This window comes from Pantherophis guttatus, chromosome 4, assembly GCF_059756535.1.
Source record: "Pantherophis guttatus breed Tessera chromosome 4, ASM5975653v1, whole genome shotgun sequence".
NCBI lineage: Eukaryota > Metazoa > Chordata > Lepidosauria > Squamata > Colubridae > Pantherophis > Pantherophis guttatus.
The window spans coordinates 3,568,219-3,629,166 of NC_142066.1; the positions used below are offsets into that span (position 1 = coordinate 3,568,219).

General features: G+C 42.5%; 2 protein-coding genes and 1 long non-coding RNA gene across 3 annotated transcripts; 1 reads left to right on the plus strand and 2 right to left on the minus strand.

Annotated features, from left to right (window-relative positions):
* Window positions 1-29,271: 29,271 nt before the first annotated feature.
* On the minus strand, window positions 29,272-31,892 carry LOC117658662 (uncharacterized). The gene is made up of 3 exons (XR_015733649.1): window positions 31,773-31,892; window positions 31,463-31,572; window positions 29,272-29,681 (listed from the first exon to the last, which is right to left on the minus strand). It is a non-coding gene; the product is annotated as an uncharacterized LOC117658662 (long non-coding RNA).
* A 7,107-nt stretch (window positions 31,893-38,999) lies between these two features.
* On the minus strand, window positions 39,000-45,855 carry LOC117658570 (uncharacterized). The gene is made up of 5 exons (XM_060684917.2): window positions 45,559-45,855; window positions 41,675-41,995; window positions 40,633-40,737; window positions 40,331-40,425; window positions 39,000-39,218 (listed from the first exon to the last, which is right to left on the minus strand). Exons 1-5 carry the CDS (start codon window positions 45,719-45,721, stop codon window positions 39,000-39,002), a joined length of 903 nt encoding a protein of 300 aa, XP_060540900.2. The 5' UTR covers window positions 45,722-45,855.
* A 9,984-nt stretch (window positions 45,856-55,839) lies between these two features.
* Window positions 55,840-60,713, plus strand: LOC117657909 (uncharacterized). Its single transcript, XM_087891852.1, has 5 exons — window positions 55,840-56,257; window positions 57,348-57,659; window positions 58,337-58,657; window positions 59,787-59,903; window positions 60,613-60,713. The coding sequence occupies exons 1-5, from the start codon at window positions 55,909-55,911 to the stop codon at window positions 60,711-60,713; spliced, it is 1,200 nt and encodes a 399-aa protein (XP_087747978.1). The 5' UTR covers window positions 55,840-55,908.
* Window positions 60,714-60,948: the final 235 nt, after the last annotated feature.

Below are 60,948 nucleotides of genomic sequence, written 5' to 3' on the forward strand. Positions count from 1 at the left end.
CCACCACAAGAATGTCTAAGGATTTCTTTTCATCTAGGGTGAAACCAGGGGTTTCTATAAGTGAGCATTTGATATCTTTAAACAAAATAAGAGCTGAACTGCATTTGAGGGGGGAGGTGATTTCAGACCAAACAATGAAAAGTGTTATTATCAATTCACTTGATTCATCATGGGATAGTTTTATGTCACATTTAGACACTATCAATCTAGGATATTTATCCATAGAAAGTCTATCCAACAAATTGATAGCAGAAGACAATTCAAGAAAAAATCGTTATAGCAATCACACAGAGCACAAACCTTTTAGGAAAGTAGCTTTCCAAGACAAATATAATGAAACACTTAAATGTCACAATTGTGGATCCAGGGAACACAATAGAAGAGATTGTCCCAAAATTTCAAAGGAAAGACATAGGTCAGAATATAGGAACAAATACAATTATAGACAGTCTTCCATAGATAAACATAGATATAGAAGCCCACCAAATTACAGAGAAAATAGAGGGGGCAGAGAAAATTCAAAGGATAGAAAATCTGGTTCACTGAATGGACTAAATAAGCAAGACAACGCTAAAATACAACAAAATGAGAACAACAATTGGCTTATTGATTCTGGAGCAACTAATCACACCACTAATAACAAAAATATATTATCTTCATTTACAGAAGATAAATTTGTAATAAAGGTAGCTAACCAAGAAAAGGTTCAAGTATTAGGCAGAGGGAATGTAACCTTGCCTGGTCTAGGAAAAATAGAGGGGGTATTATTAATACCTGAAATACCTCATAACATACTAAGTGCCATAAAACTAAGTAGAGACTCTGACATTAATATAGTTTTCTCAAAGGGAAAAGCGACTTTAGAGAAGAATAAAATAAATGTAGGCACTGTGATGATTAAAGGAGGCCTACCTTATCTGATAACAAAGGAAGAATGGTTGCATAACATTGATTCAAATATAGAAGATTGTATTGAAGCAGATGATGAAAATATTAGCAACAGTGACAATGATGAATGTAAAATATCTCATGATCATGCAGATGCACACAAAGAAAAAAAACCAAAAATAGGTAAGCCAATTCATGATGAGTGTGCTCACATCTTACATAGGAAGTTAGGACATGCCAGTTTTCCTGTAGTGCAAAAAATGATTGAACACGCAGAAGGTGTCAAAATAAAAAATTGTGAAAACTATTTGGAATGCTCAGTATGTAAATCTACAAAACTAAAAACTAGTCCCAGGCCAAGAAAATCTACTAGAACAACTAACAAAATTTTTGACTTAGTACACATGGACCTAGTTGGCCCATTAACTCCATCAATCACTTATAGAAAACGTTACTTCCTGACAATAGTAGACGATTATAGCCGCTATGGGTTTGTTTACACATTAAAACACAAAGATGAAACCTTTCAAAAATTTAAGGAATTTTACAAACGCATAGAAACACAACACAATATCAGAATAAAACAAATTATGACAGATAGGGGATGTGAATTCATGTCCAAAGAATTCTCCCAATGGTTAAAGGATAGAGGAATGCTACATTACACGTCCAGTCCATTTTCTGCGTTCCAGAACGGGATTGCAGAGAGGAAAAATTCCACTTTACAAACCATGATTAGGTGCACATTGGAGGATGCTGGCTTAAGCAAACAATTTTGGTCAGAAGCCTTACATTATTCAAATTACACACAAAATAGAACCTGGTCCAGTATTGTAAATAAGACACCATATGAAGTAATGTATAATAGGAAACCAAAATTAGCACACATGCACATATTTGGAGTCACTGCAGACGTACACATACCTAAACAGTTGAGAAGGGAGGGAGAAAACGTATCCAGAAGACTCAGATTTATGGGATATGAAACTGGCACCAAAGGGTACAGATTCATTGATAATAATAACAAATTTATAGTTTCCAGAACAGCTGTGTTCCATGAACAGGCCAACTGGTCTAAATTACATCTTAATGAAATATTTCCAAATAAATGCAAAGATACAAAATCTCATGAGGAAGGGACCATAGAAAAACAAAATATCAACAAATATAAAAGCAAAACCAAAACTTGGACAAATAGCCAACACAAAATAAAGACAGACACACTAACAAAAAAGGAAGCAAGATATTTGCATGATAACAATAGCAAACCTGAAAGAGCCATTAGGAACAACAGAAATCAAACACCAAATAAATACAGAGATTACATAATGCATATGGATGGTGAACCGATAACACCTAATACATATGAGGAAGTGTTAAAACTTCCTCATGAAGAAAAAGAAAAATGGGAACTTGCTATGAAGAAAGAGATGGAAAGTTTACAAGGATTAAATGTATTTACACCTGCAATTGCACCTAAAGATAAAACAATTATTGGTACCAGGTGGATATATAAAATTAAGAACTTAGAAGGAAGCAATACTCTATACAAAGCTAGATTAGTTGCACAAGGTTATGCACAGAAATATCCGGAGGACTATACTGAAACGTATTCCCCCACAGTAAGAACTGAGAGTGTCAAAACAGCTCTAGTGGTAGCATCAGCACTCAACCTTGATGTATTTCAATATGACATACAGACTGCGTATCTACACGCGAAACTAGATAAGGAAATATATGTAAGAGCACCTCACAGTCAGTACACCAACAAAAATGAAATTTGGCTGTTAAACAAAAGTTTATACGGATTAAAACAATCAGGTAAAAGATGGTATGATTGTTTAGTAAAAGTACTTAAGACCATGGATTTCAATGCTACCACTGCTGATAACTGTTTCTTTGTCAAAAAGGGTGATGATTACACTGAATTTGTGTTGATTTATGTAGATGACATTTTGTATATAGGAAAACACAAAGAGAGAAGAGAAACTTTTGTAAATAAGTTAAATGAACATTTCTCGTTGAAATCTCTAGGTAAAGTGAACAAATATCTTGGTGTCCAAATTAATAAGACTAGAAAGGGATTCAAACTTACCCAGAGAGATAAGATTATAGAACTTTTAAATAAGTGCAATTTAAACAATGCCAAACCTTGTGATACTCCTATGCAAACTGATTTTCTTAGAAATACTGATGAATCTTCTCCTGAATTCAAAGATAACACATTTTATAGATCAATCATAGGTTCACTTCTTTACATATCTAATTGGACTAGACCAGATATCGCCTTACCACTCAATTTATTATCCAGACACGTCAGCAAACCAACAATGTATCACTGGGAAGCTGTTAAAAGGATTTTAAGATATCTGAAATGTACACTAGATTTTTGCTTAGTATTAGAACCTAGTGATAATAAAGAACCAAAGCTTGCATGTTACGCAGATGCGGACTGGGCTGGCGACACATCATGCAGAAAAAGTACATCTGGTTATATTTTTTTCTTGAATGACTGTCCAGTTTACTGGTACACTGGTAAACAAGAACTAGTAGCCACTTCAACGACAGAAGCGGAATATGTTTGTTTATCCAAAGCTGCAAATAACCTTGTATGGTTTAATGATTTAATTTCAGATGTTTGGAAAAAACCTGCTTTGCCTTTTGTTATGCATGAAGACAATAAAGCAGCCATTGAAATATCTAGATCCGACACCATTGGACAAAGGTCCAGGCATATAGATATAAAATTTAAACATGTGAGACAATTATCTCAGGATGGATTTATTAAAGCAGTGCACTGTGATACTTCAGAACAATTAGCTGACATATTGACAAAGCCTTTACCTTCTAAACAGCACAAATATTTAACTTCTAAATTGTATGTCTTGTATTGTCCTGAATCTGAATGTAATTGGTGTTGCATAACGAATCGGCATTTAGAGGGGGATTTGTCAGATGTAAATGCCTTATTCTATAATGTGTAAATAGTATATGAATGGGATATCAGGGGTTAACTTATCCTTCTATTCTTAATGTATTCATATTTCACCACTCCCTCATATAGCTCCACCCACTGTATATATAAGGAGCCACCTTCACCCTTTTCCTTGCTTCTATCTGTGAATATTCAGTGAATATAGAATGCCTATTGTAAATAAAAGGAAGTATATTTAAACCTTTAACTCTTACTATTATTATTGAGTCTGATCCTAAAAATATTGCAACAGTCTGCCAGGGCAAAATAGTGAAGCATAAGTATAAGATGGCAGCTGACACAGACAAAGCAGTCGAGATTACTTTTCCCCAATGTATTAAAGTATCAGTTCTGAAGAAGACAAAATCATGGTTTGTCTTTATCTTCTATTAGGGGTTTTTGGCTGAAACAAGGATGCAACTGAAAGACTTCAACAGTTGAGATCCGCACAAACCAATCAATCAAGATCCATTGCACCACATAGGGGAATAATTAGATTGCCCCTATAGATTAAAATACCAATTATGAAGAAGATTAAATTAAAGTATGTTATGAAGAGAAGACATTATAATTGAAATCTTCCCAGCAGGCTCAAGTCTGTATTGAGAGAGAACTGAGATTTTGTTAAAATATTTAAATTTCGTAGCTGGAGCAGTGAAGGTTTGTGCAGTGAGCCAGAACACACCGTTATGGCTGATTGATTGCAGAGGATGGTGGCTGCGTGAGGCAATCTGCCCTGTGATTGGTTCCTGGGGTGTGGAGGGGAGGTTCCCTTTTTCCCCGCCTTTTTCTTCTGTGAGCTCTGTGTGCTCAGTGATTTTCTATTTTTTATTTATTTATTATATTATATTATATTTCTATACCACTCTTCTCCCAAAGGACTCAGGGCGGTGGACAGCCACAAGATAAAATACATAAATATGAAAAATTTAAAATAAATTAAAAACAAATTAAATAATTTGGCTGAATTTAAAATACCCCATAATTTAAAACAAATTAAAATGTACATTTAAAAAGGGGAGAAGATTTAGGCCAGGCCAGCTTCATGAAATAAAAAAGCCTTAAGCGCGCGACGGAGGTCGCGCAGATCGGGGATCCTCCTTATCTACGGGGGGAGCTCGTTCCAGATCGTAGGTGCCCCCACAGAGAAGGCTCTCCCCCTAGGAGCCGCCAGTCGACATTGTTTGGCTGACGGCACCCGGAGGAGTCCCTCTCTATGAGAGCGTACCGGCCAGTGGGAGGCTATTGGTGGCAGCAGGCGGTCCCGTAGATAACCAGGTCCTAAGCCATTTACCTCACGATGCTCCTGTTGAGCCTGACTGTTTTTTGTTTTTTTCTTGCTGTATATATTCAAGGAGTACTCAGCTTTCGACCACAATAGAGCCCAAAATTTCCATTGCTAAGTGAGACATTTGTTAAGGGAATTTTGCCCCGTTTTACGACCTTTCTTGCCACATTTGTTAAGTGAAGGGCTTCAGTTGTTCATTTAGTGGCAGGGTTATTAAGTGAATCTGGCTTCCCTGTCGACTTTGCTCATCAGGTCGCAAAAGGGGATCACATGACCCCGGGACACTGCGACCGTCATAATTATGAGTCAGTTGCCCAGCGCCCGAATTTTGATCGTATGACCATGGGAGTGCCGCAACGATCATAATTGTGGTAAACGGTCATAAGTCACTCTTTTCAGTGGCATTGTAATTTCAAACGGTCACTAAACAACCGGATGTAAGACAAGTACTACCTGTAGTTATAAAATGTATTTATTGATATAAAAATACAAGTTTTTGTTAGCGTCTCTGACTCCATTTGGACACCGGCTGCGCAATTCCCTGACAGGCTCCTAGAATAAGATAATGCCCAGGATTTTCCCCTATTTGATGGGTTTTCTCTTCTGCCATAAATAGAAGCTCAGCTGCACTTCATCATCTCTTTAAGAGTGATGTCCATGTCTAGGCCTAATAAGGACCAAGAGAGAGACATTTTGCTGCAATCAGGGGTGATTTTTCTGTCTCCTTTTGGGTGGAAACACAATGTCACTGTACAATATCCCCTCTTCTTCCCGTTGTGTAAGACGGCTCGTCCTTGTTGGTCCAGGAAGAGATGGGGTGAAGGAGCCCTGGATGCAGCTGTAGGTGACCTCCGAGTCCTGGGAAAAATTAGGGAAATGAGAAGACATTGTTCAATCTGCCTTCAGCTGAGGAACCCATTGAGAACATGGGATTTCACCATCATTTTGCATCTCTTTTAGAAATAATTTAGCTTAGCAGGTTTCCTATGGCCTAGAAAGATGGCCAGCCCATCAAGGAAAAGAAGGATTGATTTTTAGCATCTGATCTGACCCTGTCTAGTTTCCTATCTCAAATTCCTGAAGGTTTTGAGATGCTCCTGAGAAACCCACAGGGACAATCCCCTAAAACTTTGCCCCCAACACTTGATTAGAGGAATCTTTCATGGCTTCTCAAATACTTGGCTTTTGAAATATCCCTTTCTGTTTTTGTGAACTTCAAGGCCATTTGATTTCTTGGCCAACCCATGATTTATGAAACTGACGGCCATAAAGAGAATTATTCTGCTTCCCCACTATTAAAGAAAGATCTGGTACTTCCAAAATTCCTAAATTCTTTGGTTGAAACCACCAAGTATGTCAAGAAAATTAGAGCAGATATTCAGAGAGTTCAGGACAAATGGTTTTATGGAAGATAAGCCCTGTTTAAATGCAAGAGTTAAAGTTCAGAAGCTCTAACTACTATCCGCATCGTTCCTGTTTCTTCCCAACAGTTGGGTGACTCCAGAGGACACCATCAATAGTGGGGATAAAACTTGGTTTGACTCTCCAATGTAAACAGACATTTAAACATGAACCTCCCTGCAGACACTGATTAAAGTCACCCATGAATCCCACCAGCTACCTTGACAGGTGAGGAAGGAGAAGCCGTTCCTGCTTGAGGCTCCATCACTGCAAGAGCATTTCTTTCCTCTTTCTTTTCCATGAGCTGAAATTGTTCCTGGGATGCTGATGCTTCCAAGGGAGAAATAACAATAAAAAAAAGAAAGATAAAACGGCTTCTTTCCACCATTCTCACATATTCTTTGCCCTTCTCTCCCAGGTCTGGCTCTCCTTTCCTGCCTCCCCAGAGAATCTCTCAGTCAACATCTCCAACCACATCAGGAGCCATCTAGGACTCCAGGTGAGGGAACCCTTGAACCCAAACAGCTTCACTTACTGCTCTTCTTCTTCCAGCAATAAAAGGCAAGTGGAACCAATAGGATCATAAGAGGAATCGCCGCCCAGGAATATCTCCATATAGGATCTGAATCTTGGGTACCAACTGGTTTGAGCAACAAACAAGAAAGATGATTTAGTGGTTCTTGATAGAACGTTTTTACTCTCCCTGTTCTACCTATTCTAATAGGTTTAAATTCTATTAAATCTACAAATGAAACAGACCCAATGTCAGAGTTCCAAGGAACACCTGACACCCCCTTTTTTTAATCCACCTCAGTTCTGGCTTTTTCATGGACGTCTCTGTGGAGCTACTTAACAATCCCACAAAAGCCATTTTTCTTTCTCCAGGACTTTCTTTGTCCTTCCTAGTTTAGCCTTTCATGGTTTAACCAAATCCAAATCTCCTCCTACCTCTCTCAACTGTGATGCTTGTCCCCTGACTCAAAGGAGACCTGACCCATCGGTCGCTTCTCTTCTCTTCATAACTGCAAGCAAATTCCCCACTGTGGTTGAACGAGGCATGAGGGATTCTCAGAGAGGCATTTTGAAGAGGATTTGTGGGTTCACTGGAGGGTTCCAGAAGGCCTTCTTCACTGGAGGTGATCTCCACCCCATCCTTGTAGAAATGGAACTTCTTCTCTGGGTTGTCTCCTTCCGTTGAGCAGAGGAAGAGCAAGGGGTTCCCTTCCTTCACCCTCCGGGAAAACGGATCCACTTTGAGCACTGGGGAAGGGAGGCCATCTGCACAAAATGTTCACAAGGGAGATATGAATGTCTACTTTGAAGGAGAGGTGTTTCCTCAAATCATCCAGAGCACCTCCTTGAATCGAAGGTACCATTTCTAGGAGGCATGGCAGTGATATTTCAAATAATGGAGGTTAAAATGCAAAATAAGGAAGGAGAATTAATTTTACTGTAATTTAGGATGAAAATAACACAGTATATACTGTGTTATATACACAATATATACACAGCATATACTTCATACTTTTGTATATTTGTATAAATATACAAAAGTATGAAGGCTATTGCTTAACGCATTGTAAGCCGCCCTGAGTCTCCGGAGAAGGGCGGCATATAAATCAAATTTAAAAAAAACACACACAAAGTCTACCCCTTTTCATAAAAAACTGGACCAAGAAACCATGACCTCTATCTTCTATCTTCCCATCAACTGAATCTTCCAACTGAAGAAAAGCAAATTTCTGTAATATGCAGTACAGTACACAAAATATATAAATATATAAATAGGTGGATATGAAGCATACAAGAGTAGAAAAGGATTCATTGTTTCTGTAATTGTTCTCACAATGTTGTCATAACCATAAGTTCCCATTGGGGAGATATTTTTCCTAGGAAAGAACTTCCTGCTAACCTTTTTCTTACAGGAGATGTTATTTATTTAGCGATGGGTTTGCCTGTTTTGTGTTTTGTTTACTGGATTCATTTTTGAAAGGTCTATTGTGCATTTTCATAGCTTGAGCATTGTGATAGCCTTTCCTATGAATATTTTGGGGTAATAAATATTCATCTTACCAACCACTGAGAAGACCAGCTGATTACTTTCTGGAGAATAAGGCCGTCTCCCAAATGTTTCCGTAATCTTGCATTTACATATTATCTTTATTTGGTCAGAGCTCAGATTTTCAGTCCTGAGGTTGAAGGTATTTTCAAGAAGAACGTCATCTCCAATTGATGAGTAGGATTGATCCCTACAGGAGAACAAGAACTTCATTCTATGAGATCCCTCGGGACTTCCTGACTTGATTCCCTTGGGGAGGGAGCAATTCAAGGGAATCTCTTCTCCTTTAATAACAAAGTTTCTTGGGAGAGAGGAGGACAGCCTAGGGGCTGGTAGAGGTGGATCTATCTGTGAACCTGAGGAAAGAAAGAGAAACCATTGAGTCCGTCCTTCTGATCTCCCCCTGGAACCAAATCTCTACACCAAAAAATGCACCCTGATTCCCAGAAAGGCTCCCGTCCATAATCTTTTGTGAGGATCCTTGACCCATTGCTTCCTCTTGCCAGGACAGAAGTGGGACAAAAAGGGACCAACGCTGCAAATGAAAAGTTCTTCTCCCCTTGATGGCTTGCATGAAGGTCCATCCAAGTGTGGGAAGCCCCCCTCCCCTTCTAGAGAATGAAATACCCTGTTTCCCCCAAAATAAGCCCCAGTTAGATGGGTGCATTTAGTACCGTATTTTCCCCAAAATAAGACCTAACCAGAAAATAAGCCGTAATGTGTCTTTTGGAGCAAAAAGTAATATAAGACCCGTCTTCTTTTCGGGGAAACATGGTATATTGGGAGATATTAAAAGAGGTAGAATATTATATTTCCCCAAAGGAGAAATGGAGAAAACATGGTCTTGAAGGCAGAAAGCAGCCCCAGTCCTCCTGCATAGTAAAACAGCCTCCAGCACATGCCTGAAGTCTTTAGAGATGGAGATTCTGTGCCCATTAAGAAATCCAGGCCAATCTATTCATAAACAAAACATCTTCAACTCCAGAGTGATGGGATGAAGAAGGACAGGACATGACCTTAGGACATAATAGGATTAACCCACCACCATTAGAATAGCAAAAGACACAGAGCTCACTCCATTGCACAACTCCCTAGGGGCATTTCAGACATCGCACAACCCCCAGCAACATCTCAGAAATCTACAAAAATCCTTGCACTCATCAAGCTGTTTTATCAGCTGTTCCAGAACCACATGCTGGGTCTGCTCATCAATAAAGAGAATCCTTCTTTCCAATCAGCTTCCATTTTATTTTCAGCACCTTTCTCCCGGATTGGAACTGAACCTGATGGATTTTTCTTCCTACTGCTCTCCTTGCTTTGCAGACCCTTCTTCATTTTACATTGGGAGAAGAAGAAGTTGAGGTGGACATTCTTTAGAAGGGTTCATCTTAGACTCATCAACAAGGACATGAACAGAAGGATTTTGAGGGCTATCTGGTAAAAACAGCTATTCATTCTTCCGTTTGGCAAATTTAGAGAAAACATTTACCAAAGCAAACATTAAATGATCATGCGTTGGCTCTTCAAAGAGACTCAGTGATGTTTCTCCATGAAGGGAGGCACCTCAACAAGGTGGATCATGGCCATCTGAAGATGCCTCCTGCACAAGCAACAAGGACTGGATTCACCCATTGCACTTACCCAATGGTGAAATCCAAATTTTGTTACTACCGGTTCTGTGGGCATGGCTTGATGGGTGTGGTGTGGCTTGGTGGGCATGGCAGGAGAAGGATACTGCAAAATCTCCATTCCCACCCCACTCTGGGGCTAGCCAGAGGTGGTATTTGCCAGTTCTCTGAACTACTCAAAATTTCCACTACCGGTTCTCCAGAACCTGTCAGAACCTGCTGGATTTCACCCCTGCACTAACCCAAGCGGAAAAGAACATCAGAGCAACTAAATGAAGGGAGGCACCTCAACAGGGAGGATTGTGGCCATCTGCAGATGCCTCCTGAAGAAGAAACAAGGACTGAATTCGCCCATTGCACTAACCCAAGCGGAAAAGAACATCAGAGCAACTGCACCCACAAAGATGGACTTTTCTCCTTCTGAATCACTCTTCGAGCTTTCGGTTTCATTTGACCTTCTCCCTCCTTCGGAGGCCACAACAATCACAGTCTACGTTTTTGTGAAGACAAGCACAGTCTGCCTGAAGGTCTCTTACCTGCTCCCAGGAGGATCCAGGAAAGGACTGAAAGAGAGAAGGAGGGAAGGTGGAGTTAAGAGAAGGAGAGATGATCCCAGGTTGGGCAAAACTTTCATCCCCACCATCTTTTTCTTCTTCTTCCCTGATTGGATGCAGCAGATGAGATGCTGCCCTGAAGGAGGAGAAGGAAAGGGTCTTTTCCCACCCATGTTCTACTGGTAGCTATTGGTGGGTTGTTATGGCTGGAATTAAGAGCAGATATGGAGACCTTCAGGGGCCGAAGAGGGTTTTCTCTCAAAGTTCAGCTGTTTTGATATCCTTAGTTCTCAGTCATTTGAGAGGAGCAGGAAGGAGAAAATGGAGCCTCCTTATACTCAACGCCCTTCACTGAAACCCACAGAATTTCCCCTTTCTTTGTTCATCCATTGCCCCAACTTCCTATCTATCTAATTGACCATGAAACTGCACTTTTGGGTCGCCTTCTGGGAGTTTCTGACGGGAGGAATTGAGACTGCTCTACATCCCCCCACAAACCCCCTTTAGTTGAGTCATGAGATCTAGAAGCAAACAAAATGGGGAGGAGAGGCAGGAAAGTGCCCCATTGCTCAAAGGATTCCTCACCGAGGAGGAAGAAAACTCAGATTTCCTGAGAAAGATCTAGAATAAGAAAAGAACATGGGAGTAAAGCAACCATCCCTTTGGGGAGGAGAAGAGTCAGGTTGAGAGGGGAAGTAGAAGAGGAAGGAGGTCTCAAACCTGTCATCCGAATGATGGTCTCCATCTTCTCTTCAGGATTCGTGGGAAGTCGATCTTGGGTTCCGTCACTCTCGTCTTCCTTCCCCAGAGAGACGAAGAGCTGCAGCTTCTCTTGAGTCAGTCCTCCAACTCAACAGCCAAGGGAGGAACTGCGTCATCCCCTCCGAGGACATCACACCCACGCCCCCCAGCCCAAGACAGAGCTTGGCTCCCTGGCCTGCTTCACCACACCAAAGCCTTTCTCTCTGCAGCAGAGAACTGCCCGCATCCTCCTGGCCTCTCTTGTGCCCCAAGAGAATTTGAAAGAAAACAATAACCATCTAGTGAAGTGTGAAGTAAAAAAATACAACAAAATACCCAATTAAATTTACTCTGCAGCAAGGCCTAAACGCCACCGGACATTTTCGGCTCCACTTCTAATCCTGAGATTTCTATAGTGGAGCTATAGACACGTAGAATAAAACAAATAATAAACTATGAATTATGAAAAGTTTAGAGCAGTATGTTCTGCTAAAACAGTTCTGGAAATTGCTGTTTGAATCCAAGCATCAGAATGATTACCCTTACTGTGAATTGCCTGAAGAGGACTCAAACCATGATCTCATTTCAATAAAGAATGAATAAATGGATGGATGGATGGATGGATGGATGGATGGATGGATGGATGAATTCTTCCAGAATTTGAGATTAGGGCAAAGAATACCCTGGACTTGTACATTAGCAGCCAATAGCTTCCGGCAAAATATCAGGTACAAAATTTTATTTGGCTTGATATTCAAGGTAAAATGAATGTGGCGTTCCCCCAAAACCATTTTTTGATTAAATTTATGATTTTGCTCTTGAACTGCACCCCCAAAATTACAATGATATGAAGAAGGGATTCATTCCACTATTAAAAGCATATTATTTCAGCACCCTGTTTTGTTCTAGTCCAATCCGAGATGCTTCGCTGATTCTTGTTGAATTGTGGTTTTACTTCAGGGGTGAAATGCTCCCGGTTCGGACCGGATCGCCCGATCCGGTAGCGATGGAGGTGGGTGGTTCGGAGAACCGGTAGTAAAAATCCCTGCCCCCGCCTCCCCATTCCCCAGCTGAGCCGCGCAATCATCAGAGGCTTTTTTTATTATTTTTAAAAGCATTTTTTCTACAACCTCTTTGGCTGAAAAACTGCTTTTAAAAGTAAAAAGAAAAAGCCTCTGATGATCATGCAGCTCAGCTGGGATCATCAGAGGCTTTTAAAAGCATTTTTTCTACAGCCTCTTCAGCCGAAGAGGTTATAGAAAAAATGTTTTTAAAAGGGAAAAAAAAGTCTCTGACGATCAGGCAAGTCAGCTGGGATCGTCAGAGGCTTTAAAAAAAAAAAAGCTTCTGCCAATCAGGCAAGTCAACTGGGATCATCAGAAGCTTTTAAAAAAAAAGAAAAAGCCTCTGCCGATCAGGCAAGTCAGCTGGGATCGTCAGAGGCTTTAAAAGCATTTTTTTTACAACCTCTTCAGCCGAAGAGGTTGTAGAAAAAATGGTTTTAAAAGTTAAAAAAAAAAAAGTTGGCCACGCCCACTCAGTCATATTACCCCCACACACACCAAGCCACGCCCACAGAACCGGTAGTAACAAATTTTACATTTCACCACTGTTTTACTTGTATTGCTGAATTGCATTGACATGGGTGTCCCTTCTTGTGCCTGGCCCGGAAGCTTTTGTGATGCTTGTGCCTCAGAAATATTGCTGTAGAAAGATCACAAAGTGCGTCTAATTTTTTAGCTTTTTATTTTGCCTTTTCTCTGACATTAAACTTGACTGAAGATCCCAGAATCGGGATCTCCACGCACCATCCGTCCATCGAACTACTGAAACAGAACAAAAATAACAGTGGACCTAAGAAAAAGGAAAGTTCAAAACTCTGTGGAAATGTGACAGTGAGGAGAGGTCATCCATTAGGAGACCCAGCAAGTATTCAAAGAAAAAAATCCTAAAAGAAGGACACCTTTTTCCATTTTCTGCCCATATTCAAACAAATATGGAAAGAAACAGTCCAACTAGGAAAGACTCCTGGATCTTCTCTTCACCCTGAGAGAGTCAAATGTGAAACCTCAAAAGGATGAAGGATCTCCTATAAGCTGAAAGATTCTGTAGATGTTTCAATGTGGAATAAAAGTCTCTGGTTATGTTGTGACCGCGACTCCCGAGCCTGTCCTAACAGAGGAAGAGGACTCAGAAGGTGATGGGGAGGAACTGACAAGGCCTCCCTCTCCAGGACCCTCCTCTCTGGCAATGCCTCAGGTTCCATCCGAAGGCCTGAGATGTGCCAGGAGGAAGGCATATCGGAGCACCAATTGATAGGGAGCGAGGATGATGAATCCTGGCTTGATCCCAGGCAGCGTCGGAGGGAGAAGCGTGCGCAGCAACGGAAGAGGCGTGGGAGGGCCAGAAATTGAGCTGAGTCACGGAGCCGCGCCCCACCAGGAATAAAAGTGGGTGGGATTGCTCTTCAGGCTTTGTGATGGACAAAGTTAAACCCTGAAAGTCACATCGTGATCTCTGAAATTCGGCTTGGATATATTTTGGACTGAACATTGACTAAACTCTTGTCTCGTGGATAATTTGTTGCTCCTGGAACGCACTGAAGATAAGTCCTCTTCTGCTTTATGGGAGTGAAAACGGTCTTGGCAGGCATTCGGCAGTTTGCTGCCAAAACCTTGGTCTGCCAAGAATTCTAATCTGTTTACCTAATAAAATATTGGCAGGCGTGCTTGGTATTACAATTGCCTGTCTGAGGAAGGGGGACAGAACAGGTTAGGCCTCATTGCAGTTGTCCAATGTATCAGATCTGTCTCTCTCTCCTTCTGTCCAAATCAAGGATTCTTTCTTTGGCCTCTCTTAAAGGTTTTCCATATGGAATATAGTCAAGGTTTCATATGGAAGACCTCACCAATCTAGATCTAGACAAAGCAATCAACCCAGATCCTTTGGACCAAACTCCCACCCTAGGATTAGAACAGAACGTCATCGTACAATATCCCCTCTTCTTCCCATTGTGTAAAATGGTTCTTCCTTGTTGGTCCAGCAGGAGATGGAGTGAAGGAGTCCCGGCTGCATCTGGAAGTGACCTCAGAGTCCTGGGGAAAGGGAGGGAATGGAGAAGACATTGTTCAAACATTCAATCTGCCTTCAATTCAGGAACTTCTTGAGAACAAGGGATTTCTCCATCGTTTTGCAACATTTTTAGAAATCAGTAAGTTTGACTGGTCTGCTGCGGCCTAGAAAGATCACCAGCCCATCAAGAAAAAGAAAGATTGACCTTCGGCATCAGATCTGACCAAGCCAAATTCTCAGATTCTTGAGGGTGATGAGATGCTCCTAAGAAGAAACTCACAGGGACTGTCCCTAAAACTGGGCCTCCAACAATTAGAGGAATTTTTATTGGCTACGAAGTTTTCTTAAATACCCATATTTTTTGGATTATAAAATGCTCCAGAGTATAAGACACACGAAGATTTTGAAGAGGAAAATAAGAAAAAAATTTTTTTTGCCCTCCCCGGCCTCCAGGAGCATTCTCCAGGCCTCCCAAACCATCTGTGTGTCCTGTTTTTGAGGAAAAACGGGCCCATTTTTCGCAAAAACAGAGTGCTCCTGGGGGCTGGGGAGGGCAAAAATGTGACGTGTGGGTTTTTTTTTTTTCAAAACAGGGGCATTTTTGCCCTCCCCAACCCCCAGGAGCACTCTACAGGCCTCCCAAACCCTCTGAGTATCCCATTTTCATGAAAAACGGGCCTTGTTTTGGCAAAAACGAGATGTGCTGGGCAGGGTTTCGGGAGGCCAAAAATGGCTGTATATAAGATGCACCAACATTTCTACCCTCTTTTGGGTGTGGGAGGGGGAGTGTGTCTTATAGTCCGAAAAGTACAGTCTATCTTTCATGTTGTATGTTTGTGTGGACTTCAACGATAATAACGTATCTCGGGCAACACATGGTTTGTTAAATTGAAGACAAAAAAAGAGAATTATCCTTCCCCATTTTTGAAAGAAATATCTAGGCCTAGGGTCCTACACTGCCTAAATTCTTTGGCTGAAACCAAATAAGCAAAGAAACAAAGAGTAGAAGTTCACAGAGATCGAGACACGTGGATCTTCGGAAACTAAATTCTGCTTGAATTGAAGAGTTAGAGTTCATCTGTCTACTAACATTTCATTTCAAAATTTTTTACTACCGGTTCTGTGGGTGTCGCTTGGTGGGCGTCGCTTGATGTAATGTAGATAAAAGAAATAATGTGAATAAAAGAAAGGAATCATACAGAGTCAGATCCATGAACTTTGAGAGAACGTCTCTATTCACATTATTATAAGAGAGGAAAGTGCTTGTTGGAAATTACATTAACAAACAGTTAAACCCCATTAAGTGGTAATATATCTTCTGAGCCCTAGATGTCACGAAAGGACCGCCATATGGAAAACATCTGAGTGACCTCACTGTGAATGACACAAAGACCTATATGTTACAAAGAGTTATTTAATCCAATAAGTTTACCCAAGGACAGTAGTAAATCTCCCATTAGCAACTCTGAGCACTTAAGGAAAAGTTGTGTGGCTAAGATAATTTTATAAACTAAGAAGTAATTAGATGAACATATTATCCAATGTATGTAACCATATAGGGAAAATCGGATGTATGATCTCATGTTAACCATATATGGAAAATGTATGATCTCACTGAATCGTTTGTCTTAGAAATGTATAAAACCGTTGTATCTGAGTTCTCTCCTTGTTCAAAGCTTCAAGTACAAAACTGGCTCTGAACCTTGTGCAATAAAACTGTCTCTGGCTAACCCAGGAATGTTGCTTGGTCCTCATCATTCCACAACAGATGGGCGTGGCAGGGGAAGGATACTGTAAAATCTCCATTCTCTCCCCACTCCAGGGGAAGGATACTGTAAAATCTCCATTTCCTCCCCACTCCAGGGGAAAGTTACTGCAAAATCCCCATTTCCTCCCAATCAGCTGGGACTCGGGAAGCAGAGAATAGACGGGGGATGGGGCCAGTCAGAGGTGGTATTTACCGGTTCTCCGAACTACTCAAAATTTCCGCTACCGGTTCACCAGAACTGGTCAGAACCTGCTGAAACCCACCTCTGCATTACACCAATACGTTTCAGGCACTCTAAAGCCCAGCTGCATCACACTTGTCTCTACATAACCCCAGTTGGATGACTCCAGAGGACACCAAAAGTCATTAGAGGGGATTTCATGAACCTGGTTCATGAAACAGAACTTCCATGCAGACATTGATCAAAGACACCCACCAGCGACCTTGACAGATGAAAATGTACTGTAGTTGCTGGAGGTTCCATCCTTCCAAGAACATCTCCTTCCTCTTTCTTTTCCACGTGTTGAAATTGCTCGTGGGGTGGAGATGCTTCCAGGACAGCAATAAAAATAAAAAGAAGGATGAAGTTAGCTTCCTACCACCATTCTCACATATTGTCTGCCCATCCCTCTCAAATCCAGTTCTGTCTCACTTTTGCTGAGGGTCTCTCAGTCAACATCTCCAACCACAAGGAGCCATCTCTGACTCCAGGTAAGGGAATCCTTGAACTCAAGCTCTTCACTTACTGCTCTTCCTCTTCCAGCAATAAAAGGAAAATGGAAGCACCAGCAGGATTATAAGAGGAATCGCCATCCACCCATAGGTCCACATAAGATCTGAATCTTGGGTCCAAACTGGTTCAACTACAAAAGAAGGATTTTTGTTTTTTGCTTTTTTGTTTTTTTGTTTATTTTTTTATTAGATTTATATACCGCCCTACTCCCGAAGGACTCAGGGCAGTGAACAGGCACAGAATAAAATACATAGATACAAAAGTTAAAAGACATAATTAAAACCAGATTAAATAATTTAGCTCGAGACAATTAAAAAATCCCAATAATTTAAAACAGATTAAAATTTCGATTTAAAAGAATTTTAAAACAGGGGAGAAAATTAGGCCAGGCCGGCTTGCTGGAATAGGAGAATCTTAAGAGCACGGCGGAAAGTGCGTAGATCCGGAATCCTCTGTATCTCTGGGGGGAGCTCATTCCAGATAGTGGGTGCCCCCACAGAGAAGGCCCTCCCCCTGGGGGCTGCCAGTCGACATAATTTAGCTGACGGCACCCGGAGGAGCCCCTCTCTATGAGAGCATACCGGCCGGTGGGAGGCTGCTTGTGGTAGTAGGCGGTCCCGTAAATAACCAGGTCCTAAGCCATGGAGCGCTTTAAAGGTGGTAACCAAAACCTTGAAGCGCACCCGGAAGACCACCAGGAGCCAGTGCAGCTCGCGCAGGAGAGGTGTCACACGGGAGGGCCATGTTGCTCCCATAACCACCCGCGCGGCCGCACTCTGCGCCAGTTGGACCCTCCGGGTGCTCTTCAAGGGGAGCCCCATGTAGAGAGCGTTGCAGTAGTCCAGGCAGGATTGTTAGTATGGGATTTGTTAGTATTTCTTGGTGGAATATTTTTACCATGGCTTTTCTTCAAGGTTTAGATTCTACTAAATCTATAAATGTATCAGACTCCCTTTTTATCAGGTTCAGTTAAGGATTTTACCTGGATCTCTCTGTGGAGTTCACTTAAGAATCCCAGAAAAGAAGAATGATATTTGCACAAAAGTGGAAAATAGAAAAAAATCCCTACAAAAGGAGAGGTGATTAAGAAAATATTGGAATGTGCAGAAATGAATAGGTTGACATTGGCAATTAAAGGAGCCTTGGTGGCACAGCGGACTAAAGTGCTGTTAAGTAGCACTCAACTGCCAGCTACCTGCAATTAGTGTGAGTTCAAATCTCACCAGGCTCAAGGTTGACTCAGCCTTCCATCCTTCCGAGGTAGGTAAAATGAGGATCCGGATTGTGGGGGCAATAAGCTGACTTTGTATAAAAAAGAACACCGCTTGGGGGGTGGGGGGCAAAAGCCCTACTAAGCAGGTATATACAAAAGTATGAAGGCTATTGCTTAATGCATTGTAAGCCGCCCTGAGTCTCCGGAGAAGGGCGGCATATAAATAGAACCAATAAATAAACAAACAAACAAACAAACAAACAAACAAACAAACAAACAAACAAATAAATAAATAAATAAATAAATAAATAAATAAATAAATAAATGGAAAACAGAATCCGGAGTATTACAACATTTGAGGAAAAATTTTATCAATGGATAGAAAGTGAGTATAGATAATAAACAGGATAAAGACCAGGACTTTGAGATGAATATGTTGTAGTATATTAAAATTAAATGAAAGAAGGAAAGATAATTATATATTTTAAGAAAGAATGGTAAACTTTGAAGATGATAGCACAAATGTTATACCCAGATGATACATGGATTGATTACAAAATGTACAGGAATACTAGAGGAATAATAGTAAAGTAAAAAATGAAATTGGAAACGAAGATGTATGTAAATAGAAATCGGGGCTGCTCGAATATTCGTCTCAGATTGAATTAAAAAAGGAAACAACAAAGGAATGGAAAAGAGGGGAGGAGTAGAGAGGGGAAAGTAGGGGTGTTGGGAGGTGAGAAGAAGAGAAAAGAAGAATGTGAAAAGGAGAGGAAGAAGGAAGGGGAAAGAAGAGCAGGAGAGAGGGGAAGAAGGGGAGGAAGAAGAGAGGAGAGGGGGGAAAAGGAAAGGAAAGAGGAAAGGAAAGGAGAGGAGGAAGGAGGAAAGAAGAAAGAAAAGGAGGAAAAAGAAGGGAAGGGAAAAAAAGGAAAGGTTGTAGTAAAACGAAAGAAGGAAATGGTAAAAGAGCAGACCCGAACAAATAATTAATTAATTACCTCATGGGAGTTAAAGAAGAAGATGAACGAAGAATGGATAAGGATGGATAGAAGACTGTACATTTAAACATGTTGATGAAAAATAAAAATAAAAAACTTTTTTCAGAAAAAAAAAAGGGAATCCCAGAAAAGCCATTTTTCTTTCTCCAGAACTTTCTTCGTCCTTTCTAATCTAGCCTCTCATGGTGATTCCCGAACCCAAGAATGAGCCACATCCAACCTTCTTCCACTTGACTCACCTGTGACGTTCGCCCCCTGGCTCAAAGAAGACAGGATCCAGCCCCCGTTTATTTTTTCCTCATAACTGCAAGCAAATTCCCCATTGTGGTTGTACGCGGCATGCAGGATTCTCAGAGAACCATTTTGAAGAGGATCTGAAGGTTCTCTGGAGGGTTCCAGAAGGCCTCCTTCGCTGGAGGTGATCTCCACCCCATCCTTGTAGAAATGGAACTTCTTCTCTGCGTTGCGTCCTTCCGCTGAGCAGAGGAAGACCAAGGCGTCACCTTCCTTCACCCTCTGGGACAACGGATCCACTCTCAGCAATGGAGAAGGGGGGACCTCTGCAAGACAGGTTCCCAAGGGACAATATTATTGTCTCCTTTTAAGCAGAGAAGTTCCTTCAAATCATCCACAGTACCTCCTTCAATCTACGGTACCATTTCTATGACACAAAATAGTGATATTTTAGAAACATCGCTCAATATTAGAAATATTTTGGAGTTTAAAATGGAAAACAAGAGCGAGAATGAATCTTGCTTTAGTTTGAAGCGAAAATAGCACAAAACACCCGCCCTGTTTCCATCCAAGAGACACTGGACCGAGCAATCATGACTTCTATCTACCCATCAACCAATATTTTTTTAAAGTGATCAAAACTAAGGAGAAGTAAATCTCTGTAATACGCAGTGCGAACGTTGAAATACGCAAATATATAGGCTGTCAGCGCCTCAGCGCTGGCATAGAGAGGAGAGAGATAAGCTCTGAACTTTTGCCTGCTAAATCCCTTTGAAGCCGGGTTGTCGTGGAAATGAGGGGGGGGAGACATTCCTGGGAAATGACGAGACAAGAAATCTGGAGAATGACTTGGAAGATAGCCAATGAGAAGCAGAGATTTGGGGATCGGAAAGGGAGGGATTGGGGGGCAAAAGGTCAGTCTTGTCCGCATCGAGTCATGATCCGGTTGCTGTGCTCAATTAAAGAAAAGATTTTCTTAAAGATTGGCAGTTTGGAAATTCATTTATTTTGAGATAGCATCGAAGTCTGACATAGGCATGAAATAAATAAGAATAGAGAAGATATCGCTGTTTCTGTAACTGCCCTCACAATGTTGTCACCACCTCAACATCCCAATTGAGGAGACATTTTTCCCATCGAAAGAACATCCCGCTAACCATTTTCATAGAGGAAACTTTATTTGTATAATTATGGATTTGCTTCTTCGGCGTTTTGTTCGCTGGATTAATTTTTGAACAGATTGCTAAATCCGATTGATCCTCGCAGGAGAAAAAGGAGGTTTCTGCCTGAGATCCCTCAGGGAGGGAGCATTTCAAAGGAATCCCTTCTCCTTTAATAATGACAATGCGTGGAAGAGACCAGAACAGCCTGGAAGATATTAGACTTGAATCTTTCTACGAACCTGGAAAAAGACATTTAATGATTTCACCCAGGTTTCAACATTCCGAATATGTATGTTGCAGTGGTGGGTTTCCAAAATTTTTACTACCGGTTCTGTGGGCGTGGCTTGGTGGGCGTGGCAGGGGAAGGATACTGTAAAATCTCCATTCCCTCCCCACTCCAGGGGAAGGTTACTGCAAAATCCCCATTTCCTCCCGATCAGCTGGGACTTGGGAGGCCGAGAATAGACGGGGGTGGGGCCAGTCAGAGATGGTATTTACCGGTTCTCCAAACTACTCAAAATTTCTCCTACCAGTTCTCCAGAACTGGTCAAACCCACCTCTGGTATGTTGGTTACCCAGACCCCCAAGGAAGGCATTGGAAACTGGTTACTATCCTGCCAATCATCTTCCATAGGTTTCATGGGTTCAGGTTGAGCTGGATATTGTTCAATAGGAAGTTTTTCCTCATAGACTGAGGAAACATTGACTGAAACATTCCCTGCCCTTTAGCCTGAGTGGTGGCCACAATGTGGAAGGTTGGTATCGTGACAATCAAGATGGGGAGTACAGAAATCCTCCTCAAATATTCCTGGAACCAGGACATGTTCTCTTCTTTGGTAGCCACTTGACGGTTGGGTGGTCAATGTTCTCAGAAGTGCATGGTTTTCTTGCATTTCAGGATGAAATCAGAAGTGGCATGTCAAGTTGCTATGTCTCAAGAACCAGCACTGATGGTGGGACCTAGCCTGGTAATGCAAGAAAACCATCAAGCTTGGAGAACATCAACCAAACCAACAATTCAACTCTCTCACTGAGTTACAAGTTTTCTCTGCAATCGTGACTTTAAGGTAAAGGTAAATTTACCCATCCAGTCATATCCTACTCTAGGGGACTGTACTCAACTTTGTTTCTTAGTCAAGGGAGCCCACGTTGTCCGAAGACCTTTCCGCAGTCATCTGGCCAGCATGGCAACATGCTGCAAAGCAGAGTGTGCAGCAAAATGTGGAACACTGTTATCTTTCCCACCAAAATGGTACCTATTGATCTACTCGCTTTTGCATGCTTTCGAACTGCTGGGTTGGCAGGAACTGGAGCAAGGAACGGGAACTCACCCCATTGCGTGGAGCTCAGGTCTCAAACTCGGGCTGTCAGTTGTAAAGCTGACAAGCCCAGGGTCCTTAACCACTGAGCCATTGTGTCTCTGCAATCATGATATTAATATAATATACCCAAATTCACCAGTGCTTCTTTCACGTCATTTCCAGTTTTACCTCCCAATTAATCTCATCTCTCTGGAACAGTTTAGTCACGTTCCTCAGGGGTTCAGATTCAGAAATGGCGGCTTTCCCACAGTGCATCACTACTTTGGCTTTTATTTTGCTTTTTTCTCTGACATTAAGATTCACTGGAGATCCCAAAACTCCATTCAACATGGAGTCATCAAAAAAACTGAAGGAGAAAAAAAAAAAAGGACTGTGGACTTCATAAAAGGAAATGTGATGGTGAGGAGGGGCCATCACTTAGGAGACCCAGAGAGAAACACCCCACAAGCAAAGAGCTTTGATCTTCCCTCCATACTGAGAGAGTCAGATGTGAAACCTCCAAAGGAGGAAGGCTGTCCTTTGAGCTCCCAGCTTCAAGAGATGCTTCAGTGTAGAATATGGTCCCTAGTCTTGTCCACACTGCAGTCAACCAATCAATCAAGATCCATTGGACCGCATAGGGCCGTGATGGCGAACCTATGGCACGCGTGCCACAGGTGGCACGTGGAGCATATCGGTGGACACGCAAGCTAAGCTCTGGCGCGCATGTGTGCACTGGCCAACTGATTTTCAGGCCTTCCAGTCCCACCGGAAGTTGGCCAATGGGCCATTTCTGGCCTCCAGAGGGCCTCCAGGGGTGTGGGGAAGGCTGTTTTTGCCCTCCCCAGGCTCCTAGAAAGCCTCTGGACCCTGGAGAGGGCACAAAATGGGCCCACTGGGCCATCACGTGCCAAAAACTGGGGGAACGCGGGTCGCACATCATGCTCAGGGGGGTGGGGAACATAGAATTATGGGTGTGGACACATGTCCCCCCCCCCCGCACTCCCCTGCTTTTGGCACGCGATGGCAAAAAGGTTAGCCATCACTGGCATAGGGGGATAATTAGATTTCCCTTATAGATTAAAATACCAGTTCTGAAGAAGACAAACCAAAAAGTATGTTATGAAGAGAAGAAGTTGTAATGGAAATCTTCCCAGCAGGATCAACTCTTACAGGGGCCTCTTCTTCAAGTTTTAGATTCCACTGCTATATAAATCTATAAATGCAACAGACCCCTTTTTCATCAGGTTCAGTTAAGGACTTTTTTCCTGGGTGTCTCTGTGGCATTTACTTAAGAATCCCAGAAAAGCAATCTGCCTTTCTCCAAGATTTTCTTTGTCCTTCCTAGTCTAGACTCTCATGGTGGTTTCAAGCCCAAGAATGAACCACATCCAACCTTCCTCCAGTTGGCTCACCTGTGATGTTCACCCCCTGGCTCAAAGAAGACAGGATCCAGCGCCCATTTATTTTTTCCTCATAACTACAAGCAAATTCCCCACTGTGGTAGAACGTGGCAGGCAGGATTCTCAGAGAGCCATTTTGAAGAGGATCTGAAGGTTCACTGGAGGGTTCCAGAAGGCCTCCTTCGCTGGAGGTAATCTGCACCCCATCCTTGTAGAAATGGAACTTCTCTGCGTTGCGTCCTTCCGCTGAGCAGAAGAAGACCAGGGCGTCACCTTCCTTCACCCTCTGGGACAACGGATCCACTCTCAGCAGTGGGGAAGGGGGGACCTCTGCAAGACAGGTTTCCAAGGGACAGTATTATTGTCTCCTTTGAAGCAGAGAAGTTCCCTCAAACCATCCACAGTACCTCCTTCAATCTACGGTACCATTTCTATGAAACAAAATAGTGATATTAGAAATATTTTGGAGTTTAAAATAGAAAAGAAGAGCGAGAATGAATCTTGCATTACCTCTATCTACCCATCAACCCACGCTTTAGAAGAAACATTATTTGTATAACTATGGATTTGCTTTTTGGAGTTTTGTTCGCTGGATTAATTTCTGAACAGTTTATTGTACATTTTCACAGGTTGAGAATTAGCGCTGCTTGGATGTGAATGTTTCTAGGTAATAAATGTTCATCTTACCAATGACAGAGAAAGCCAGCTGGTTACTTTCAGGAAAAAGGCGCCATCCTTTATGTGAATCCAGGAACCAACATATACATTTTATCTTGATTTGATCTGAGTTTAGCTGTGCAGTCCTGAGATTGAAGGTATTTATACGCAGAGGTTCATATGTGATTGTTGAATCGGATTGATCCTTGCAGTAGAAAATGAAAGATTTGGCCAAATATCCTCCTGGTGGGGAGCATTTCAAGGGGATCTCTTCTCCTTTAACAACAACGGTGTGTGGAAGAGATGAAGATAACCCAGGCCCTGGCAGCCTTGAATCTGTCCATGAACATGAGGAAAGAAAAAGAAGCAATTGAGTTCTTCTGATCTTCTGGAACCTCTACATGAGAACATCCTCCCCCCCCCCATCTATCTATATAAAAAAGGCTCTATGTACGTATGTATGTTCCAGCATAACTTTGGAACGCCTCAGGCAAATTCACCCAAACTTGGTACACAGATGACTTACTATCTGGAAACAAATATTGTGGGGGTAAGATACCCCTGGTATGTGTGTCTGTGTGTCTGTGTTTCAGCATAACTGTGGAATGCCTGGGCCGTTAAGGAGAGTGAGTGCGGCGTCCTAGAGCGGCAATTGTTTGTGATGTCAGTTCCTTCACAGCTTCCTCTGGAAAGGCAGCCGTGACGTTCGCCTTCCACTGGAGCAATGGGGAAGCACCTGATGGATTTGGGGCAAAGTGCCAGGATTGTAGACAGGGCAGGAAAGAGGAGTGCATGGAAGGGGGAAGGGAGAGGGCAGGGATGATGGGCATGAGAGTAGGGGGAAGAAAGGCCCCTCTCAATGGCTCCCTGTCAGACAAAGGCTTCGACATCTATAAATACCCAGGCAACGCTGGGTTATCAGCTAGTTCCCAATAAAGGTCCCATCCATTAACTGTTCTGGAAACCCTTGACCCACTGCTACTCCTTGCAAGGAGCAAAAACGGAGGAAAAAGGGACCAATACAGCAAATGAAAGGGTTCTCTACCTTTGACTTGGCCCTAATGGCATCAACGATAAGGAGACCTGTTTGATCTTCACCGTGGACCTATATACACACTTGGCCTCGGCCCAGGATTTGGTTCTCGCCCTTGGTCTCTATTCCCTTAAGGACTCCTCCCTTCACTTAATCACCCAAGGGTATTAAACATGGAAGAAACCATCGTGTGAGGATGAGGTGAGAAAGCCGAGCAACCGTGTCATTCTGCCCTCTTTGGACATCTACTAGCCAGGTGAGGACTTTTCTGTGACTCAGTTCCCCTTCTCACTCTAAGACAGAAGTCTTGCTGATGGACCCACTGAGAACGGCCTCCCATCTTTGACCCACTGAAAGTCTGAAAACCACTAGACTGGCTGGAATCAGAGGGGCCAGAGAAAAATGTAGGTAGAATATTTCTCCTATGTTCCAATTATCAGGAACTAATAAAAGAGTGGTCCAAGCAATCATTACCAACGTTTTTAGCCTTCAAATCTTCAAATAAAAGAAGAACAAATCTCTGTAATATTGAGCACAAAAGGTGAAATATATAATTGTGTGAAGTACAGGTAGTCCTTGACTTATGACCAATTGCTTAGCTTCAGAGCTACTTTGGGGTTATTTACGACCCAGATTCAAAATGCCAACAGTGAATCCCTCCCCCATGGTCATATAACCAAATTTCAGGGACTAGACAACACTGTTGTTTCCAGTGTCCCACAGTCACATGGCCACATTTTACAACGGTTGTGCCAAAACCCAGCACTGACTTCCTGTTTTTAGCAAAACTGAGTCCACAGAGAACCGTTGCTTCACTTAACAACTGCTGCAAGTAGGTCTTAAAAGTGGCTCAGTCCTGTGACCGACCTCTTTTAAAACAGTCACAACTTACAACTGACACAACCTCCCAATTAAACTCATCTCTCTGCAGTGGTTTATTAAAGATCCTCAGGGTTCAGATTGGAAAATCCCATGCTTCACACTTTGAGCTTCCTAGAAAGAGCTGCAAATCTCTACTGTTTCTCCTCAAGAAACAGCCTGCTAGTCTTCTGGGAGAGCACATCCATCTTTCCAACAAATGTTCACCCTCTTCTGAACCCTCTAAGAAATTAGATCTCAAATTGACCAGTCCCTTCTTAGTAGCTTCTTTGATAGGCCTTGTTGTCTTGGGCTTCCAGCTGCTGGCTTGGATGAAGGTCCTGTTGTGGCTCCGTTGCCTGAGCCTGGGCTATCAACAGATGCAGACTCTGAGAGGGAGGGAGAGGAGTTGGCAAGGCCTCCCTCTCCAGGACCCTCCTCTCTGGCAATGCCTCCGGAGGACACCGAAGGCCAAATGATAGGCTCAGAGCCAAGCACGTCCCCGCAGCCACAGGTAGACAGCGACGAAGGAGATAAGTGCTGGCTGGACCCTCGCCAGAGGCGCAGGGAGAAGCATGCGCAACAGAGGGGAAGGCGTGCCAGAGATTATCTGAGTCACTGGACCACACTCCACAGGATATAAATGTGGGTGTGGTGGCCGGTTCAGTTTGTGACGAGCAAAAACTGGAAATACTCCATGATCTCTGCGTTACTGGACTTTGCCTGCTTTATCGGACTGCATTTGGATTAATCCTTGTATTGTTGAAACTCTGCCTGTTTTATCGGAATGCTTGCAGTCTAATCTTTGTTTTGTGTGAGTAAAGTCTGAATTGGCAGCTAGCCACTGGGTTGCTGCCAGCTTTATCTTCAAAGAGTTTTGTCGTGTGACTTATTAACTCTGGGCCATCTGTGGGGGTGCGTGTGGGGTACGGGGACAGAACAGGTCCATCCCTGATCTTTCAGGACTAACTTCCTGTATGCCCTCCAAGGTTGCCAGACCATGCTCCACGTTATGTTAGGGAGAAGAAAAACTTGAGGTGGATATTTTTCACAAGGAAACTTCTTAGATTCACCAGGATCATGGCCATCTGCAGATGCCTCCTGAAGAAGCAACGAGGACTGGATTCACCCTTTGCCCCAACCCAAGTGGAACAGAACGGCCAATCAGCTCCATGCTACAGAGATGGGTTTTTCTCCTTCAGCATCTCTCTATGGGCTTTCGGTTTCATTTGACCTTCTCCCTCCTTCAGAGACGGCAACAATCCCAGTCTACTTATTTTGGAAATAGAAGCAAAGTCTGCACGAGGATTTCTTACCTGCTCCCAGGAGGATCCTTGAAAAGACTGAAAGAGAGAAGCAGAGAAGGTGGAGTTAAGAGAAGGAGAGATGATCCCAGGCTCTGCAAGACCCTACCATCTCAACTGAATCTTCTTCCCTCAATGGATGCATCAGATGAGAAGCTGCCCTGAAGGAGGAGGAGGAAGGTGTCTTCTCCCATCCATGTTCTGGCCATTGGGTGGGAGAAGACCCACCCAACCATCCTTATCATGGTCGGAATTATCATTAAGAACAGTAATGGGGTCCAGGAGGGTTCTCTCTCTGACGTTCAGCTGTTCTGATGTCCTCAATTCTCAATCATTTGAGAGGGAGAAAAAGAAGAAAGAAGAAGGAGGTTCCAAACCTATCAACCAAGGGATGATCTCCATCTTCAGGATGAAGACAACTGGAGATACAATGGATTGGGGGGGGGAGGCAGGAAAGTACCCCTGTTATTCCACTTAACAGAACCAGGGAAGAAGAATTTCCTGAGAAGGATCTAGGGAGAAAAAAAGCACAATTCCCAACCAAGAAAGAAGAAAGCCCAGGTTTTCTGAGAAGGATCTAGAAGAAAAGGAGTTGGGAGTAAAGCAATCCGCTCTTCATTGAGGAAAAGAGCCAGATGTAGATGGGAGGAAGTAGATGGAGGTCCCAAACCTATCATCCAAGGGATGATCTCCATCTCCACTTCAGGACTCCTGGGAAGCTGGTCTCGGCCTCCGTCACTCTCTTCTTCCTTCCCCAGAGAGACAAACAGCTGCAATTTCTCTTGAGTCAGTTCCCCCAATGCAATGACCAAGGGAGGAACTGCGTCATCCCCCAACGCCGCTCAACTCCCCGGCCTTCTTCACCACACCAAAGCCTTTCTCTCTGCAGCGGAGACCTGCTTGCATCCTCCTGGCCTCTCTTGCACCCAAATAGAATTAAAAATGAAAATAGCCATCCGCCGCGATGGGAAATAGCAAAAAACCCCAACTCTTCCTGGTCTTTTGCAAGGCCTAAACACTTTTATCTGTCTGTCTGACTTGATCAACTCCTCTTCTTATCCTAAAGAGACACGTGGAATAAAACAAATGATAAAGCGTTAATTATGGGGTGGGGGAATAGATTTGCAAAAGAGCAGTACACTCTGCTAAATCAGTTCTGAAAATTGCTAGTTGGGTCTAAAATATCAGAATGATTATCTTCATTGTGATTTTTTATTTTTTAACACGAAAAATTCATCGTCATATGTTTGAAGGGCACCCAAACCCTCGTCTCTTTGCAAATAAAGAATTAAAAAGTGTTAATAGGATGTATGTTATATATCTCCAAGAATTTTGGAATTGAGGGTCAACTCTATACTGAGATAGAACTGAGATTCTGTTAAGAGAATTAAATTTGAAGTTGTGGGGTTGTGCAGTGAAACAGAACACACCGTTATAGCTGATTGGTTGAGGAGTGCTGGCACCTGCATGAGGCAATCTGCGCTGTGATTGGTTGCTGTGGCTGTGGAGGGGGAGGTTCCCTTTTTTCCCGCCTTTTTCTTCTGTGTGCTCTGATTTACCTCACGATGCTCCTGTTGAGCCCAACTATCTTTTTTGTTCTATATATTCAGGGAGTCCTCAACTTTCAACCACAATTGAGCCCAAAATTTCTGTTGCTAAGTGAGACATCTGTAAAGGGAATTTTGCCCCATTTTACCACCTTTCTTGCCATATTTGTTAAGCGAATGGCTTCGGTTGTTAATTTAGTGACAGGGTTGTTAAGTGAATCTGGCTTCCCCATTGACTTTGCTTGTCAAAAGATCGCAAAAGGGGATGACATGACTCCAGGACACTGTGACCGTCATAAGTATGAGTCAGTTCCCAAGCATCTAAATTTTGATTGCGTGACCATGGGAGTGCCGCAACGGTCATAAGTGTGGGAAACGGTCATAAGTCCCTTTTCTCAATGCCATTGTTACTTCAAACGGTCACTAAACAAACTGATGTAAGACAACTACTATCTGTAGTTGTAAAATATATTTATTTATATAAAAATACAAGTTTTTGTCAGCGTCTCTGACTCCATTTGGACCCCAGCTGCGAAGTTTCCTGACAGAGTCATAGAATAATGTTACGTCCAGGATTTTTCCGTACTTGATGTGTTTTCTCTTCTGCCATATGTTGAAGCTTAGCTGCACCTCATCGTCTCTTCAAGGGTGACGTCCTTGTCTAGGCCTAAATAGAGACAGGACCAAGAGAAACACATTTTGCTGCAATCAGGGATGACTTTGCTTTCTCCTTTTGGGTTGGAACACAATGTCACTGTACAATATCCCCTCTTCTTCCCGTTGTGTAAGACGGTTCTTCCTTGTTGATCCAGGAGGAGACGAAGTGAAGGAGTCCCGGATGCATCTGTAAATGACCTCAGAGTCCTGGGGAAAGTGAGGGAATAGAATGAATAAGCTGAAAGGGACTTTGGAGGCCTTCTAGTCCAGCCCCCTGCTCAAACAGGAGAATCTGTACTATTTCAGAGAAGTGACTGTCTAGAGTCCTCTTACGAGAAGCCATTGCTCATTCTGCCTGTAGGCAAGGAACCCACTGAGAACATGGGATTCCTCCATCAATTTGCAGCATTTTTAGAATAAATAAGCTTGACACGTCTGCTACGGCCTAGAAAGATTGCCAGCCCATCAAAAGAGAAGGATTGACCTTCAGCATCAGACCTGACCCAGATTATTTTCCTGTCTCCAATTCCCGAAGGTTTTGAGATGCTCCTGAGAAACCCACAGGGACAATTCAGGGGTGAAATGCTCCCGGTTCGGACCGGCTCGGGCGAGTAGGCAGCGATGGCGGCGGGCAGTTCGGAGAACCGGTAGCAAAAATCTCTGCCCCCCGCCCCCCCAGCCTCCAGCTTGCTTACCTTCGCACGCCTGCCTTGCTTCACTTGCTATAATCCCTGCAGTCGATTGCATCAGCAAGCAACTGAATCTCCCTGCCTGCAATCAAGCTCATCGGTGAGGAGCTCTTTCTGCCTGCCTGCCTGTAAGTTTTTTTCCCCTTGTAAGTTTTTTTCCCCTGGGAGCTTTAAAAAAAATAGTTAATTGGGGTTTTCTTTAGTTGTTCTTTTTTTAGACTTAGCCATTTAAAGTTTAGGAAGTTTTAAATTTAACTGCTTTTATATAAAAATAAAAATAAAATAAAATAAAATAATATAATATTTGTGCAACTTTCTGAGATTTTGTGTGTTTCTGTAGTGTTTCACTCTAACTATACAAACAGACAAAATCTCACAAAGCTGTATATGAATTTTGTGTGTGTAAAGTGTGAAAGTTGGTTTTTTTGGGCTTTTTGTGGCTGTGTGAGGCTCCTGCTTGTTGCAGGAACCTTTTTTTTTTTAATCTATTTTAAATTTTTGTATCTCTGTGTTTTATCTTCTGGCTGTTCACCGCCCTGAGTCCTTCGGGAGAAGGGCGGTATAGAAATTTAAAATTTTTTTTAAAAAATAAATAATAATTTTGGGCCTAGTACAGTTGCTTTTACATTGTGGGTGAGCCAGTTGTGTGGTGTTGTATTTTGTAGGTTAAAAAAGGGCAAAGAAGTGACATTGACTTGGCCACGCCCACCCAGGCACCGTACCACCAAGCCCCGCCCACTAATTAAGCCACGCCCTCAGAACCGGTAGCGAAAATTTTTAGATTTCACCCCTGGGACAATCCCCTAAAACGTCACCCCCAACACTTGATTAGAGGAATCTTTCATGGCTTCTCAGATACTTGGCTTTTGAAATATTCCTTTCTGTTTGTGTGGGCTTCAAGGCCATTCGATTTCTTGGCCAACACATGATTTATGAAACTGATGGCCATAAAGAGAATTATTCTGCTTCCCCACTTTTAAAGAAAGATCTGGTACTTCCAAAATTCCAAAATCCTTTGGTTGAAACTAAGCAAGTCAAGAAAATTAGAGAAGATATTCAGAGAATTCAAGACAAATGGTTTTATGGAAGGTAAGTCCTGTTTAAATGCAAGAGTTAAAGTTCAGAAGCTCTAACTACTATCCACATCATTCCTGTTTCTTCCCAACAGTTGGGTGACTCCAGAGGACGCCATCAATAGTGGGGATAAAACTTGGTTTCACTCTCCAATGTAAACAGACATTTAAACATAAACCTCCCTGCAGACACTGATTAAAGTCACCCATGAATCCCACCAGCTACCTTGACAGGTGAGGAAGGAGAAGCCGTTCCTGCTTGAGGCTCCATCACTGCGAGATCATTTCTTTCCTCTTTCTTTTCCATGAGCTGAAATTGTTCCTGGGATGCTGATGCTTCGAAGGGAGATGATTAAAAAAAGAAAGATAAAACGGCTTATTTCCACCATTCTCACATATTCTTTGCCCTTCTCTCCCAGGCCTGGCTCTCCTTTCCTGCCTCCCCAGAGAATCTCTTGGTCAACATCTCCAACCACATCAGGAGCCACCTAGGACTCCAGGTGAGGGAACCCTTGAACCCAAACATCTCCACTTACTGCTCTTCTTCTTCCAGCAATAAAAGGTAAATGAAACCAGCAGGATTATAAGGACTATAAAAGGAATCGCCATCCAGGAATATCTCCAAATAGGATCTGAATCTTGGTTTGAGTAACCAACTGGTTTGAGCAACAAACAAGACAGAAGATTTAGTATTTCTTGACAGAACATTTTTACTCTGCCTGTTCTTGAAGGTTTAGATTCTATTAAATCGACAAATGAAACAGCCCCCCCCCCTTTTTTTTTTTCCTTCTGTATCAAGCTCAGTTCTGGCTTTTTCATGGACGTCTCTGTGGAGCGAGTTAACAATCCCACAAAAGCCGTTTGCCTTTCTCCAGGACTTTCTTTGCCCTCCGTAGCTTACATGGGGGGGGATCCGGTTCGCTTCTGCATTGCAAACAAGGAAAGGATCAAGGAAAACAGCTGATGAGGGCCAATTCAATCTGGCGCCCCGATCAGCTGGGCTTCAGAAGCAGAAATAAAGGTCAGTATAACCGGGGGGGCAGGCGGGGGGGGCCACTTTCACAGCAACAGAGAACCGGTTCGCTCTCGGCCGGAAGTGGGTACTACCGGTTCAACCAAACCGGTCCTGCCAAATCAGTCTGAATTGGTAAAATCCCACTTTTGCTAGTTTAGCCTTTCATGGTGGTCACAAGATTTAACCACATCCAAATCTCCTCCTACCTCTCTCAACTGTGACGTTGGTCCCCTGACTCAAAGGAGACGTGATCCATAGGTTGCTTCTCTTCTCTTCATAACTGCAAGCAAATTCCCCACTCTGGTTGAACGAGGCATGAGGGATTCTCAGAGAGGCCCTTTGAAGAGGATTTGTGGGTTCACTGGAGGGTTCCAGAAGAACTTCTTCACTGGAGGTGATCTCCACCCCATCCTTGTAGAAATGGAACTTCTTCTCTGGGTTGCCTCCTTCCGTTGAGCAGAGGAAGACCAAGGGGTCACCTTCCTTCACCCTCCGGGACAACGGATCCACCTTCAGCACTGGGGAAGGGAGGCCCTCTGCAAGACAGGTTCACAAAGACCATAAGTTATTGTCTCCTTTGAAGCAGGGGAGTTTCCTCAAATCATCCAGAGCTTCTCCTTGAATCTAAGGTACCATTTCTATGAGGGAAAGCAGTGATATTTCAGATAATGGAGGTTAACAATGGAAAATAAGGAAGGAGAACGAATCTGACTTTAGCTTAGGGTGAAAATAACACAAAGCTACCCCTTTTCACACAAGAGTGACTGGACCAAGGAATCATGACTTCTATCTTCCCATCAACTGAATCTGCCAATTGAAGAAAAGCAAATTTCTGTAATATGCAGTACAGTACACAAAATGTATAAGTAGGTAGGTATGGAGCATACAAGAGTAGAAAAGGATTCGTTGTTTCTGTAATTGTTCTCACAATGTTGTCCTAACCATAATATACCATTGGGGAGATATTTTTCCCATGGAAAGAACTTCCTGCTAACCATTTTCTTACAGGAGGTGTTATTTATTTAGCGATGAGTTTACTGGATTTATTTTTGAAAGATCTATTGTGCCTTTTCATAGCTTGAGCATTGTGATAGCCTTTGCTATGAATATTTTGGGGTAATAAATATTCATCTTACCAACCACTGAGAAGACCAGCTGGTTACTTTCGGGAGAATAAGACCATCTCCCAGATGTTTCCATAATCTTGCATATACATACTATCTTTATTGGGTCAGAGCTCAGATTTTCAGTCCTGACGTTGAAGGTATTGTTAGGGAGAATTTGATCTCCAATTGGAGAGGAGGATTGATCCCTACAGTAGAAAAAGAACCTTCCTCTATGAAATCCCTCAGGATTCCCTGACTTAATTCCCTTGGGGAGGGAGCAATTCAAGGGAATCTCTTGTCCTTTGATAATAACGTTATTTGGAAGAGACGAGGACAACCTGGGGGCTGGTAGAGATGAATCTGTCTGTGAACCTGAGGAAAGAAAGAGAAGCCATTGAGTCCTTCCTTCTGATCTTCTCCTGGAACTAAATCTCTACACCAGAAAATCCACCCCGGTTCCTAGAAAGGCTCCCATCCATAATCTGCTCTGAGGATCCTTGATCTGCTCTGAGGATCCATTGCTTCCTCTTACAAGGATAGAAGTTGGACAAAAAGGGACCAACACTGCAAATGAAAGATTCTCCTATCCTTGATACCATAGCTTGCATGAAGGTCCATCCAAGAATTCAATCCTTCCTGATCTTTTAGGACCATCTTCCTTCCTGCTCTCCTTGCTTTACAGACCCTTCTTCATTTTATATTGGGAGAAGAAGAAGTTGAGGTGGACATTTTTTTTAGAAGGGTCCATCTTAGACTCACCAGGGACATGGACAGAAGGATTTTCAGAGTTATCTGGTAAAAACAGCTGTAAATTCTTCAGTTTGGCAAAGTTTAGCAAATCAAAGATTAAATGATCTTGCGTTGGCTCTTCAGGGAGACTCAGTGATGTGTCTCCATGAAGGGAGGCACCTCAACAGGGTAGATCATGGCCATCTGAAGATGCCTCTTGCAGAAGCAACAAGGACTGGATTCGCCCATTGCACTAACCCAGTGGTGAAATCCAAATTTTGTTACTACTGGTTCTGTGGGCATGGCTTGGTGGGTGTGGTGTAGCTTGGTGGGCGTGGCTTGGTGGGCATGGCAGGAGAAGGACACTGCAAAATCTCCATTCCCACCCCACTCTGGGGCCAGCCAGAGGTGGTATTTGCCACCTCTCTGAACTACTCAAAATTTCCACTACCGGTTCTCCAGAACCTGTCAGAACCTGCTGGATTTCACCCCTGCACTAACCCAAGCGGAAAAGAACATCAGAGCAACTAAATGAAGGGAGGCACCTCAACAGGGAGGATTGCGGCCATCTGCAGATGCCTCCTGAAGAAGAAACAAGGACTGAATTCGCCCATTGCACTAACCCAAGTGGAAAAGAAGAGCAGAGCAACTGCACCCACAGAGATGGACTTTTCTCCTTCTGAATCACTCTTCGGGCTTTCGCTTTCATTTGACCTTCTCCCTCCTTCAGAGGCCACAACAATCAGAAGACAAGCCCACTCTGCAGGAAGGTCTCTTACCTGCTCCCAGGAAGATCCAGGAAAGGACTGAAAGAGAGAAGGAAGGTGGAGTTAAGAGAAAGAGAGATGATCCCAGGCTGGGCAAGACTTTCATCCTCAACTGAATCTTCTTCCCTGAATGGATGCAGCAGAATGAGATGCTGCCCTGAAGGAGGAGGAGGAAGTGGACTTCTCCCACCCATGTTCTGGCTATTGAGGGAGGTGGATCATAAGAGTCCCCAAAACTTATTATGCTGTAATTAAAAGCAAATATGGAGACCTTCAGGGGTCCAGACACATTTTTTTCTCCAAAGTTCAGCTGTTCTTTTTTTTTTTTTAATTTTAAAATTAAACTTTATTATTAAAAAAAAAACATTTAAAAACATACAAGTTTCTCTCAATCGAGAAACAAATTTACATATACAGTACATAAACTTCACCTATTTACTAATTTCCATTATTCTATATACATATATTATGTGTATTATATGTACATATATACAAACATACAATAAGATATTCCTTATTCTATCCCTCTGACAGTGCTGTTTTTTGTTATATTAATTTCTTCTAAATTTCATCTCTACCCATTTCCTTTCCTCTGGTTTATCCATTGGTACCATCTATTCCATGTTACATAATATTTAGAGTCCTCCTTATCCTGTAACTCTAAAGTTAGTTTGTCCATTTCTGCGCATGTATATATTTTTTGTATTAGTTCCTGGTCCGTTGGCAGTCGGTCACTTTTCCAAAATTGTGCTATCGCTAATCTTGCCGCCGTGATTATATGAAGCATCAGCTGTTCTAATGTCCTCAGTTCTCAAGTCATTTGAGAGGAGCAGGAGGGAGAAAAGGGAGCATCCTTATACTCAACGCCCTTCACTGAAACTCACAGAATGACCCCTTTCTTTGCTCATCCATTCCCCCAACTTCCTATCTTTTGTATTGACGGTGAAACTGCAGTTTCTGATTTTCTTCTGGGTGCCTCTGAAGGAGGGAAGAGAGAGACTGCTCTGCATCCTCCCAAACCCCCTTTAGTTGAGATGGGCTCTGAATCATGAGACTTGGGGGCAGACGAAATGGGGAGGAGACGCAGGAAAGCGCCCCATTGCTCAAATGATTCCTCACCGAGGAAGAAGAAAACTCAGATTTCCTGAGAAAGATCTAGAATAAGAAAAGAACGTGGGAGTAAAGCAATCATCCCTTCGGGGAGGAGAAGAGTCAGATTGAGATGAGAAGTAGACGAGGAAGGAGGTCTCAAACCTGTCATCCGAATGATGGTCTCCATCTTCTCTTCAGGATTCCTGGGAAGCCGATCTTGGGTTCCGTCACTCTTGTCTTCCTTCCCCAGAGATGCAACTTCTCTTGAGTCAGTCCTCCAACTCAACAGCCAAGGGAGGAACTGCGTCATCTACTTCTTCACCACACCAAAGCCTTTCTCTCTGCAGCAGAGAACTGTCTGCATCCTCCTGGCCTCTCTTGTGCCCCAAGAGAATTGAAAATAACAATAACCATCTAGCGAAGTGTGAGGTTAAAAAGCAAAATACCCAAATAAGTTTACTCTGCAGCAAGACCTAAACGCCATCTGACATGATCGGCTCCACTTCTGATCCTAAGACGCAGATTTCTATAGTGGAGCTATAGGCACGTAGAATAAAAACAAATGATAAAACTATGAATGATGAAAAGTTTAGAGCAGTATGATCTGCTAAAACAGTTCTGGACATTGCTGTTTGAATCCAAGCATCAGAATGATTACCCTTACTGTGACGTGCCTGAAGGGCACTCAAACCATGATCTATTTTGAAAAAGAGTTAAAATTTGTCCTGAGATAAATATTATAAATCTTCCAGAATTTGAAATTAGGGCAAAGAATATCCTGGACTTGTAAATTCACAGCCAACCTCCCTGTAAAATATCTGGCACAAGGTTTATTTTGGCTTGATATTCAAGATAAAATAAATGTGGAATTCTTCAAAACATTCTTTGATTAACTCTGATTTTTCTCTTGAATTGAACCCCCAAATGTACAACTATATGATGAAGCGATTCAACCCACTATTAAAATCATATTATTTCTGCAACCTGTTTTGTTATAGTCCAATCAGAGATACTTTGATTATTCTTGTTGAATTGTTTTATTTGTATTACTTTATTTTATGTTACTGAATTGCATTTGACATTGTGCACGGCCCAGAAGCTTTTGTGATTCTGATGCCTGAGAAATATTGCAGTAGAAAAATCACAAAGTGCGTCTATTTTTTAGCTTTTATTTTGCCTTTTCTCTGACATTACTCTTTACTCCCAGAATTGGGATCTCCACGCACCATCCATCCATCAAAATACTGAAACAGAACAAAAATAATAGTGGACCTAAAAAAAAAAGAAATCTCAAATCTCTGTGGAAATGTGACAGTGGGGAGAGGTCATCCGTTAGGAGACTCAGCTAGTATTCAAAGGAAAATGCCCTAAAGGATGGGCACCATCTTCCATATTCTGCCGATAATCAAACAAACATGGACAGAAACAGCCCACCAAGAAAAGAGTCCTGGATCTTTTCTTCACCTTGATAGAGTCAGATGTGAAACCTCAAAAGGATGAAGGATCTCCTATGAGCTGGGAGGTTCAAGAGATGTTTCAGTGTAGAATAGGGCCTCTAAACTAGGCCTCATTTCAATTTGATGCATCAGGTCTCACTCTCACTCTCTCTCCCTCTCTCCCTCTCTCCCTCCCTCCCTCTCTCTCTCCCCACATCAAGTTCTCGTTCTTTGGCTTCTATTAAAGGTTTTGTGGATGGAACATAGTCGAGATTAGATCAGGAACGCCTCAACAAATAAGATCAAGACAAACCAATTAAACAGGCTCCATAGGACCAGACCTCCATCCTAAAAATTTACTTTTCCCCAACATATTTTTTTTTCCAAATAAAGTTTTTATTTTTTATTTTTTAAGACAGACAAACATTTATTTATTTTATTTTTTATTTATTTTATTTTACTTTTATACCGCCTTTCTCCTGCGGGACTCAGGGCGGTGTACAGCCGAGATAAAACATAGCATATAAAATTTAAAAACAGTTTAAAAAACAATTAAATAATTTCGGCCCAAATAATTTAAAACAACCCAATTAAAACCGAATTCAATTAAAACTGAGAGGATGGGATCAAGCCAGCCCGGCTAGATAGAATAAGTGTGTTTTCAGGGCCCGACGAAAAGTCCGGAGGTCTGATATCGTGCGTATCTCAGGGGGTAGGTCATTCCAGAGGGCAGGTGCTGCCACAGAGAAGGCTCTCCCCCTGGGGGTCGCCAGCCGGCACTGTCTGGCCGACAGCACCCTGAGGAGGCCCTCTCTATGCGAGCAAACCGGTCGGTGGGAGGCTATTGGCGGCAGAAGGCGGTCTCGCATAATACATCAATCGTCCCTTCCCTGTGACGGTGTTATCTTCTAGGCTTCTTTTCCATCTTCCATAAGTTTCTTCTCTCTTCATATCCATCCAAACCATTCTAACAGTTCATTTCTAAATTCAATATTATAATCATCATTTGTACATAATTATAGTATCAATCATTTGTATCTCTTTTCCAACCAACTATAAAAATAGTTCCATGTTTTAAAATAGTCTGATTCCTCCTTATCTTTAATCATCAAAGTTAATCTATTCATTTCTGCACAGTCTAAAAAAATTTTTATTACTTCTTCTTCCAAAGGTATTTTCTCGGATTTCCAATTTTGAGCATACACAATTCTTGCAGCTATTATTACATGTATAATCAAATATGCATTTTCCTTACTAATTTTTTTCTGGAAAGATACCCAGTAGGAACAACTCTGGTTTAAATTCAATACGTTGTTGTGTATCATTTCTTCCAGCCTTCCCCAATGTATTAAAGTGGCAATTCTGAAGAAGGCAAAACCAAAACGTACATTACAAGGAGAACAATTTGTTCAATAGCAGAAATCTTCCCAGAAAGGTCAAGTCTGGACATCACTAAGACTCATAGAACAGGATGGTGCTGAAGATCTCCCCACTTTTTGATGGGTTTTCTCTTCAGCCATAAGTTGAAGCTCAGCTGCACCTCATCGTCTCTTCAAGGGTGATGTCCATGTCTAGGCCTAATAAGAGACTGGACTAAGAGAAACACGTTTTGCTGCTATCAGAGATGACTTTGCTGCCTCCTTTTGGGTTGGAACACAACGTCACTGTACAATATCCCCTCTTTTTCCCGTTGTGTAAGACGGTTCTTCCTTGTTGGTCCAAGAGGAGATGGAGCGAAGGAGTCTCGGATGAAGCTGTAGGCGACCTCAGAGTTTTGGGGAAATTTAGTGAAAGAACGGGCACTGTTCACACATTCAATCTCCTGCATCTGAGGAACCTATTGAGAACAAGGGGTTTCTCCATCAGTTTACATCATTTTTAGAAATAAATAAGGTTGACTGATCTGCTACAGCCAAGAAAGATTCTCAAACCATCAGGTGAAGATACTGAGGGCTGATGTTCAGAAAGATCAAGACAAGCGGTCCTAAAGAAGGTAAATCCTGGTTGAATTTCAGGGTTCAGTTGTACTAAGATTACAACAATGTGGTTCAGGCACTCTAAAGCCCATCTGCACCACCCTTGTCTCTACACAAAGGCCGTTGGGGGGCTCCAGAGGAGACCGTCAGTGGGGATCTCATGAACCTGGCTTCACTCATCAGTGTAAACAAGACCCTTCCCTGCAGACCCTGATTAAAATCACCTATGAATCCCACTCCTATGTCAGGGGTGAAATGCTATTGGTTCGCATCAGTTCTGACGAACTGGTAGCGGCAGCAGGTGGTTCGGAGAACTGGTAGCGGCGGCAGTGTGAGGCTCCCCCCAACTGCCCGGACGTCGTTACTTCCTGGTTTTAACCAGGAAATAACCTGGCTTTCACCCTCTGTGCATGCGCAGGCTTTGCGTATGTGCAGAGCGTCCAAAATCGCACATGACGCATACATGCACACTTCCGAACCGGTAGGGAAGATAAACAGATTTTACCCCTGCCCTATGGTTTTCCCAGTTGCAATTTATGGCTATGAAAGTTGGACCATAAGGAAGGCTGAGCACCAAAGAATTGAGGCCTTTGAACTCTGTGCTGGAGAAGACTCCTACAAGTCCCTTGGACTGCTAGGCGATCAAACCTGTTGGTCCTAAAGGAGATCAACCCTGACTGCTCTTTAGAAGGTCAGATCCTGAAGAGAAAAGTCAAAAACTTTGGCCACCTAATGAGAAGGAAGGATTCCCTGGAGAAGAGCCTAATGCTGGGAACGATGGAGGGCAAAAGAAGAAGGGGACGGCAGATAACGAGGTGGCTGGATGGAGTCACGGAAGCAGTCGGCATGAGCTTAAATGGACTCCAGAGGATGGTAGAGGACAGGAAGGCCTAGAGGAATGTGGTCCATTGGGTCGCGATGGGTTGGACACAACTTCGCAAGTAATAACAACAACATGAATCCCACCACCTACCTTGACAGGCGAGGGTATAGCTGCTCTTGCTGCTTGAGGCTCCATCACTCCATCATTTCTTTCCTCTTTCTGAGATTGTCCCTGGGATGGAGATTCTTCCAAGAGAATAACAAAAATAAAAATAAGGATGAAACTACTACTTTCTACCATCCTCACATATTATCTTCCCAGACCTCTCATATTCAGGCCTGGTTCTCCTTCTTGCCTCCCCAGAGAATCTCTCAGTCAATATTTCCAACCACATCAGGAGCCACCTACGACTCCAGGTAAGGGAACCCTTGAACCCAAACCACTTCACTTACTGCTCTTCTTCTTCCAGCAATAAAAGGCAAATGGAACTAGCAGGATTATAAGAGGAATCGCCGCCCAGGAATATCTCCATATAGTGTCTGAATCTTGGGTCCAAACTGGTTTGACCAATAAAGGAGAAGGATGATTTAGTATTGTTGTGGTCCGCCGGCAGCCGGCAGAGCTGGCAGCAGCGTCGGACAATGAGGAGGCTGGGGAGGAACATCGGTCAGTCCTGGAGTCTAGGGAAGGCTCGGACGAGAGCTCTGCGTCGGAGGCAGAGAGGGGGCCAGGGCCATCTGGTAGTTATGTGCTACTTCCGGAGCCTCCAGAGTCTGACATCAGAGAGGCAGAGGAACAGGGGGAGCCTGTTCCCACTGTGCGCATGCGCAGAGCTGCCAGAAGGCAAGAACAGTTAAGACAAAAGGGGCGACTCAGGAGTAAGGCTTGGAGATGATTGGCCCCTTCCATAAAACATAAAGGTGGAGCAAAGGGACGTGACCCTTTGCAGGAAGCAACTTTGTTCGTTCTGGTCGGTTTAAACTCTGAAGCTCCGTTTTGACTCTGTGCTCCGTGTGGCCTTGCAAAGCTAATTGGCAATTAGGTCTTTGGCAGCGTTTCAAGGGAGATAAAGGTGGGTGCTTATCAGCCTTATCCCGAAAGACTGTGGCAGACTTCTTTTGGACCGTTCACAAACTGCTTGGGACTCATTACGGGCTGTGAATGAACAGAATTCACAGCCGTTGAAATAAAAAGAGGGTTTTTGGGACTAAGTGTGTGCTTTTTACTGTCTCAGGAAGCCTAGGTCAGTACGTCTTAGACGTGTCCTGTTCTTCAAGATTTGGATCATATTAAATCTATAATTGAAATAACCATCTCTTACAGTGGATTTTTCATGGACCTCTCCAGGGAATTTTCTCAGCAACCCCACCGAAGCCATTTGCCTTTCTCCAGGTCTTTCTTTGTCCTTCCTAGCGTAGCCTGTGGGTGATGGGACTTCCCGATGGCCTCACATCCCAAAATTCATCCCATCCATCCTTCCCCCAACGGGCTCACCTGTGACCTTCACTCCCTGACTCCAAGAAGTCATGATCCAGCGTCCATTTATATTTTCTTCATAACTGCAAGCAAATTCCCCAGTGTGGTTGAATGTGGCATGTAGGATCCTCAGAGAGGCATGTTGAAGAGGATTTGTGGGTTCACTGGAAGGTTCCAGAAGACCTTCTTCGCTGGAGGTGATCTCCACCCCATCCTTGTAGAAATGGAACTTCTTCTCTGGGTTACCTCCTTCCGTTGAGCAGAGGAAGAGCAAGGGGTCACCTTCCTTCACCCTCTGGGACAACGGATCCACTCTCAGCACTGGGGAAGGGAGGACATCTGCACAAAATGTTCACAAGGGAAATATTAATTTCTCCTTTGAAGCAGAGAAGTTTCCTCAAATCATCCACACAGTGCTTCCTTGAACCTAAAGTACCATTTGTACGAAGCAAAGCAGAGATACTTTGTAAAACGAAATTTTAAAATGGAAAACAAGAAGGGAAAATAAATTTTACTTTAACTTAAGAGAAGAAATTACAATAAACCTTTTCTTGCTTAAAAAAAAAACCCTCGTCTCAGATCAAGAAACAAAAATTCCCCACTTCTCCCTCTTGCTATATTTCAGCGACTAAAAAAGCCACAGGACTCAGCTTTGTTTATGACAGTTTCATTTTTGGTTAAAAAAAAAGTTTGTTGTGAATTTTCTTTGTTTGAACTCTCCAGCATCTAGTGACAAGAGTGCCAAATTAGAGCCTAGAATGGAGATTTTGTTGAGGTCCTGGCTGTGGCAAACAAAACAGAAAATTATACCTGCAATCTAGATATATGTTTATAATATTTTAGACTTTCTATTTCACATTTTGTATTTTTATCTCTTGTTTTATTTATCAAGGTAAAGCTAAAGGTTCCCCTCGCACATATGTGCTAGTCGTTCCCGACTCTAGGGGGCGGTGCTCATCTCCGTTTCAAAGCCGAAGAGCCAGAGCTGTCCGAAGACGTCTCCGTGGTCATGTGGCCGGCATGACTAAATGCCAAAGGCGCATGGAATGCTTTTACCTTCCCACCAAAGGTGGTCCGTTATTTATCAAAACGTGAGGTAAATAACATGAGGTATCAAAACATGAGGTAAATAACGTGAGGTAGCAAAATGTGAGGTAAATAAGCCATACAATAAATAAATAAACATTGTTTTAACAGGAAGACAGCTGTCCTTGTCACTGATTTCTATGCGACAAGGATGTCTCATCCCAACGACAACCAGAAAAGGCCACCAGGTGACTTCTTGGAGAACTAGCAAGGATAAAACTGTAAGGGATGAATCTTTCGGTCACCTCATGGAACGAAAGCAAAATCATAGAGTTCTTCCTTCCATAATTACACCTTCTGGACTGAAAACTGTAAGGTGGAATATTTCCAGAATTTTCTCGGATTAAACCAGTCCACGGTGGTCTGGCGTCACTTAGTACCCTTCCTTGTGAGTGGAGAATTTGGAAGACAGCAGGACTGGACATGCAGAGCCATGCAGCTGAAAGTTTGCACCTACCCATAATTCTGTCCTCTAACCCTGGCAAGAAAAAATAACTGGCTCATCTTCACCAAGGACACTCATACCCATATTTCCACAGCTCTGTCCTCGGCCTCCTTCTTCACATCAAAGCTCTTTTTCAGTACCGCAGTTCATACACCCACAACCCCTTCCTGACCTTTCCTGTACAGAAAACGTGTTTTCAAAAGAGATAAAAACCATCCTATGAGGCCAAAATTAAGAAGGCAAGCTGTCAGGCCCAACCCATGAATGACACAGAATCAACCAACTTAATAGAGGGATAGAATCAAGCTCACATGAAGTGTTGATACTACTTTATAACGCCTTGGTAAGACCACATTTGGAATATTGCATTCAGTTTTGGTTACCACAATGTAACCCTCTTTCCTGGAAAACTGCTGCTTCACAGTAGTCCATCACACTATCTTCTCCTTTGTAGCCACCATCAGGGCCCTTACTGATGGACCCAGTGATAACTGCTTCCCACTTTTGATATAATTAAACTTTGGAAACCACTTGATTGGTGGGAATCAGAAGAGTCACCAGAATACATAGATACAATACACCATGCCTCACTTAACAAGAAGTCATGTGACTGTCACGAGTTATAAGTGACAGTCATTATCTCAGAACACTCTTTCTACTTTACATAAATGACCTTTGCGAGCATATTCTAAGCAGCTGCGTCCTCTTCGCTGACGACGTAAAACTATTCAACACCACTGACAATGCTGCTGCCCTACAAAGAGACCTTGACTATGTGTCAGAATGGTCAAACAATTGGCAACTCCAAATCTCAACCAATAAATGCTCTGTCTTACACATTGGTAACAAAAACCAGAACACCAAATACAAGCTGGGTGGATATGACCTCATAGACAACCCTCACTCTGTTAAGGATCTTGGAGTACTCATCTCAAATGATCTAAGCACCAGAGCTCACTGTAACAGCATTGCCAAAAAGGCATTAAGAGTTGTTAACCTAATATTGTGAAGCTTCTTCTCCGGTAACATTGTACTGCTAACTAGGGCATACAAAACCTTTGCTAGACCAATTCTCAAATACAGCTCGTCTGCCTGGAATCCGCACTGTATATCGGACATTAATACAATTTATTTTTTTATTTTATTTTATTTATTTTATTTTGAATTTGTATACCGCCCTTCTCCCTGAGGACTCAGGGTGGTGAACAGCCAAGTAAAAACATCAAATACAAATATTAAAATACAGTTAAGAGATATATATAAATTGAGCGAGTCCAGAGGTATTTCACGAGAAGAGTCCTCCACTCCTCTGCTCACAATATAATCCCTTATGCCACCAGACATGAAATTTTGGGCTTGGACAACCTAGCCACCGACGGTCTGACCTAAGCGTAGTACACAAAATTATCTGCTACAACGTCCTCCCTGTCAATGACTGCTTCTGCTTCAACTGCAATAATACACGGGCAAACAATAGATACAAACTCAAGGTAAACCGCTCCAAACTCGATTGCAGAAAATACAACTTCAGCAACAGAGTGGTCAAGGCCTGGAATGCACTACCTGACTCTGTTGTTACATCCTCAACACCCCATAACTTTAATCTTAAACTGTCTACTGTGGACCTCACCCCATTCCTAAGATGTCTCTAAGGGGCGTGCATAAGTGCACCAGCGTGCCTATCGTCCCTGTCCTACTGTCCCCATTTATTCGTACCCATTTCCTGTGTTCATATCCATATACTATAGCTATGAAGTGTTTAAGAGTGGAAGAATCACCCTTGTTTCTGTAACTGCTCTCACAATATTCTCACTACCATAATATCCCATCGGGAAGATCTTTTCCCCATAAAAAGACAGTCCTCCTAAACATTTTCTTACAGAAGACATTATTTGTATAACTGTGAATTTGCTTCTTTGCTTTTTTGTTCATTGGATTAATTTCCGAATGGTTTAATGTAGGTTTTCATAGGTTAAGCATTGGCGCCAGGGGTGAAATGCTACCGGTTAGGACCAGTTCTCCCGAACTGGTAGTAAAAAAAATTCTACCAGTTCGGGCGAACCGGTATTTCCGACGATCAGCTGGGCGACAATCAGCTCTGATGCGCAATTTATATTAGCTAGAATCGTCGGATTTCCTGCTTTCTAGCTAATCTAAATCGCGTGTCACAGCGGATTCCCCCTTCCCTCGCTGTTCTACTTATCTTTGAAGACTCGGAAGGCTTCAAAATGTTCCTTTTTTAGTTCTGGACGGGCGCGCCTCAGCCGAAGCACACATTCAGTAGTAGACTCACAGAACCAGTAGCAGACTTCAGAGGATTTCACCGCTGCCTTCGATGTAAGTATTTCTCTGCAATAAATATTCAACTTACCAATGATTGAGAAGACCAGCTGGTTACTGTTGAGAGAAAATTGGTTTCCTCCAGATGGTTCCAAGAATGCGCATGTACATGCTATCTTTGTTTGGTTTGAATACAAATCCACAGTCTTCAGAATGAAGGTATGTTTATGAAGATCTGCATGTTTGATTGGCATGCCTGATTGATCAAAACAGTAGAAAAAGGACAATTCTGTAGAAGATCCCTCGGGGATGGAACATTTCAAAGGAATCTCTTCTCCTTTAATAATGACTGTGTATGGAAGAGACGAGGACAGGCTGGGGGCCAGAAGAGATGAATCTGTCCATGAACCAAAGAAAAGAAAGAGATGCCATTGAATCCTTCCTTCTGATCTCTTCCTGGAACCAAATCTCTACACCAGAACATCCACCCCCAATTCCCAGAATGGATCCCATCTATAAACAGCTCTGGGGATCCTTAACCGACTGATTCTCTCTTCTCCAGGTGAGAACAATTCTGGAGCTCAGCTCCCCTTCTTCCTCCTCTAAGTCGGAGGTCTTCCTGATGAAGTCACTGAGAACAGCCTCCAACCAACCTTTGAACCAATGAAAGCTTGGAAATCACATCAGGGTTGGAGCTTGGTTTTCTTGCATTCCAGAATCAGATCCGAGCTGGCACGGCAAGCTAGTGTGCCTCAAGAACCAGCATTAAGCATGGGACCTGGTAATGCAAGAAAACCAAGCTCCAACCCTGATGCAAGCAAATCCAGATGCAACAATCACAGCCTACATTTTTGTGAACACAAATAACGTCTGAATGAGGGTTCCTTACCTACTCCTAGGAGGATCCTTGAAAGGACTGAAAGAGAGAAGAAGGGAAGGCGGAGTTAAGAGAAGATGATTTAAGGCTGTGCAAGACTTCCATCCCCACCATCTTCAACTGATTCGTCTTCTCTGAATGGATGGATGCAGCAGATGAAATGAAGGAAAGGGGGGTCTCTCTTCTCCCACCCATATTCTGGCCTTTGGAGGTCATAAGAGTCCCCAAACCATCCTTATCATGTCTGGGATTAGCTTGAAGAACAAAAAGGGAGACTATCGGGGGCACAGGAGTATTTTCACTCCAAAATTCATCTATTCTGATGTCTTCAGTTCTCAGTCGTTTGAGAGGAGCAGGAAGGAGAAAAGGGAGGCTCCTTATACTCAACACGCCCTTCTCTGTGACCCACAGAAGGACCCGTTTCTTGGCTCATCCAGTACTCCAACTTCCTATCTCTTTAATTGACTTTGAAGCTGGCGTTTGGGGTCTTCTTCTGGGTGTTTCTGGTGGGAGGGACTGCTCTGCACCCTCTCCCCAAATCTCCTTTAGTTGAAATGACCGTAAATCAAGAGAACTGGTGACACAATTGAGGGAAGGCAGATAAGTGCCCCCGTTGTTCAAATTATGCCAAACTAAGAAACAAGAAAGGTATTGTTTGCTGAGAAAGATCTAGAATAAGAAAAGAACGTGAGAGTAAAGTAATAATCTCTTTGGGCAGGAGAAGAGTCAGTTTGAGATGGGAAGTAGAAGAGGAAGGAGGTCTCAAACCTATCATCCAAGGGATGGTCTCCATCTTCTTTTCAGGATTCCTGGGTAGCCAGCCTTGAGATCCACCACTCTCTTCTTATTTCCCCAGAGAGATTCAGAGCTGCAACTTGTCTTGAGCCAGTCCTCCAACTCAACGCCCAAGGGAGGAACTGCGTCATCCGTCTAACACAGCTCAACTCCTACGCCTTCTTCATGTTACCAAAGCCTTTCTCTATGAAGCAGCTCACTGTCGCCATCCTCCTGGCCTCTCTTGCACCCAAAGAGAATTTAAACTAAAAAATAGCCATCCGGTGAGGTAAGAGGTGTGAATGGCACGAAGCCAAGACATTCTGCTTTTTGCAAGACCTAAATGTCAGCCCTGTGTCTCTGACCTGATTAGTTCCACTTCTTCTCCTAAGCCATGCATTTCCAAAGTGGAGCCATAAATCCATGCAATAAAAAGAATAATAAAGCATTAATAAAGAAACACGTCAAAGGATTGAGGCCTTTGAACTATGGTGCTGGAGAAGACTCCTGCAAGTCCCTTGGACTGCTAGGCGATCAAACTGGTTGGTCCTAGAGGAGATCAACTCTGACTGCTCTTTAGAAGGCCAGATCCTGAAGAGGAAACTCAAATCCTTTGGCCACCTAATGAGAAGGAAGGACTCACTGGAGAAGAGCCTAATGCTGGGAACGATTGAGGGCAAAAAAAGAAGGAGGGGACAGCAGAGAACGAGATGGCTGGATGGGGTCACTGAAGCAGTTGGTGTGAGCTTAAATGGATTCCGGGGGATGGTAGAGGACAGGAAGGCCTGGAGAAAAGTTGTCCATGGGATCTCAAAAGTTCGGACACGACTTTGCAACTAACAACAACAAAGAAACACTTCAACTGGCAATATCGTCAAAGAGCAGTAGGTTCCACTGAAACGGCTCTTAAACACATTGGCTGTGTCTCAAACATCAGAATGTTGCCTTTCAATTTTATCAGTCCCCTCTTAATAGCATCTCTGATTGGTCTTAAGGTCTTCCAGCTATTGGCTTTGATGAAGGTCCATCCAAGACATCATCACTCCCTGATCTTTTGGGATTATTCCCCTCCTCAACTGAAGGTCTCTTCAAACCAACCTGAAGAACCTAGACATCAAGGAGAGGCCTTTTGTGCTGGAAAGCCAGATGTTTGAGAGGTATTTCTGAGGAAAAGGGAAGCAGAGATGCCACGTTGAATTTTGGCTGAAGGAAACCATGAAACTGATGGTGATCTCGAGAGGCCAGAACCATTTAACGAAGGTGAAAGATGAGATGGTGGACACAGCTGGGAATTCTTGGCATGAATGGTGATAACAAACTAACAGACCCCAAGATTGAAAGAAATTAAGAAACAGAGAGAAAAAAGATTGGCTTTGAGGACAGAAGAAGAAACAAAAATGGGTTTTCGATTTATGATTGTTGATGTTCGATCATGGAATTGATCTCCCCTCCTCAAAATTCCTAAATATCTCTTTTTTCCTTTCATTAAAAATAAATTGAAGGGGAGAAGAGCTCTCTATAAACCATACAAATATTTTTTTAAGTGTGATAATCAGCTCCTGGGGGTTCCCAAATATCTCTGAGGGAATAATCTGGTTTGATTTTTTGCTTCAACAGAGTGGACCCTCTATAAATGCTTAATGAAGTAAATATCTGCCTACAGTATATGCATTAAAATACCCTTCTTGCGTGGATATTTTCCAATGGCCACTTCTGGGATTTAATCGTATCTTCTTCCATTCCAGCTGGAAATAGTTTTTGTTTTAATCTTTGGCGTGAAAAATCCTCTCCACATCTGGAAAAGGCCAGGCTGACCTTTGGTTGGTCTCAGAAACCAAAGCTTGAAGAGGTCTGGATACTTCTTAAAGTATCTTCTTCCTCCTGGTTTCTTCAAGAAATCCAGAATGGAGATATTGGGAAATCATCTAGGATGAAGACAAGGGCCAATGGTGTTTGTACTATGGTCAAAATAAACTACAGAGTCAAATTGGTCACCAGGAGTTGAAACTCATGCTGAGGAGATCTTGCCTAATAAAAGGCATAGAGCCGTGATGGCAAACCTATGGCACGCGTGCCACAGGTGGCACGCAGAGCATGTCAACTGGCACGCCAGCTCAGCCTCTCTAGGAGTCTCTGGAGGCTGTTGACAACAAAAAAACGTCACTTCCTGTCCAACCAGAAGTCGGGAAATGGGCCATTTCGGGTCTCCGGAGGGCTTGGGGAGGCTGTTTTCGCCCTCCTCAGATGCATAGAGAGGATCTGGAGCCAGGTGAGAAAGAAAAATGGGCCTACTGGACCATCGCTTGCCATGAGGGGGGGGGGAGGGCATCACGGAAACCTCCAGAAGGCCTCCAGAGTCTGGGAAGGCTGTTTTCACCCTCCCAGGGGCTCAAGGAAAGCCTCCGGAGCCCGGGGAGAGCAAAAATGCCCACCCCCACTGTGGTGCAAGAGGCCGACTAAGCCATGCCCACCATGGCCAAGCCCACCCAGCAACTGGGCAGAGAACCCATTGCTAAAATTTTTGAAGCCCACCCACCCCTGGTCTTATCTTTTCCACTGCGAGTTCAACTAATTCTGATAACCTTCTACATCCGCTTAATGGTGGTTAAGTTTCTGAGCAACACTGTGGATCCTGGTAGCTAACTTTGAAGATGCAGCAGAGATGCTACGCTATGGATTGGTGTATCGGGGGAATGAAGCAGCTTCTGGGTTGGAGGTAAAGGAGGGTTTGAAAGGAAATGTGGCGTTTTTTTCCGAGTTTTGTCAGTTCACACCAATTATATTATTTCTGGCTCTTCTTAAGTTCCGTGGTTGCACAGAGGACTTGACAATGGCACGCCTAGGACCGGAGGCGGTGAGATGCCCTTGTGCGATTGCAGAAAAGGTTTGCTGTGGTCACGAAGGCTTCGGAGCTGAGCAGTGAGCGGGGTTCATCTTGCTGGACCTGCTACATGAAGAGGAGGGTGGTAGAGAAGTGTTGATGACGTGCTTCCTTTCTTGCTGTTCGCTGTCAAGAACAAAGGCCAGGTTATCACCCCCAGTTCAGAAGCAGAGCAGCGGTGGTGCTGAGAAGACCTCAGCTCCACAAAATGGACCGTTTCCTGGAGAACGGAAGCCACCCCTGGAAGGATCGGTTGAACGTTTATCGCTTCTCTTGGCCTTCTTCAGCTTCTCTTGTTCCCACCATGAATTGTGTGGCTCGCTTCTTATTTCTTCCAGTTTTTCTCCAGATCCTTCTGTGTGAATCGACCGCCCAAGGTAAACTTCATTTCTTCGCTTCTACTTTTTCCATTTTCTGAGATAAAATGGGAGGAAGGATCCAGAGCTGAAGATTTCTCTCCCAAGAGGTAGAGGGGAATAAATCCTCCCTATCACGCTTGGGAATGTGTAGTTGATATCAGAAGAATAGATAAACGAGCTATCACTGTGATATACACTGAAAAATCTCCCTTCTTCCTATTTTCCTTTTTCTTATTTCTGAGGAGCGATTTTTTTTTTGTCTTCTTTCTGAAAAAGAAATTTCCTATCCAGGAATTGTTTTTTAAGCGGTAAATTAGCGAAAAGACTCAAAAGAGAAAGACAGCCGTTTGTATTTGATGAACAGAATAAATAATGAGATTTTGCTTCTTAGAAACGTTTGTTTTTCTCACTGAAATTTTAGAAATTTCAAATGTTCTTTCCTGTGACAGCTCTTCAAGTATTGGGAGATGCCGTCGTATCTCCCCTAATCCTTCTCTTTGTTAGACTAGACAAATCCTCTCAATCGTTCATCATATAGTTTAGCTTCAAGTCCCCTTATCATCTTTCTTGCTCTTCTCTGCACTCTTTTTCTCAACATCTTTTTTTTTATTGAAAAATTTTTTCAAATACAGATTTTTCCTCCTTATCCCTCCCCTCCTCCCTAACCTCCCCTCCCCCTCCCCTCCCCCGTGGCTTCTCCAGAATAAAACCCAAATTAATAACAGATTATATAATACTTTACCATCCTTTTTGCTCCACCCCCCATATGCGGACCCTTTCTTTCTAACAATATTATTATATCCCCCTTATATTATACATTTCAAAGCGACATTCAACTGTAAAATTATATAATAAATCCTAATTTAGCAATTTCATCTATTCAACTCATAATCTATCCATTTCCTCCTCCCCCGTGCATATATCTCTTAATTCAAATCTTTTATGTATATTAATATAGCATACCATCCTTTTTCCAAAACTAAACAATCAGTTCTCCACCCTTCTGACAATATTATTATATCCTCCTTATACTATACATTTCAAAGCAACATTCAGCTGTAAAATTATATAATAAATCCTAATTTAGCAATTTCAACTCATCCTCCCCCGTACATAAATCTCTTAATTCAAATCTTTTACATATATTGATATAACATAACATCCCTTTTCCTAAACTAAACAATCAATAAACTAACCTATCTCCACCCACTTTCCTATAGGTCTACCATACATAATATTTTCAATATCTTTATTCTTCTGCTCACACCACTAAAAAAAATATTTACATATATATATAAAATCCTCAAATGACTTTAAATTTGTAATCCATATGATATCTTCTGTAATGTCTCTCAACTGGATTGTTAATTCCATTACCTATGTTAGGGTAACATCACATCCTAATTCCAACAGTATGTTCGGTATCTTCAATTACCATCTGCCCCCATCAATAGTAAATGTTTTCATATATAAAAAACCACCCGAGTGACTTTATATTTATATTCCATATAGTGTCATCTATAATGTCTTCCATCTAGATTATTAATTCCAACCACCGTGTTGGGGTAACAGCCAGATCTTCTGCATGCCCCAATCCCTTAGTTCTCTTGCCTTATAGCTCAACATAAACGTAATCCATTTGTCAAAGAGTCCAAAATAGAAAGTTCCAATCCACTCAGTTTAAGGCCATCTCACATCCCAAGAGTACAGCACTGCAGGGATCTGTCACTCTCCTCAGGATAATATAAACCAATACTTTGCCTCAACTATATTTTCATATATTCAATCGTCTCTTAAGTAACTGGCATCACTATTGTTTAGTCTAAAAATTTTTGTTTTTGTAGGACCTGCTTCTTCTTTTCTTAACTTTTTGTGGCTTACATCTCCATCCTGGTTTCCTTTCTATGAGTTGTATATCAACTGTTTGATTTCCTTGCTGATCTGTAGCTTGATTAGTCATCACATTAGAATCCAAAGCCGCCTCTCTTGTATTTATAGGTAATCCAACTATAACCTCTGAAGAAGAATCCAGAAGCGGCTCGTCCAAAGGAACCTCTGTGACTTGTTGTTTTTCCATTGTCTCCATCTCCATCTGCTTAGCCTGAGTTTCAGTCTCTTGTTCATTTTGCATTTCTTTGTTCCCCTCCTGTGTTCCTAACGGAAATGTCATATGTGGAGATGTTAAATCCATTTTAAGAACCTTGTAGTAAAATTCTTCCGCTTTTTCAACAATTTTTAATTGGTATCTTTCTCCTTGATATCTCAATATTACACCCACTGGGACATCCCACCTAAATGGGATGTTTTGTTTCTTTAGCTCAGTCACCAAAAATCCAAATTGCTTTCTATCTTTTAACATCTTAGGCGGCAACTCTTTATATATCCAAATCTTTCTTCCGTTCAGTTCTAAAGTAGAGTTGAAAGATTTTTGCACAATATCATTTCTTATTCCTTTGTCTCTAAAGTAAATCACCACATCTCTAGGCAACTGCCTTTGCTTTGCAATCCAAGAATTTACTCTGTAGGCCTTGTCAATCTTACAGAATACCTCTTCAGGATGAACCTTTAAAATCCCAGCCAGAACTTCAGCAGACATCTTTCTCAAATCATCTCTATAATTTTCCTGTAGTCCCCTCATTCTGACCGCAAATTCCATGGACCTATATTGCATTATTGTAACTTCTTTTTCAATCCTTTGTTTTATATTATCAGCATTGTAAGTCTCGTGATCAGCTTTCTTTTTAGACTTTACTTCTAAGCTATTATCTTGAGTATTTATCAAATCATTTTCAATTCTTTGTATTTTATTGTCCAGATTATAAATCTTGTGATCAACTTCCTTCATTTTAGACTCTAGTTCTGAATTAGTATCTTTATCCATCTTTATAACTATTTCTGAAAAAGTTTTCAAAGCTGTTACAAACTGTTGTTTCAGATTGCCATATTTTTGTTGTACCAACTCTTTAATTTCCTGCCTGAATTTTTCAAGATTCTGGTTCACAATCTCATCATGTCTTGCCATCTCCTCCAAAACAAATTCTTTTAGGTTAAAACCAATCTTCTGAGTCTACAAATTCAAAACTTGTTCATGTGGTTTGTAAATGGGGGAAACCCCCCCCCGCTGCTTGTTTGTCTGGCTTTGTTAGTTTTAACACCATTCTGCCACACAGACAAACTCTTTTTTAAAAAAAGGACTTCTCTCCAGACAATATCAATATCAAATCTCCAAGAGGAAAGAAACATAAAGTAGAAATTTTTCTTTTCAATTCTAGCCAGCACTATTATTTCTGCTACTTTGTAGCTTGTTAAACTATTCAGGCGGAAGGACTTTCACTTTCAGCTTTCTTCTTCTCAAGCCTCAGCTAGTCGCCATTTTAAACTTTTTTTCCTTCGCTTTTAAAATCACTTATAAAATTGTTAAAAATACTTGCGATTTAGGGTCCAGAGTCCAGAACTCATCCTCTTTGTTTAAACAATCTGTTAGTTCTCAGTAAATGGCTTGGTCCTGTCACCTAGCTCTGCAAAAAGCAGAGTTCTCCCGACGCCCGGAGCAGCGGCGAGGAAAAGAGGGAGCCTCATCCTGCTTCGTCCCCAAGAGTAAAACAAAAACTCTGGAGACTTCGCAGAGGGCTCTACCTGCCCTCGCCTGCTCTATCTCACATTTCCTTAAGGAAATGGAGTTTTTCGAGCCGCCTTTCAGATGTAAAGGCGGCTCTTTACGAGCGACGGGGCTGGCGGTCTCAAAGGACCGTCTGATGGTGACGGAAGCCAAACCGGAAGCCGAGTCTCAACATCTTTTTCATATCATGGTAACCAAAGCTGGACTCAGTATTCCAGGTGTGGCTTCACCCGGGCAGAATAAAGCAGTAATATCGCTTCTCGTGATAGAATAGAATAGCAGAGTCGGAAGGGACCTTGGAGGTCTTCTAATCCAACCCCCTCCTCAGGCAGGAAACCCTACACCACTTCAGACAAATGGATGTCCAATCTCTTCTTAAAAACTTCCAATGTTGGAACATTCACAATTTCTGGAGGCAAGTCGTTCCACTGATTATTGTTCTGACTGTCAGGAAATTTCTCCTTATTTCTAGGTTGCTTCTCTCCTTGATGAGTTTCCATCCATTGCTCCTTGAAACTCTGCCTCTGTTGGTGCAGCCTAGGACTAATATGGCTTTTTTGGCAGCTGGCACACACTGCTGGCTCATATTTAAGTGAGAGTCCACTAGGACTCCAAGATTCCTCTCACAATTACTGCAGTTGAGCCAGGTTCCACTTATTCTACACCTGTGTACTTGTTTTTTTTTTTTCTTCCCTGAGTGTAAAACTTTACATTTCTTGCATCTTGCTGGCCAGGGCTCAATGCTCAAGTCAGTCAACATGCTAACGATGAACGTTTTACCTCAGGATTTTTCACCTGGAGATTCTTGACCATAGATTAAGCAAACTGCACGTCCCCTTTCCTTGGTCCAGTAAAATAGGCCCATTTTGCCAAATTCTTTATCACAGTCACAAAGTCACAATCGCCAGTCTTCACTAGCATTTCCTGTGACTTCGACATTTGTGGTCAGCCTCTTTAGCTTCATGTGGCAAGTGTCAAATAGAAGTTAACCAAGTTCCGATTGTAACAATGGCTCCGTCAAGCAAAAGCATCGACAAAATGATTCAGATGGATTCAGGTCTTGCTGAGGCTAATTCATGGCTCTCTTGCAAAAGATCTTTAATAGATTAAATTAATAGGCCAGGCCATGGACGTGAATCTGCAGGCAGAGGAAAAGATCTCTCTTAGAGGTGGGATTCAGCCGGTTCGGATCGGTTCGCCCGAACTGGTGGTGGAAATTGTGGTTGGGCTCAGCCACCTGCCCCGGCTCTTTGCCATCCTATTTAGGCACGTTTTTGAGGCCGGGCACATATGTGGAAGCTATGCACACCAGCAAAGTACATGTGCGGAAGGCGGGGGCAAGTGCGCACTCACATTTCCAAAACGGTAGGGAAAGTAAGTGAATACCAGCCCTGATCTCTCTTCTGCTGAATTTAGGTAGAGGGTCCCTGTTTGTCAGCAGTATGAGACCCTCCAGATGTTACAGAATCCCAGCTATCATAAGCCCTGTCCAATATGGCCACTGCTAAAGGGTGATGGGAATTGTAGTCCAGGGATACATGCAGAAAGACACATTTGGTCCATCCTTAGCTCTCAACAGGCATGCATTGACTTGTCTGGATCTCCGTTAAAGAATTAATTGTGGTTGGTAGAGATGTTGAGAGTAATGCTCTACTACTCTCCAGTCATCGGATGTATACATAATCCACAGCCTAATGACCATAATGCAGCCTGCTGTCGGAATATCGTATCTGGGTTGTAAGTTTTTTTTTTTTTTTTGAGGTCTGTCGTAACTTCGAAGGTTTACTAAGCAGCCAGTTGTAAGTCAAGGACTACCTGTAAAGACTTTTATTTGAGAGGAGATAATTTGGTTGTTTCTGTCTACTTGTAGCCTGTGGGTTTCTCTTGGATTCTTGCAACGCAATTCTGCTTATAAACTTGCAAGAAGTTTTATGGGATTATTTTCAAATTTCCTTTGTTTTTCAGATTTTCAGAGGAATTTGGCCCCAGCAGCTCCTACCCTGTCCTGGTCACCTTCTCACCAAATTCTCGTCAAAGGAGAATATATCGAATTAATATGTTCCCCACCAGAAGGACAGGAGGGAGAGAAATACTTCTTCGATCGCATGAATGAAAAGGGTGACTGGAAGAGATATCAAGAACAGATCAGAAATACTCTGCTCATTCCTGCATTGCGAATGGGTCCAAAAGCAATATTTTCTTGTTCTTACATGGGGAAAACCAGGGAAGGCAGAAGAGCTCTGTCTCGAATGAGTAATTGGGGTGAATTCTCTGTCATCGGTAAGGAACTTTCTTCTAATTTATAAAGTGTTTACATCAGGGCTTCTCCATCGTGACAACTTTAAGCTGTGTGGACTTCAACTCTCAGAATTCCATATGCTGGCTGAGGAATTTTGGGAGTTAATTTTGTTCTCCAGGTTGAGAAATATTGTTCACATTGTTAGAAAGATGCCTAAGAGATTCCTACAACACGGAATGTTTCAAGGAGACTCAATCCTTGTGTTCATTAATTCATTAAATTAAATATATATATATATATATTTATTTATTTAATTGTTCATGAAACAAAAAAAACCAGTACAAAATGTTCAAACAGACCAATTTGTTTTACACCAGAAAGCTGAAGGAAATGTGATACAGGTAGTCCTCGACTTACGAGCACAATTGAGCCCCAAATTTCTGAGAATTTGTTAAGCGGGGTTTGCCCCATTTTACGACATTTCTTGCCACAGTCGTTAACTGAATCGCTAGAATTGATAAATTAGTAACCTGGTTGTTAAGTGAATCTGGCTTCCCCGTTGTCTTTGCTTGTCAGAAGGTCGCAAAAGTGGATCACAGCCCCCTATGACTCTGCAACTGTCATAAGTATGAATCAGTTGACAAACATCTGAATTTTGATCATGTGACCACGGGGATGCTGGAACGGTCATAAGTGTGAAAATGGTCATAAGTCACTTTTTTCAGTACTGTCGTAACTTTGAATGGTCAGTAAATGAACTGTTGTAAATCGAGGACTACCTATATAGCAGACTTTCATGTTGGAGCAGGGAGATTTTGTTCCACGGAGATTCTGTCTCCTTAGACTATCCCTGGAGAGTGAAGGTATATTGATGAGATTTCAGGGATATTTCTGCCCCACTATTCAGGCTGTGAAGCTGCCCAGCCTAGATTTCTTCAGCCTCCTAATTCCAAGGAGTATATTATGAGGAAAGAGAAAATGTCATCAATTCCTTTCTGTGTGGAGGAAAGTCCAACCGAGAACTCTAGTGAAGTTAGATGAGTTGATGGGTGTCAGTCAAGATACTGTAATCCTGGGACTGCCGGAAGGACATTTGATATTCACTTCTTTTTCCCCTCTGGATCTATCTAGAGCTTCCACCAGCTCCCATCCTTTCTCCAGATCCTCCAGAACCCCTTTATCTGGTTGGGGAGAACATTACCCTCTGGTGCTCAACTCCCAACCTCCTTCTTCAAGGCCGGAGACGCTACCAGTTTTCCCACACAAGGCAAAACGAGGATCAGCCCTCTATAAAAGATCTGGATTGGCACGAAGGCAACATCTCCCTGGTCCTCACAGCCACAAGGGAAGATTCTGGATTATATAAATGCCGGTACCTAGAATGGAAATATGAGAGAGACATCTCTTCCAAGTGGAGTCGTCCGGTCTCAATTGTGGTGAGAGGTGTGGAATCTTTTTTCTTCATTTTGAAAATATAACTGGGGCTGTACAATCCTTGGTTGTATAAACAGAGGCAGAGAATCAAAATCATTTGAAGTATTAATACCGCTTTATAAAGCGTTAGTAAGGAATCCTACATCCTGGAATCCTACATCCTGTTTTGGTCACCACATTACAAAAAAGATGTTGAAATTTTGGAAAAAGTGCAGAGAAGAGCAACTAAGGTGATTAAAGGCCTGGAGATTAAAACATATGAAGAATGTTGCAGAATTTGGGTTTGGCTAATCTAAAAAAAAAGAATTTGTGGGGATATGATAGCAGTATCCAGTATTTGAGGGGCTGCCACAAGGAAGAGGGGGTCAAATTATTTACCAAAGCACCAGAAGGCAGGACAAGAAACAACGGGTGGAAACTAATCAAGGACAGAAGCAACCTGGAATTAAGGAGAAACTTCCTAATAATGAGGACAATTAATCAGTTGGACAGCTTGCCACCAGATGTTGTAGGGGCTTCATCACTGGAGGTTTTTAAGAAAAGACTGGACAGCCACCTATGGGGTCTCCTGTTTGAGCAGGAAGTTGGACTAGAAGACCTCCAAGGTCCTTTCCAGATCTGTTCTGACTGATTGACAGTTGAGTCACAGCATCTCCAAGCTAATTCCCATTTCTTCTCTTCTCCAGATCCTCTGCCTCCCCCAGTGTTGAAGCTGCACCCTCCTTCTGGATCCCTGGAGGAAGGCAAAGTCCTGTCCATCCTGTGTTTGTCCAGCGAGAGCAACAACACCAAAAGGTTCCATTTCTCCCAGAATGGTGTGGAGATGACCTCCAGCAATGAAGAGCCTGTGAAGAGCAGCAGAGACTCTGGGCTTCTTACTCTAAATATGTCGGTAGCTTTGCTATGTGCCAAAAACAACGAAAGCCTGCAATTTGCTTGCAGATATGAGGAAAACATAAATGGGCGCTGGATCATGTCTCCTTGGAGCAAGACGTTGAATGCCACAGGTGGGTCTTTTCAGGAGGTGGAGTCCTCCGCTGCCTAAATGCAGAAGGAACACTTTGCAACACCTGATTTAACTATTTATTATACACTTTATGTAACTGGCCTTGTGCTGGAGCACAGAGGTTAGGAAGGGCAAAGAAAGACCTATAGAAATGGCTTCTGTGAGATCCCACAGAAAGTCTAGAAGTGAGACTAAGGCAGAGGTCTGCAACCTTAAACACTCAAAAGAGCCATTTGGACCCGTTTCCCACAGAAAAGAAAACACCGGGAGCCACAAAACCCTTCCCGTGCCTGACTATTTCTTGAGCGGCCACAAAACTAGCATATGTAGTTGAATTAAACCTTCTGTTTTCTTCTGAAACAGTTCTTTTCTTTGATTTATCCATGGTTGGCCTACTGAGGGTTGAAAAGCTCAATGAATCGTGTGCCGGTGGGCATCGCACATTGGTGGTTGTGACACATATTTTGAGTAACAGGGAGCGCCACAGCAGAGGGGTGAAGGAGCCACATGTGGCTCCAGAGCCACAGGTTGCTGACCCTTGGACTAATTCAAGAGGAATCCATTTCAGGGGTGAAATGCTCCCGGTTCGGACTGGATCGCCCGATCAGGTAGCGATGAAGGCAGGTGGTTCGGAGAACCGGTAGCAAAAATCCCTCCCCCCCCTCCGCATTGCCCAGTTAAGCCACACTTTTTTTATTTTTAAAAGCATTTCTACAACCTCTTTGGCCGAAAAAATGCTTTTAAAAGTTAAAAAAAAAAAGCCTCTGATGATCGCACGGCTCAGCTGGGATCATCAGAGGCTTTTAAAAGCATTTTTTTTACAACCTCTTCAAAGAGGTTATAGAAAAAATGTTTTTAAAAGGAAAAAAAGCCTCTGCCGATCAGCAGAAGAGGTTGTAGAAAAAATGGTTTTAAATTTTTTTTTAAGTTGGCCACGCCCACTCAGTCATATTATACCAACCAACCATCCACCAAGCCATGCCCACAAAACCGGTAGTAACAAATTTTACATTTCACCACTGATCCATTTCAATTATACATGAAATAGCATATAAATTTTCAAGTACAGGGCACGGTTAAAATGTTCTACCAAGAAATACTTTTTAAAATCCTTCTCTCTTTTTTTTTAGTAGTTGAACCAGTTTGGAACCTAGATTTCGATTTTATTTGGAGTTATGCCCGGATGTTGATTCCTCTTATAATCCTTCTGGTTCCACTTGCCTTTTATTTCCGGAAGAAGAAAAGCAGTAAGTGAAGGGTTTGGGTTCAAGGGTTCCCTTATCTGGAGTCCTGATGTGGTTGGAGATTCTCTGGGGAGGCAGGAAAAAAGAGTCAGGTCAGGATTTGAGAGGAATGGACAGATATTACATGAGGTGTAACATTAGGAGTTTTCGGAACTCTAACCATCCAATTCAAGGATTTTTCTTCCACAAGTCCATTTGCCTTGATCTCTGTGAACACCTAAATTTCTTGATTTGTTGGTTTCAACCAAAGAATTTAAGCTTTGTAGTACCCCTAGATATTTCTTTAAAAAATGGAGATGAATAATTCTCTTTATGGCCTTCAGTTTCACAAATCCTGCATTGGCCAAGAAATTAAATGGACTTTAAGCCCAAATAAATATAAAGAAATATTTAAGAAAACTAAGTATCTTAGAAACCATTAAAGATTTCTCTAATCAAGTGTTGGGGCCAAAGTTTTAAGAGAAGGGTCCCATGGGGTTCTCCTCATCACCATCAGGAATCGGAGACAGGAATCTAGACTGGATCAGATCTGATGCCACAAATCCATTCATATTTTCCTTGATGGGCTGGCAATCTTTTTGGGCTGTAGCAGATGAGCCAACCTTATTTATTTCTAAAAATGCTGTAAAATGATGGAGAAATCCCCTGTTCTCAAGACGTTCCTCAAGCTGCAGGCAGATTGAATGAGTGAGCAATGTCCCTCTTTCCCCAGAACCAGAAGTCACCTACAGCAACATCGAGAACTTCTCGTCTCCTCCTGGTCCAACAATGAAGAACCATCTTAGACAAGAGGAAGAGGAGGAGATATTCTAGTATAACTCCGTGTTTCAATCCCAGCATAAGCAGCAAAACCATCTCTGATGGCAGCAAAATGTATCTCTTGGTTTAGTCTCTTATTATTAGGTGTAAATATGGACATCAACCTTCAGGAAATGAAGAGTTCTTGGTTCCTTCCTTCCTTTAACTAGAAGCTAATTCATGGCCAGTATCTGTAGACAGAATTTGGCTGGTGAAAATGGTATCGGGCTGTCCAATTTATGCTAAATAA

Bases quoted from the DNA above. Each gene is read 5' to 3' on its own strand.
- LOC117657909 (XM_087891852.1), top strand. From the start codon at position 55,909: ATGGGATTATTTTCAAATTTCCTTTGTTTTTCAGATTTTCAGAGGAAT. The intron at 58,658-59,786 runs GTGGGTCTTTTC...CTTTTTTTTTAG, and splicing joins CAAGACGTTGAATGCCACAG to TAGTTGAACCAGTTTGGAAC. The intron at 59,904-60,612 runs GTAAGTGAAGGG...CTCTTTCCCCAG, and splicing joins TTTCCGGAAGAAGAAAAGCA to AACCAGAAGTCACCTACAGC.
- LOC117658570 (XM_060684917.2), bottom strand. From the start codon at position 45,721: ATGCCAATCAAACATGCAGATCTTCATAAACATACCTTCATTCTGAAG. The intron at 41,996-45,558 runs GTAAGTTGAATA...CATTTTGTGCAG, and splicing joins GCTGGTCTTCTCAATCATTG to ATGTCCTCCCTTCCCCAGTG. The intron at 39,219-40,330 runs GTAGGTGGTGGG...TGTTCTCAATAG, and splicing joins CTATACCCTCGCCTGTCAAG to GTTCCTCAGATGCAGGAGAT.